The sequence below is a fragment of the Paramisgurnus dabryanus genome, chromosome 15, assembly GCF_030506205.2.
Source record: "Paramisgurnus dabryanus chromosome 15, PD_genome_1.1, whole genome shotgun sequence".
NCBI classification, from domain to species: domain Eukaryota; kingdom Metazoa; phylum Chordata; class Actinopteri; order Cypriniformes; family Cobitidae; genus Paramisgurnus; species Paramisgurnus dabryanus.
Genome location: NC_133351.1, coordinates 18,416,147 through 18,488,235, shown reverse-complemented (window position 1 = coordinate 18,488,235; position 72,089 = coordinate 18,416,147). Strand labels below are relative to the sequence as shown.

At 37.6% G+C, this 72,089-nt stretch overlaps 2 protein-coding genes and 2 long non-coding RNA genes across 5 annotated transcripts; 2 read left to right on the top strand and 2 right to left on the bottom strand.

Moving 5' to 3' along the window:
• The first annotated feature begins 26,177 nt into the window (after positions 1-26,177).
• On the top strand, positions 26,178-34,172 carry arglu1a (arginine and glutamate rich 1a). Its single transcript, XM_065292516.2, has 4 exons — positions 26,178-26,665; positions 30,382-30,607; positions 32,714-32,797; positions 33,152-34,172. The coding sequence occupies exons 1-4, from the start codon at positions 26,382-26,384 to the stop codon at positions 33,314-33,316; spliced, it is 759 nt and encodes a 252-aa protein (XP_065148588.1). The 5' UTR covers positions 26,178-26,381; the 3' UTR covers positions 33,317-34,172.
• Positions 34,173-37,716: 3,544 nt separating this feature from the next.
• efnb2a (ephrin-B2a) lies at positions 37,717-59,233 on the top strand. The gene is made up of 5 exons (XM_065251612.1): positions 37,717-38,585; positions 50,605-50,888; positions 54,984-55,076; positions 55,495-55,602; positions 56,412-59,233. Exons 1-5 carry the CDS (start codon positions 38,473-38,475, stop codon positions 56,807-56,809), a joined length of 996 nt encoding a protein of 331 aa, XP_065107684.1. The 5' UTR covers positions 37,717-38,472; the 3' UTR covers positions 56,810-59,233.
• Positions 39,300-40,030, bottom strand: LOC135733229 (uncharacterized). Its single transcript, XR_010526916.2, has 2 exons — positions 39,805-40,030; positions 39,300-39,455 (listed from the first exon to the last, which is right to left on the bottom strand). It is a non-coding gene; the product is annotated as an uncharacterized lncRNA (long non-coding RNA).
• Positions 42,176-44,211, bottom strand: LOC135733228 (uncharacterized). 2 transcript variants are annotated; one of them, XR_010526914.2, is made up of 6 exons: positions 44,155-44,211; positions 43,504-43,584; positions 43,291-43,364; positions 42,581-42,673; positions 42,349-42,412; positions 42,176-42,282 (listed from the first exon to the last, which is right to left on the bottom strand). It is a non-coding gene; the product is annotated as an uncharacterized lncRNA (long non-coding RNA). The 2 variants fall into 2 exon arrangements; XR_010526915.2 differs by having other exon boundaries at positions 42,183-42,282; positions 42,345-42,412.
• Positions 59,234-72,089: the final 12,856 nt, after the last annotated feature.

Sequence of the window (72,089 nt, the reverse complement as noted above, 5' to 3'; positions counted from 1 at the left end):
GAGTGAGATAGGAAAGAGTCAATACAGGATTTGCTGATAAACTGTAATGCTAGAAATAGTTTAGTCTCTTTTTAAACATACATGAGAATATTGACTTAAGATTGAAGAATGGTTTCAGATGTGAAGAATAACTCATTTATGCAGTTCCCAATCCAAACCATCTTTCTTATTCTTTACTGTCCTGTTTCCAAAAGAGTTAAAAGCAAGATATATCTACTAAAGCAAAATGATAAAATATTTTCTGTTTTGCTTTCAGAAAAATCTAGCAAACTTGTATAAACAAATTCTTTTCTTAAAACAACAAAAAGCTATTTCCCAATGAGGTAGGAAAAATATCTAAATCAAAAGAAAAACAGAGAATTTTTCTTACCCTCATCTTTTTTTGTTTTAGGCATAACCTGCACAAAATTCACAAAAAAAGTGTTTTTTTTTCAAGACCATAAATGTTTGGGCTTATCAAGTGAATTTATCTATAATATCTTTACAAAAAGATATTTGTGTTTGAAAGCAAGAAAAAAAAAATAAGATTTTTTCAGTACAATGAATGCATCTTCACACCTTGGCAGCTTTTCATTTGCTCATAAAAAAATCAGAAATTATTATTTTATATATTTTTATCACTATTACATATCTTTTCTTAAATTAATTTTATTTTTTCAAATTTGGAAATTCAAAACTACAGAAAAAGTTTTGATAATTAATTCTTTTTTTGGTAGGTGATTTTGATTTTCTGACCCTAGGCCTACAAAACCAAAAAAGATGTTAAGCTCCAGTTAAAGCTCGGCTCTCAATTCTGATGAGTTGAATCAATGACGAGAGCTCTCCTCTATCACTCCATCTTTCTCTCTGTGCTCCCCTCCTCCATTTCACACCTGGAAAGCCTTTCTCTCTCTATCTGGCTCACCTGCTAACAGGAGTTATTTCAGGTTCATTAATCTCTGTGACCTCCTGCAGGAGATGTTGTAAACACACAGATGTGTGTCTCACCTGGCAGCAATGCATAAGTTGACCTTTTTGCGTCCACACGAGCATTTAAGCACACACACATTGCTTTCCTTAAGAGACTCCTGGGACAAAGGGACTTCAGAGTAGGGCCCTAACCAGTCTCCAACCAGATGACTCCTAATATGGAAAGATGGGAAGTGATAACAGCACACAAGCTTTGCTCAAAAACCTAGTGTGCAGCCATTAAGGCATTATAGTAGAGCTTTCAACTCGTGATAACAAATGCACTGAACTGAACAATTGACAACTGATAATTGAAAAAAAAAAAACAAAGGGGATAAAACAGATGGAAAAGAAATACTGATTATAAATATATGCATAGTTCATTCAATACTTATGGCACATTTACACAAGAGATATACAATAAATGGTTAAGATTTTAAAAGGTTTCAAGTACAGATGACAATGTAGCCAAAATTATCCTTATTCAAATACAAAACACTTTGTTATGCTTACCAGGTCAGTAGCGGGTGATGTGCTACCCTACCTCATGGCAAGTCGTGTTATAGTCATGAAATATTTGATTAATTTATTCAGGTTATTGACATAAATGTCCTCTGTTTTTCATGACATGGAGTATGAATGTTTTTTTCGTGTGATTTTATGTGATTCATAGTTTTTTCCTATTTTTAAACTATTTTCACTTGGGGTTGGGGTTAGATTTGGGGTTTGGGTTAGGATGTAATTTTATGTAGCCTATTGGTTTCTACATGTTTTTTGTTTTTTCAAAATTTTTAACCATTGTTGCCTGGAGTTGGGGTTAGATTTGGGGTTTGGGTTAGGATGTAATTTTATGTATTGGTTTCTGCATGTTTTTTTTTTTCTCAAAATTTTTAACCATTGTCACCTGGAGTTGGGGTTAGATTTGGGGTTTGGGTTAGGATGTAATTTTATGTATTTTCTACATGTTTTCTTTTTCTTTTTTCAAAAATGTATGGACATTGAGCATGAATGTCTTTTTCGTGTGATTTTATGTAATTCATAGTTTTTTCCTATTTTTAAACTATTGTCGCTTGGAGTTGGGGTTACAGTTGGGGTTTGGGTAAGGATGTAATTTTATGTATTGGTTTCTACTTGTTTTTTTGTTTTTTGTTTTTATTTAAAATTATTGTCGCTTAGTTGGGGTTACAGTTGGGGTTTGGGTTAGGATGTAATTTTATGTATTGGTTTTTACATGTGTTTTTTTTTTTCAAAATTTTAAACTATTGTCGCTTGGAGTTAGGGTTTCGGTTAGGATGTCTGAAATTTAATAGAATGGCATTCCTAACCCCACACTGTAAAACCCTACAGTTAACTTAACTCAAACCATTTAAGTAAACCGGTTGCATTAGACCATTTAAGTTTTAAAACACATACATTTAAGTACCGTGAACTTGAGTCATGTGCAATTATGCACTTATATTTACTGCATATGACTCAATTTGTTTAAGTTCACAGTACTCAAATGTATTTGTTTTAAAGCAACCGGTTTACTTAAATGGTTTGAGTTAAGTTCACTGTTAGGTTTTACAGTGCAACCCCAAGCGACAATGGTAAAAAACACGAAAAGACAATGAGGAAACAATACATAAAATGACACGAAAAAGAAAATCGTGCTACGGACACGAAAAACTATTTATAGAAATTAATGCTGAGTGACACGAAAAAGACATTCGTGCTCCATGTCACGTGATTATAACATGACTTGCTGTGAGACTGGGTTGCGATGTCACCCCACTATATACATGTGTATGACATCACTGTTTTCATAAATGTGCGTTTACAGTATACAATAATGATATTGTTTTCAAAAATGTACACTTTGAAATTTATTTTTAAAACATTTTTAGGCCCCCAAAACTCGGTTGTCGGCCAAAACACACAAAAAGTTTTTGTTGTTGTTGTTGTTGAAAATGGATTTGTGCAAACACACCCTAACAGAAGAGATAAAATAGTTATTTGTACTTAAAATGAATTATTTTACTCAATATTCATGTGTGTTATGCATATTTACACGTAATTATGGTGCTAACAGAGCAAATGCAAACATTACATTTTGGTTTGTTGCGGATCCTGAGGATGCTTCTTTAGTGGGAAGTTGTTTATGCCATAGCCAGCAAGGCAGCATAGCGGAGTTATTGTCTTTCAGGATTCCCTATTGATTAAATCTGTGATTGTTTATATGCATTAATGTCTTAAAAGATTAGTGTTCAACAGCATGTACAACAAGGATTAATAGAAGTCAATCACCTTCACACAAAAACACTGTGCACACATCAATATGTCTATCAGTATCAATTAAACATCTAAACAGTGTTTCAACGTTTTAAAAGCTGTCAAGAGGGCCAAAGAAAACATTTACCCAACACATACCTCCTAACCTTAAACTGTGAACACCAAAACATAGGCGGTTCTCGTGTGACCTGCTTCAGTGGACGGTTCCGGTAGATTATGAAATTAGTTCACTTCTTTCCCGCTAGAACAATAGCAAGCAACGTTGTAAAGTGGACACCAGCTCAACCTCTCACCGGCAAAATGTCGACCTGGCCTGAAAAAAGCAGCAGGCTGGGAACCAGACATGCTTTCACCTTACAGCCAGGGCAAATAAACAAAGAAAAGAGCAGGAACGAGTGAATGTAGTGAACATAAAGTGTTTGTTTGTTCACCTCAAACATTGTTTGTATGTGTGATCTGGACACCATATGGCGAATTCAACAATGGGCTTCAACCCTTTGATTGATAGAGCGACAGAGCTTGTTGCATCTGGTATTGAATTTTATTTAAAAGTGATATTTTGTGTTGCTCATGGTAGTAGTAATTTCATAAAATGACAATGAAACGATGGAGAAGAGCTCTATAACCAGGCACACATCCAGGTGCGCAGCGTAGATGAGTGAACTTTTTGGCATCGTAAATAGCTGGATGACAGTGGTGAAGTGATGCTGAAAAATCCCAGTAAAGTGTGCCAGACTGCAAAAGTTTCACATCCTGTGTTCAAAACAGACCTTAAAAACAATGAGCATTTGAGGCATTTGTGCTAAAAGCTTTGCATGATTTTTTTGTGATTTGGGCACTAAAAAGCGCAGATCCTGCATTCAAGATAATTCATTCTTCCTGAATTCCCCCAATGTCTTGCATGTTTAGAGGGCAGACAGCGTGACCGGTTGTCTGCACCGTGATCTGTGTCTTTTAAACTGTTATTTCAGGTCAATGAATAAGATTAATGTCACATCAACATTACCACCACGTTGCCATTAATTCTGTAGTACTTTTGCAAATTAAGAAGCCCACTGGGGTCATTTGTGTTATTCTCACAGTCCATTAACTATGAGCTGTTATAACATATTACACATCCAATTTTTTCTGAACTGATGATTAGAGGGTAAACTAATTCCTTTCAGAGCCGTATGTCAAAAAAGGTCAGGAAGCTCAGTGTGTCTGTTTGTACTTGTTTGTGAGAGAGGAAGAGATCGGGACAGAGAAAGTGTGTGATCAGGCATGAGTGGGTATGGCAAATGTCACAATTAAAGGATCAAACTCTATTCAATCAGATAAACAAAGAGGTTAAGGGTTAAGATGGATGTTCAGTAGTGTGTGTGTGTGATGGATAGACATACATTATAGGGACAAAAATGACCACTATGTCATTCGGATACCACAATTTGTGTGAGAGTTGCTGAAAATGCTGAACACTTCCGTTGACTCTTGCAAAATATTTTGGTTGATCTGATTATGTACAGATGATAGTTGTCTTTGGTACATGTGTGTGTGAGAGAGATGAAATTGGTGATAGGACTTTTGGAACTGCTCTCCACATTAGCATGAAACTGGATTTTCTGCTGTGAATCTCATTTAAAAGGAACAACTCCAAGCCCTCATATTTCTTTAATCTAATGATTCAGTCGTAATCAAGAAGAGAAAAGGCCGCCTGTCTTTTGTTACTGGTATCCCCAAGTGCTGATTTAAATCTGTTTAACGGCGCTGTCGTGCTTTTAAAAACAGATGGTTTCGCAGTGATCAGGTTTGGTCTGTGTTGGAGATGTCCTCTAAAAGCCAGATCTTAACCTTGGATGCAACTGTTACCACTCAGCAATCAAACCCTCATCTCTTTCTGGCTTTCTTTCTTTTTCTCACTTTTTCTCCCAGGCCAATGTCTGAGCAGAATGAAACCACAGTTTTGAATTTCAGATGGCACGGGCTGTTTAGGATGCCCTCTGGCATTTGCCATGCCAATAGAGAGATCTGTTCTTCCTGTGCTGTCTGTAATCATAACCATCCATATCACTTCTAGGGTGAATGTGACTGGAGGAGAAATGAGGGAGAGGGACAGATCTACACAGATGTCAGGACGTGCATCTCAACATTTCATTTTCATGAGTTAACCTAGAAACACACATTCAAAGTTTAAAAACAAAAAACATTATAAAAAAGCTAAAGGGTAATGAAAGGTTTGGGGAAATGTGACAGGCTTCTATTTTAATGAAATCAAAAATTCAAATCAGTAACAATCAATCATTTCAAATATTCTGTTTCGATGCTATTTTTAAGATTTTGTTCGTCACACACTGATATAAATGTACAATTTATAAAAAATAAATATTTACTTAAACTACTTGTCTGGATTTATTCATCGCTTTGGCTAAAATGATTTTTGTTTGTTGAAGACGAGGGGAGATAGTGTGCGCATGGGGTTTGGCAGCCAGGCAAGAATTCAAGGATGCGTAGCTAACATTGTATACATTCATTTTGCACAGTAATGTTAGCTCAGTGTAAAAGTTGATATGCATTAGTTATGATATATGAACGAAGGTAATTTACTTGTCATTTATTTCCCTTGGTATCATAAATAAACTTCTGTAAAAGGACTCACTGTAGTGGTTGCTGGAAGTGGACACTTGACTCTTTAAAATTACAACACATCTGGACTTTTATTTCCGTGTCAGTTTCACGTATTGGTTACGCAATTGTTTTTTTCTATTTTCTTACCATTGTCGCTTGTGTTTGGAGTTAGAATGACTTTTTTATGTTGCATGAAATGACATCCAAATCCAATACTAACCCTAATGGCAGGCGACAATTGTAAAAAAAAAAAAAAAAAAGTATAAACCAATAGTTAGTGACATCCTAACCCAAACCCCAAATCAAACCTCATGGTTTAAAAATAGGAAAAACAATTGAGTAACCGATAGGTGAAACTGACACGGAAAAAAATGGTACGGAAATTGAAAAATGCGGAGATGCGTGACAATGACACGGAAAATGAACAAAATATTCTGTGACTATGGAAGTTCGTGAGATCAGGATGTTTCAAATGATGCCAAATGCAATTTCAACAAGCACATTTTATGAAAGCAACAAAAGCAAGATTTATAATTTAAAAAAGTACAGTTTTCCACTACAGTGGCCATAAAATAAAAATTTGTGTTTTTTATTCTTTGCAAGATTTTGTTACTACCACAACACTTAACTTTTTTTTCTGGGTCTCAGGAGACTGCTGGAAGTTGCGTTTAGTCCACAAAAGCCATTTGATTATGTTGTTGATTCTGAAACCGTTTGTTAAAAGTATAAGAATATTTAAAGTAAAATAGTTAAAGAAATTGTGCAAAATAAAGTATAAAATAAAACTAAAATACAAGCCTAAAAGGTTATGAAGCTAAAATGTAATGAATATGCAACATTTGTATGATTTTGATGATCAAGGCCGAAACCACAACATGTGATTAAATGCAATAAAACAAAAGTAATGTTGAAATGTAATGTAACCTTAAAATGTGCTAAATTTGTCATCTAAAAATGGTTTTACTCATAAAACATTATTTAATGTGAATGACACTGACTACATTAGATTACACCAACAAAAGTCAATTTAAATTGTCAAATAAAGTAGAAATATATGTATAAAGTAACAACTGCATGTCATCACTTTTACACTGAACCAATTAAAAGCCCTAACAGTATTAAAATAATTGGTGTGGGGTGTCTTTCTCAATGTCTATGAAAGTTATGGCCATGGTCATGAGAGGAACATTTAACTATCTTTAACAAGAATCTACAACAGCACTGTCGATGTCGTCTTCTTTCAGTACTTCCAGTGTAACGAATGCAGGCATGTGGGTTTATAGGTGGTGTGTGTACATAATATACAGGACAAAAAACTTACTTCCATTGTAACCTCCAGATGTTCCCAAAAACCACCCACAGAGAGAGAAAAGTACTGTATGGAGAGGGCAATTGAACAGTGCAGTAAAAGTGTTAACAAGTTAGCCTTTGCTTGGGTTATGAGGTGATAAACACACAAAAACACACAACTTTATGTTCCTGTTAAATCTGTTTGCAGTACTGTGTAGTAATGAAATGTTTCTTTCAATGTGCAGATAAAATGTATGTGAATATAAAGGAATAGTTCACCTCAAAATTAAAGTTCTGTTACAATTAAAAAGTTTTTATTTGTTTCAAACTTGTCTTTTTCAGTGGATACAAAAGATAATGTTTTGATCAATGGCAACACTGGTTAACAATAATAGTAGACAGAGGCATGGGGTTAGGCATATGGTCATTTTTTTGCGGGAAACGAAACTTATGCCTTTATTCACAAAAAATCTTGAATTACAGCCTTGGTCAATTCCCCTTTTGTTTAATAGAAAAGCATTATGAACAAAAAAGTCAAACGGGTTTCAGAAAACACAAGGCTACAAAATTATTACTTAATTTTATTAAGTTTTTTTCCTGGATATTTTATATAGTTCTGTTTTTTTACATATCATTATCAATTTTATAATTGTTACGAAAATTTTTACTTACTTTTAAATATGTAATAAACCCAACAAATCTTTGCTTGTGTCTTTGTCCGTATTTACATTTTACATTTCCATTTGGCAGACCCTTTAATCCAAAGCAACTTACCTTTAAAGTTAATATTTTATCATTATGTTTGTTTGCTGGGATCAAACCCATGGCATTTGTGCTGGTAATGCAATACTCTGCTGAGCTATATAGTTTGCATTTCAACTGTAATTCATGGTAAGTGCTAGTATGGTTTTTAAAAGGTTTTGTTTCTAACGATTTAGACTTAATGCAATTGTGTCATTATGTGTACAATAGCCCAATTCAGTTGGAAAGCACAACTGTATGCCTGTCTGCTCTTCTCCCGCTACTTTCTCTCTCTAATGCTGTTTATATGCATATTTCACCTCTATTGTTTAGATTCCTGAACGTAATGGTGCAGTGAGACATAATTAAGGATGTATGTATTTCTGCTTGACTGTGTCGGCTTGTCCAAAACACGTCCTTTATCATGTTAGTGAAGGCGCTCTTCCGTTGAGTAGCTGAACATTCCACTTTAATGAAATACTCTTCATCCTTTCAAAAGATATTAAAGTTTATGGTCATACCGTAATAATCCATGAGAAAGAATGTGGGTACATTTGAAGACTCTTTTGGCAACAGTGTCTATGAAGCCTGTACATATAGCGCATTATATAATGCATTAAATTGCATGATTAAAAAATGATTTTACATAATAATGCATTTATGTCTTTACAGTGTGAATAAGAATTATAAATGCGCTTAAGAACCGTAACTCTGTTTTTCTATGTGTATTATAAAGGCAACATGAATACTTTATAATGTGTCATATACAGCTATTTTCTCACTGAAATAGTGGGTCTGTTTGTCTGGTGTGTACATCTCCATTTATGCATGCACGTATTTTATAGCATAACAGGTCCAGAAACGTCGTCTAATCCATCATTACTTCCAAGTCCAAAAACAGACTGGCCTATTGGAAGGCCTCACACAACTGATTTGTAGCAGTATTATTTCAAACATAAATCACTTGTGGCAAGAGGCTAGCTGTAGACGGGCTTTATAATTTGTAACGTTCAGCATTTTTCCCGTGGTTTTTAAAAGCATTGGGCTTTCACTTGTATATCTTTGCCTGGCCAGCAATATCCCCTAAATAATTTAAAAACAACAGTGTCTAAGAGCTGCCGGGCAGACGGGATCAGCAAGTCAAACAAAGCCTTGAGCCCCCCGTTGCCCTCTCGAACCTGGTCTTATTCAAACAGCCATTAGCATTTCCGTAGTGGTAATGACTGGAGCTGAGAAAACATTACGGAAAAACTCACGCCTCACTTCCCACAAACTCATCTACAGCACACACACACACATACAACTATCTACACTGTCAGAAAAAATGTCACTAAATGGTCCCTAGCTGTCACCGGGGTGGTACCCTTTTAAAAACTTTTGCACCTCATATTACTACCTCATATGTACTTCATATTACTACCTCAGAGGTACAGGCACCAAATTTATACCTAAGTGGTACATTGATTTTCTTTCCTCTTTTATTCTTTTTTTCTTTCACACATTTTAAACTGTTTTTATTAAAATCACATTTATTTTCTTTGAATTGTTATATTCTCATGTATCTTTGTTTATATTATGATTTTATTGTGTGTCTCTTATTTTCTCTCTCTCTCTCTCTCTCTCTCTCTCTCTCTCTCTCTCTCTCTCTCTCTCTCTCTCTCATATATATTGTTTCCTCATTTCTATGTAAAGCACTTTGAATGACCTCTGTGTATGAAATGTGCTATACAAGTAAACTTGCCTTGCCTTGCCTACATACTGGGACCTTTTTACTGTCTCAGTGACAGCCAGGGAACATGTTTGTATATACATGTAATTATATACATGTTCTGTAGGCACATATTAATAAGTTCTCTACAAATATTAAGAGTAAAATATTTAATTATATAGTTTTAACAAATTATTTTATTGGATTTTTTTTCAAAATACCCTCTAAATAGGTCCCTTTAGAGAGAGTCTGCTAAATAAATGAAGGCCAATTAAAAGTTAGAAACTTAAGGGAACATATTGTTAAAAGATTGTACATCCAACTTAAAGGATAAACATTGCAGGTACATTTACATTTAAACATTTAGCAAATGTTTTTTAATCAAACTAAACTTTCGAAAGTGAGGAAAACAATGAAACAATTCATATTAGGGATGCAATAATGTGAAAAAATGCTTTACAAAGTTGCAAAACAACAAAATAAAAATTATAAACAAAGCAATTTTGGAACATTAATATCAGTAATCATATCAAAATTTGACATAACACAAATACACATTTTGTCTGCTGCTGTTCTCATGGTCACAGGCCAGAAAACAGTAAACAGTGTTCTTGGTGTTACAGTCATCAATTTCTTTAAAAGGAAGAGGATATTACAATTTGATTTTGAAACGGAGGTAGCAAATCTATTCAATAGATTTTTTCCTGAGAAACTTTCATGCTGAATGTCTAAGGCGTAACCGCCCTAATTACCCTCCTATACTTTAACAATTATATTTTACATTGAAAGATTTTAGATTTCAGATCTGTTGTGGCACAAATCCAGCATATCTTTCAAGACCAGAAGTGCTGCAGTTTACAAAACAGACAACAGGTGTCAGTAATAAGTCCCAAACCCACAACAGGGCTGTCTCTTACAGTCTCTTTACAGGTTGAATGATAAAATGTTTATGGGCCGGTCCCCACAGGTCCAGTGTGTAGGTTATATCAAGAGTGCCTATATTACCCAAAACAATGCTTACCCCAGTCCCGCTTAGGCAAAGGTATTTCTGTGTTGATTTTAATGAGCATTTATTGAAGTACATATTTCTTTCTAACCATACACAACCCACAATGAGGAATCTTTTAATGTAAAACACTTAATTCATTATTTAATTAATCCAATTTCACTTTCTTTATATCAATAATAATCCATTTATGTAGGTAAACTATTTTATTTAACTAAACTAGATCTAGACCTTAATATTTTTTATTTTTTTATTTTTAAAACCTGGAGCATTTTTTTCTCCTGAGGCTTATATCAAAGCTTCTTAAAACTATGGCTTATAGTCTTGGCTATAATAGAACATTAACTTAACAGATCCAGGAACAGACAACAATGTTGAATTGCTTGTGAAGGTCTTGACAGAAGGCCGTTACACCTCACAGCTCTAAATACACATTTTCTTAATCAACTTTACTATCAGCCATTTGTTCTTGAGCTATCTTCAGATGTCACCTTTCAATTATTACAGTGTCTGTTTTCACACGTGGACTTGCAGAGATGATTGATGTACATTAGATTGTGAGAAACTAATTAGGAAGTCACAACTATGTGTCTGGGTGTAGTGATTCTGTGAAAGAGGAGTATTTTAGTTAAGCTTTTATCTAAGTAGAGGAGTCAGGCTTTGTTCGAAACCCTTACTTTGAAGCTGCCTACAAAGCAGAGTGATTTATATGAAAAAAGAACTGAAAAAAGTAAAAAAAAAAACATATTCATTTTAAAAAGTAAAGCAAGTAAAAAAACACTGTCCAATAGCAACATCAATGGATAAAGTTTCAACTTCCACTTTTGCATAAAATTGGTGTCTATATGTTTGGAAAAAGACATCTTGAACAAGTTAAAATGCTTTTTGATATAGGAAGCTTAGTGATGGTTATGCACACAGCCATTTCACATTGACATTTTGTAAAGACTGAATGAAACATTGCATGGACATATGTTCAAAGTAATCAATTGGAACATGAGTACTCAACTAATGGGTCATATGTACATGTTTCATGAAACGTAATACTGCCCCAAGGGTTTTATGGCTTGAGTATATGAATGAAATGGAGTGTGTTAATGGTGTGAGATGCATGTATGGGTGAAGGAAAGAGAGAAAGGGAGATATGTGTTAGTGATATATACTCAAGAAGTATAACTGCATCAAGGAAAGGACCATAGAGTGGACAGATGGTGCATTCACTCACACACACACACACACACACACACACACACACACACACACACACACACACACACACACACACACACACACACACACACACACACACACACACACACACACACACACACACACACACACACACACACACACACACACACACACACACACACACACACGTACACACAAACACACACAAGCGCACGCTCCAGTGACAGACAGGTCTAGGGCTATAGATGGTGACATCACAGTAGGGGTGTGAATGACAGAAGCCTGGCAAAGAAAGAAAGAGGAAGAGGAGTGTGGTTTGAAGATCATGCTCATATTCAAATAATTTTCTTTTTACATATATTTGTATATACAAAATCAATTTTGACAGTAAAGCCATAGCCACAGTCAATGTTTTTGCCTTACAATTAAAATATCTACACAAATGAGCAAATGGCTATTTTAAAGACAGCATAAACACTCTTTCCATGCAAAACATTTCATAAAATAAGTTTGTTTGAAAAAAAAATAGGTAACTTTCACTTTGGACATTTTAAAGGTGAAGTTAATTTTGAGAAACAATCCAGCATTAGTTTAGTTGGAACCGATCTGCTGTAGTAATGCAAAAGGTTGTGGGTTTGATTTATAGGTATCAAACTTACTGATAAAATGTTTACATATATATATATATATATATAATATTATATATATGTCTTAAAGCACTGGAAGTCTCTTTGGATTTTGGATGAAGGCATCTGCCAAATGCATGCAATGATGTATAACTAGGTTGACTTGGAGATATCAAACCAGATTGGATGTCTTAATGAATCTGTGTCATGCAGATTTGCATGTTCTTCACAATATTGTGTGTTATTGAATGTGTTTTGTCTTCTGTCACTGTCAGTTCTCATGTTCCTCCTGTTGACTTCCTTTAAACCATAAAGGCTGAGTTATTTTAGTACACACTGACCTTCCTGATTCACACACACTTCTTGACCCTTCTAACACAGCCTGACGTAAGCGCTTTTGGGAATTTTCTCTATAACTGTCATAACACTTTAAAAATACAATCATGATACACACCAACCCCAAATGTTGCTCTGATTCAAATTTAATTTAATTAATCTGTATTATTATTTATGTATCTCAAAAATATGAATAATGCAGCTCATGCAAACCCTAAAATGACCCTAAAACTTGATGCAAAATATGATCATGTTGACAGTTTTTAGAGCAGACAGTGTGATAGCCATCGGGTGTGTCTTTGTGATTATGCAAACCAGTTATGGAGACTGTGTTTTTTGTGGTAGCTCATGGCTTAGGCATAAACTCTTGCTGCGGAGGATAGTGCTGGGAGATGGGTGGGGAGGATGTACACAACGTGTGTCTTTTTGTGCTGGATGGACAGTTTGTTTGAATTCTTTTTCCCACAGCTTTCTAAATCTGTGGCTATTGTTCTGCATGAGTGTGTGCATGATTGAGCTGTCGTCTCAGGTGATGTCACTTATTGGAGAGAGGTGTTGCATTCATGTACATCAGTTGTTATTTACGCTGTGCATTTTAATTAATATCCACCACGTCGCACCTCTGTCTATCTCTTCATCCGTCTTTTTTTACTTTATATTTTTGTCTTCCTGGCATGTGTCCAGTAATTAAATAGGCACATGGAACATTTGATGGTCACAGAGAATGACACAAGTCTCTCTCACTTCCTGTCATTTTCCTCTTTTCTCTTTATTGCGTCTTACGAGAGATTCCCACCATAAGACACAAAAAGAAGCTGTAAACAAAGACAAGAAAAAACAATAGATTAGGAGCATTAGTGTGCGTACGTGCGTGCGTGCGTGCGTGCGTGCGTGTGTGTGTGTGTGGCTACACGGTGACGAAAGCTTCAGTCTAGCACATACATGTAGCTTGAAGTTCTCAGGTTCTTCATTTTAACATTTAAAGTGGGGAATAAAACACTCTTGGGTAGATGCATTACTTTATGGTTTAAACTTCAAGCATAGTGTTTTTATATTTTGTAATCTAATGATTATATTAATACTCAATTGTTTAAATAGGCTCGATGTCACCTATACAACCAATAGATGTTTTAGATGTCTGGAAGTCATTTTATAGAGCATTTGCTTATCTGCTAAACATCTCTGAAACAATCTTGATGTTGCTAAAATAACATTTAGTAGATGTTTGACTGGATTTCATTAACTAGAAAAATATGTAAAAGGTGAAATTAGCACCTACAAAACTTTGTTAAATATTGTTTGACTACTGGTAACTCCTGATTTTAAATGTCATTTAAATGTCATACCTGTGCTATAACTACTTTGCATAACAGACACAATGTTTAATCATCATGTGCATATTTGTGTAGGGACTTTCCGTTTGATGTTTGAGCAGAAAGACCGGAATTGCTATTGCACTGTAAACAAATGATTAAACGGTTACAGTACACTGTACACATCATGTATTACTGTCATGTCCTGTGACTGGACATATTCCTCAGGTCAGTTAAGTTCAATACTCTCTCAAGTCTTTCAAGACTCAAACAGCACTAATATAAGCAGTGGGAGATTTAGCAAATTGGGGGCCCAAGGCGAAGGTATGTATGTAAGGTTATTCACCTTAAATCATAAAGACTAAATCATTTAGATTTACAGTACTGTGCAAAAGTCTACGCCACCATGCTTCCATTAGATTTGTTGTTTTTGCAATTGTATAGTGATCATATATAATTATTTCTCAGTGTGTCCATATTTTCTGTATTTTTTGTTTGTATCTTAAAAAAGACGGGAAAATAAATATGGATGGACATTAAAACTTTGCTAAAACAACAAATCTGGTGATGGTGGCCTAAGACTTTTGCACATGTAGGTTTGCCATTTATTATATAAATTTTCCATTTTAAATATGACATTAATGTTGGAAAACCTCTCATTGCAACAGTTTCATTGTTAGTACATTTGCTCTATATGCTCTGAAGCATAATGTTTGCTAACTGAATTGTGAATTGTGTTGTTTTACATCCATAAAAAGCCACATTTACTGTAAAGATGATGTCACATTATATATTGATTCACATGCATGCATGTACAATGTAGATAATAATATTTTGGACTAACAGCACAAAATACTTAGTATAAATGACTACTAGTTTTATTCATTCCACTGTTGCCATTTCTGTACTTTGCATATCTTAGCTACTTCGCCTGGTGGGACCAGATGGCACAGATCACCTGTGAATGTGTGTGTCTCTGTGTGTGTGAGAGAGATAGCCAGATGGGGAACGTGAACAACTGACTAAGCTACAAACAACACAGGTGCGACATCCATTAATGATAACCATAATTATCATATTTACAAACACGAAGTTTGATGAGACCCTGATCAACCCATCAAAAAAAAAAGAACCCCGATCTGTCTTGTTTTTGTCATTTCGTATCACTTACAGAGATGGTGAGAAATGTTTTAATTTAACATGATTCATCAAAGTGAGCAGGTGTGTGTGTGTGTGTGTGTGTGTGTGTGTCTTACAAACAAAGAGATAAAACTGTTATCTCCTGCTGATACGTGGGAACGCTGGGTGTGAGCATTCCACACAAATGAGCCCGATTTAAGGAGGAGAGAGTGATTCTGGGTCACATATAGGTCAACATCAAGTTACCATTACCACCCACTTACCACTGGTTTAGACGGATGTGTTTGTTAATTTATTTGTGTGTATCTGTGGTAGGGCTGGAATGCTGGGATTGTATGTATAGGTTTTGAAAGAAATAAACACACACCAACAGCAGCTGTCTCACCCCGTGCTTTGCCACCTACATACTAGAAGTCTGGAAGGTCAGAGGTCCTCGCATGAAACCATCCAAAAATATCAGCCAAGAATCCCACAGTCTCCATAAATGCCAAACTCTGAACCCCAGCTGTCTTCACCAAATGCAACAGTCACTTTCCATTTTGACCCGTTACATATTTAATTATGAAGCATTATGGGAAACCATGTGTTACAGTGTACGTATATGTGTTATTTTGTTTGCATCATAGACAAACTTGATGTACATGTGTATTCGTTTGTTCAAGATACTAAATATACACAAAATGTCAACTACTAAATCATTTTTATTTTTTCTATATTAAACAATATAGAATTTATATTATAAAAAATATTTCCATGTCAATTTATATTTTATATTTATGCATTTGGCAGATGCTTTTATCCAAAGTAATTTACAGTATTCACTATATGCATTGTTTAAAAAAACAGGATATGTGCTCTCTGGGGACACTTTAAGAGAACTGTAGCTTTTCATAGGTTGACTTCCTATAGTGTAAAGACTGTGACCATTCAAAACATATGTCACTGTTTAAGGGTCAGGTTATATGTTAGTTTGCCCAAAGGAAGACAATGACCAAGTGCAACATGTGTACTTCTATATCTTTCTAATTCTTTCTTTCTATCATTTATCACAAATAGGTAATTTGCTGTTGTATGTATATTTTTTATGTGTTACATTTCATTTAAAGTTTACATTGCTTGCAAGTTTGTTTATCAGTTTGTACGTTCCCTGGGAATCGAGTCTAAGACCTGAGCATTGTTAGCACCACAGGCTAACAGCTGAGCCACAGAAACACTGAATATGAAGTTGACGTCAGCGCTGTGGGTTAAAGGGCGTTCTTTAAAGTGACTTGTGTTTGCGAGATCAAAAGAGCAGCTGAGTGAGTCTCACTGCTAAGCAGCTCTGTGTCACGATGAGGTGACAGAAGGTGAAACTTCTCATTTCTTTCATTTAGAATGTATTTGTCACATGGACTTATGGCCTTTATAGAGCTGTCAATCACAACTGACCTCAGCACTCAATAACCAGGCCACAGCATGGACATGGTCTTTACTCAAAAACTAGTTAAGCTTGTATGCATCAAGCCATACGGACATAACATTTTAGATCTGAGAATATTTATAAGTATGAAAGATTAATTTGTGTTTTATTTAAAGCTTTTAAAGTTTGCAATAATTATATATGTCTTGTTTACTTCTGCATGGTTTTTGATGGCTGACAATTTGATTCTTGTCAAACTGACTCATAAAAGAGTCTAGTAATTACAAAAAATTCAACCCTGGTTTATTTTAATCATGGGAAATCTTGATCTAAGTTTTATACTTTTTATTTTCTAATTTAGGTTGATCACCCTTGAAACATTGCTTTACCCAGGGTTAAAAGTTGACTTAAACTGGGGTTAAAATACACTAACCCACAGTAGGATTAAATTTAAGAGGATTCATAAGCCTGATTTATAGTTCTGCATATTCATTTGACATAGCTACAGCGTATAGGCTATTCTAGACATAGCTCTGCATAGCCTGACACGTACCTCTCCAAAAATGAAACAACGCGCCAATTCTAATGCTGCGTTCCAGGCAACCTGTAACCCGTAACTCACGACTTCAAAACCACGACTCTGAACTGGGAGTACATCGATCTAGTACGAGTTCATGGGTGGGAAGTCACGGGTTTGACTGCCGTTCCAGTGCACTTTCACCGGTAGAAGGTTGTAAAAACACGAGTTACAGGCTGCCTGGAACGCATAGGGTCGTGACTCGTGGTTTTGAAGTCGCAACTCACAGCTTTAAAAACCTGCCTGGAACGCAGCATAAGAACCGGAAGCATTGTGATTAATCTGGTAGAACCCTCACTAAGTTAAAATACATGTTTTCGTAATAACAAAGTTGTGTGGTAATAACAAAGATTGACCAAGTTGAGAAGTGATATTTAACTGAAGTTGCAACAAAAGTCATTGTCTATTTACCTCCATCACTGCTGATGCTTCTTCAACAACGGCCCTGTCCCAAATTGCACACCCCGGACTTTTGGACTTTCTTAGAGTGCACACTTTGATGACATCATTTAGTGCAGACTTTAGGGACCCTTGACGCGAGTCCACGAAGGTGCACCGGAGTTGTATTTTGGGACAGACTCGAGTGATGTAAGGGACGAGTTCACACTGATGGGCAACTTTTCTTCCTATTTCCGTCAAATCTGTCCCAAAATATGACTCTGGTCAAGGGTCCCTAAGGTCTGCACTATATGTCATCAAAGTGTGGACTCTGAGGAAGTCCACAAGTCCAGAGTGTGCCATTTGGGACAGGGCCAATGTACACAACAAGCTTCTTCTTCTTCGGTTTTTGCCTCAATACGGTGTACTGTATACACCAGTTACATGCTCATCTTCACTGCCAACTAGTGATCTGCATGTGTAATTGCACATTTACACAAACAATGAAAAAAATAACAACTCATGAAGCCTTAAAAGATAAAATCAAGTATGCCTCATCTCTGTGATGTTCAAACACAATTGCTGACCATCAGTTTCTTTTTGGATCAAAATGGGACAAACCCAGTCATTGGGTCAAATTATTCCAGCCAATGTTCATATTTGACCCACCAACTCAACCCTGGGTTGAAAATAAGCCAGCCTTTTTAGAGTATAAATAATTTTTCCCTTTGAGAACATTAAGATTGAGTTAAAAACATGCAAAATCGGTTTGTATCTTGATCAGAGTTTCATCATAAATGCTAAAAGCAGTATCACCCCTGGTGAGATCATATCTATAATATGGTCTAAATTCAAAACGTAACATCGTTTGCTTTAAATCTTTTATCAAAAGCAGAATATGCTCTCATCTGAGCAAAAACTTTGCATTGCTTTATTGATTTATCAACATTTACTGCATAGTTTTTTTTTCTGTATTTCTGTTTGAACACCAAAATAAAAGCTTAGATTGATATCACATCAGGAAGACAGAGCCAGTGCAACACAAGCACATATCACACATTACAGATACACCCAGCCTTAAACTGATTTTCCATCACTATATTCATATGCTTGTTTATGCTGTGAACAGACATTCATAGAAGCAAATGCAAACCCCTGCCCACTTCAAATCCTGATTCATGGAGCGGCAGTGAGACGGACGAGGTGGGAAACAAAAAAATGTGGCTAGTGACAGTGACACACACACAGACGCATGAGAAAGAGAGCAGAGGCTGAAAGAGTAACAGCAAACTGTGAGCCGGACAGCAAGGGTGATGGATATAATCACCCTAACTGATCAATCACATCTAACCGTGCTGCAGGACATCAGTCAAACCCAAAGGCTTTTATTGTGCGTGCATGTGTGTGTTGTATGAGGAGTGTGGCGATGGCCCAAGGGAGTCTTTAGAAAATGTGTCAGTCCCACATGGTGCAGGGAGCAAGGCTAATAAGAATTTAAAAAGAGTATGATGGTATCCGTTGAACACTCCCATTTTCCTGGTGTTTACTTAAGATCTACTTTTGTAATAATAGCTATACATTGCATGACGTGCATCTTTTATCTGATATGCACACAAGTATACTGCATGTTAGACAACAGGACTAATAGCAAGAAATATTTTCTTTAAAATAGTGCATTGTGTTAGCAGTGCAAAGGTTGTGGGATCGAACCCTAAAGAACAGATGTATGTGAAGCTTGCATGCACTAAAAATTTTTGGATGAAAGCTTCTCCTGAATGAATACATGTAGCTCAGAGCTTAAAAAAATGTTTCTTCACAGTATAAATAAATTATATTAAACTATATATTAGCTTTTTCATGATCATGCGAACACTAAAATGTCTAGGCTCTTTCTAGACAACTCTACAAATGAGATATGCTTTTCATTGTGTGGGTTGTGATGAGGATGTTTGTCACAGTTCTGGTTATAAATGATGCACTTCCATCCAAACAGATACACATGCTTGTACTTGCACATATACATACGGGTGACATAAGCTTTAGGACCACTCTCTCACGCTTGCTTTCTCAGTGTTTCGTTCATGATAATTCACTTCGTCATTCCAGCTTCCAGGCTCGAGCCACAGCAGCAGGAAATGGCCATTGTTTTTAGATCAGGTAGAGAGAGAATGGCATGGAGAGAGAAAGACAGAGAGTGAGAGGAGGAGAGGAGGTCTGGAGCCATGATGGATGTGGCTCTTTTCCTGCAGGGACTTTCTCAGGCTTCTTTTTCCTGTCTTGCTAAAGTCCCACAGTCTCCAGTTTATCTCAAGAATCTCATTGGAGAAATGGTTAAAAAAGAGGAGGGAAAAGGAAAGAAAAGAATATCACATGCTTTTTATTGGTGTTGTTTTAATAAGCACTGAGTAATGTGCTTTGTTTTATGTTCTTTCCTGTTCTTCACACTGAACAGAACATAAAGACAAAGATCTCAGTTATACAACAGAAGAGGAAAAAGGGACACCACTGAACGAGACGTGTCTGCGCAGAAACTTGCACTTTTTTGTAGAGTGTTAGATAAGAAAGATGAGATTTCGTCTGTGTTACTTTTCAGGTCAATTCAATATTTCTGAAACAACCTTTCAACTCTTTTCTTGACTCGTCATGGTCTACCCTCTATACAACTGCAGACAGAGACATGACATGTCTTCTTTCTACAGTGATAGAGGCTTTGGATCTATAAATTGGATCCATGTTTAAACAGAGTATAGCTAAAGTTACATTTCTGTGCCACTTGAAGCACCAAATAGCATCTGTTTGTTTGAGTGACCCATCATGCATAATTATATTGGCTCAACTAATAGTGTGAGTTTGGGTCAGGACTACTGTGGATGATTGGAAAAAAGTTTGGGAAACACATTTTTGCAGTCCTGTTTGGTGGAGTGCAGAGAAATTACATTTTACGGCAGTTGGCTTTTGGGGCGGTTCATATTTCGCATCTTTAGCGCACACAAATACGTTATTTTTAATGTAGACGGGCAACAAGCGTACTCAATTAGAGAGCGATGTGGTTGCGACACGCATGCGGTGCGACGCGCTCTTTTTTCCAGACTTGTCAGCACCGCAATAGTTAAATATTTCAACCATAGATATGTTTAATAAGGCTAGATTTCCTGCCCGCACTGCTGGCCAATTGAGGTTGACTTCCACACCTGGCGGCCATCTTGTGTCAGGCAGCTCGCTCACTTGTAGCATTAGCCGTTTCTTAATATGCGTTCTTGTCTGTACTTGTGTTCTTGTGGACTTGTGAAACGTCATCAGTCGCGGCCCAAGTACTGTTCCAATTCAAAGTTCGCATCAAGCCCAAGTTCACATAAAATCCCCGGATGTGTTCTTGATCCGCCCATTTCATCGAGGATGCATCAGAGGAGACTTGTGTGGACTTATGACAGCGAAGTTTCCCAGAATGCATTACGCGTCAGGAGTTCTTTCTTCCGAGTCTGAACTTGCAAGTTCGAACTACAAAGGACACAAGTCTGAGTTCGGCGTACTTGGTTTTGAGAAACGGTCATTGTGTTTTAATGTACTTTTAAATAACCATAACTTGCTCAATTTTCAACTGATTTTCAAATGGTTTATGAATAATATTCATGAAACATGTTCAAGCACCCAGAACTCTATAGCAACATTAATAATGTTTGTAAGAAAGCAAATTGTTTTAAAATTGGTAGAAAATTGAGCAAGTTATGGTTATTTAAAAGTGCATGGACCATTAAAACACAATGCTACGAGCTGACTGAGACAAGATGGCCGCCAGTGATGACGTTAGAGACTCCACCGTAAGACATCTAGCCTTTATTATACATCATATCTATGATTTCAACTTTTCAGAATGCTGTGTCCGCACGGCAGGTCATGGGACAAGAACCAACCAATCAGCTTCACCCTTTACATATCAACATTGGGTCTTGTAAACATTGGATCATTCCGTATCAACTTTAAGATGGAGGAACAGCTGATCTTAACTGTAAAGGGATAGACAGAACGAATGAACTGTTAATTTTAACAACAATTTTTTGAAATGTTAATTTTAACAACTATGTTGTTAAAGCAACACCAAAGAGTTTTGGCTCTTTGCTCCCCCTACAGGTTAGAAGCGTAATTGTCCATTACCCACTGTCATAAATACTGAGGCATAGCTGGCTCTGATTGGATTGTAGGTCTGCCGTAAAGCAAGTTTTTGTAGTATTCACTCGGACTACAGGACCACTACCCGACGTTTGGAAACTTATTTAGTGCGGTTTTGGCCGATAGAGGGCTGCAAAGCGAATGTGAAAGTGCTGTTCACCCTGTTTAGAGTGGATGAATGACTGAAACTGTTTTGGAAGCGTTATTTTAAGGTAAAAAAAACTCTTTGGTGTTGCTTTAAACCAACATTGTTCAAACGGCGAATGTGCGACAAAGTTACTATGCTTTCGGGAAACAGACGCGACAAGATAGTTCGTTTCTCCAACGATGCATCGTACTATGGTCGTTCAACAACGAGTTATGTTGTTGTTTGGGAAACGCACCCCAGACAAGATACTTTGACGCAGGTATGTTGAGGGAAGTTTTAGCTAAACTCTGCAGGACACATGCCCTCCAGGACCAACTTTGGACACCCCTGCCCTATGTCAAATAAACATCAATATCTTGCTGATATTGTGTAGTCTAAATCCAACATATGTTATATGTAGTTTCTTGGGTATGCTCAGCTACTGTTAGCATGTTGCTATGCAGATGCTTACTTGGCCAAGTCAGAAGAGCATATTTCCCAGATATGGCTTTGGTCAGTATAAATGGCACCTAAGGAAGAATGGACGAAGTTAAAACACAACTGAAGCATGTCTGACTTAAAAGCTTCTTGAATTTCCATGAAGCCACACACAGAGACACGCACATACACAGTAAGGTGACTCTTTGCAGAAACAACCCCATGAGACTTTAAAAAGTCAGTGACCAGGATCAGTCCACCGACCAACAACACAAGAGCTATAGCCGATATCCAACCCTCCCCCACTCCACACACATACACTTCTTGAGTGGGTTAAAGAAACTCCTCCTGAGAGTCTTGTTCTCCCTCTCTCTCTGTCTCAGGTCTTTCTCTCCTTTCCTCCTTTCAATGGGCCTTTGTGTAGGGGCCCCTGGGATATCAACATGACAATGTGCCCCAGTGGTGGGATCCTGTGTTTGTTAAGTGCCCTCACCCTCAAGAGACAGAGGCTACAGCCAACGGAGAGGAGAGGTTAGCCGGAGAGGAGAGGCCATCTTTGATCAAATGAGTAAAAAGGGAGAAGAAAGAGCGCAGCGACTTTTCATTAACTCAAGTACCATGAAGGCCATTCATGTTGGAAGAGCGGGAAAAAAACAGCGGTATTATAATGCTCAACTAATCATTTAAAGATCAGGTTAATATGTTCGAGAATTGTAAAATGGGTCGACCGAGAGCGGGCGACATTGCCTGAGGTTGTGGTGACGTTTGTCTTTTGTTTTGCGTTACACCAATGGAAGGAAATCCAGTCACTGTCTTAGTGCATTAGCTGGGAAGTCATTTAGTCTGATGTTTATTGATCACATCAACACATATAATGCTTTTTATATTTGGGTTTCCTATAGCAAACAACAGAGATCTGAGCATGTTTGTTTATGGTCGGGAATAAAATGTGAGAACATATTCCTAAGTATGATGAGGGCTTAAAGCAAAAATGCCACAGAAAGAAAGGTAATATAATGTAAATAAGTTAAATAAATAACTAACAACCTATTCAGATTGAGAATTTCAATTAACCTCTCCAATCTCCTCAAAATATTTTGATTAAAAAATATTAACTTTTTTTCATCAGAGATCCTATGAAATTCTGCCCAAAAAGAAAGTATTATCCCATAATTCCTGTATTATTTGTCAAAGCAAGTTTGAAATATATGAGGCATCTTTGTTCAAAAAACGGTCTTTCCCATGGATTTTTACAAAAACTGTGTACATGTGCGAAGAAGTGTATGTTGAGTTCAAAAAATGTTAGCAATGTAAACAGGAATTTCCACTGATTGCCTATGGCAACAATCAGGTTGTGGGGCCAAAGGTGTGACTAAACTAGAAACTGAACTCCTTTGTGGCTATACTAGTTTAAGAGCACCTATGATCCGATTGACGATTTTACATTTTCTTTTGGTGTGTAAGCGTGTATTAGTACGTCAACAATATTCAAAAGGTACAAACCCCAAAGTAAACAATGACACAAATTATCGTTTCCAACGTAAATCTCTTTCTTGAACAACAACAAACACACAGATACACAACAGTTTACTTTCTGGGCCTGCTGATGTGGACAAGACCGACATTATCATAATTCCTCCCGCTTTTGACTTAGCCTGTAAATTAACTCCTTTTAGGATCGCATTGTGAGCGTATCTTCCAAACATGGTATGGAGCGTCACATTTCCAGCTGATGTCAGAGGTATTCAGGCAATCACAATGTGCAGATTAGCTGGCCAATCAGGGACACAGCGCTTTTCAAATCTTTGAGTTTTATGCTGCGTTCCAGGCAGGTTTTTAAACCCCTGAGTTACGACTTCAAAACCACGACTCACGACCCTATGCGTTCCAGGCAGCCTGTAAATCGTGTTTTTACAACCTTCTCCCGGTGAAAGTGCACTGGAACGGCAGTCAAACCCGTGACTTCCCACCCGTGAACTCGTACTAGATCTATGTACTCCCAGTTCAGAGTCGTGAGTCGTGGTTTTGAAGTCGTGAGTTACGGGTTACAGGTTGCCTGGAACGCAGCATTATACAAAATCTGTGCATTTCAGGAAGAAATTAAAATCTGGAGCGACAAAAGTGTATGGTATGTGGAAAGTAATGTGTTTTTTTTAACCATAAACCACACACACACACACATTGTATTATACCAAATACATAAAATAACGTTGTTTTTAAGCAATGAAATAGGTTCCCTTTAATACTCAAATAAGCATAAAATTACATAGCACACACAAATATTGTGCTAAATAGAGAATTTAAAAATAAGCCTTTTTTAATATTTTGGTATTGAATAAATTAAATTTTAACTAACATTGAAATGCATCATGCATCTTCCTATGTAAAATAAAGCTTTTTGTAAAAAAACATTCCATTATACAAACAGTAAAAATTGCAGCTTGATTAAAATAAAGGGCAGAAAACAATGTTGCAGAATGACACTAGAAATTTGTTATGTAATGGCAGTAATCGCTCAGTATATATTTTGAAACACAGTGATGATCTTCAGCCCTGCTGAAAAAAAAATGACCACCAGGTAAACCATATATAGCACCAAAAGTGGTTCTTTGCTCGTAATCATAGAAGAACCGTTTTTAGTGCCATATAGCACCGGTGAAGCACCTGTGTAGAACCATATGGGGGCCATATAGCACCACTATAGCAACAAATATGTTCTAAATGGCACTATGTGGTTCTACACAGGTGTTTCACAGGTGCTTCACCGGTGCTATATGGCACTAAAAACGGTTCTTCTATGATTACGAGCAAAGAAACACTTTTGGTGCTATAGCACCATTTTTTTAGAGTGTACCTTTGAAGTAAAAAAGTCAGCTAAAATTAGGATAAAAACAGCTGTTCTGGCTATATTGGATACAGCTACGGCTAAAACATGACTAGGCCTTAGTTTAATTAGGAAATTTAACTGGTTTTAACAAACATGCCTTATGGGTTATTGACATACCACGTCTTTTGCGCGCTCAAGTTTATTATTCCAATTTAGGCACGCGGTATGCGCTCTCATAATAGAAATGACGCGGTAGTGATGCATACATGGTGCGACACGCTCTTTTTTTCCATCAAGTTAAAAACATCTCAACTTTTCAGAATGCCGCAAGCGTACCCCTGCTAAAAACCAACATCAAACCAGCATGGGAATTATGCTGGTCTATGCTGGTTTAGCTGGTGGTCACCAGCATACCAGCACCACACAACATATGCTGGTCTTGCTGGTATGACCAGCATGGGATGCTGGTGCTAATGCTGGTTTGGTGCTGGTTTGGTGCTGGTTTAGCTGGAGCTAATGCTGGTTTAGCTGGTGTTCATTAGCAAACCAGCACCAAAACACAATGCTGGTCTTGCTGGTATGCTGTTTTTTTCAGCAGGGACCACGGGTCATGTGGCAAGAACCTTCGCGCCTAGCGTTTTCCGCGTGTTTTAGGCCGACACCCTTAGCCCACTAAAAAACATTAATTGTGTGCATACAAAACTGCCCTGCTGAGAAAGCAACATAGACCAGCATAATTCCCATGCTGGTCCATGATTTGGTGCTTTAGCTGGTGGTCACCTGCATACCAGCACCAAAACACAACAGCCAATGCTGGTCTTGCTGGTATGGGGTTTTTTTTTTCTTCAGCAGGGTGATGTTAAGATATGTCAGTGAAAGATGTTTTCAGTTTGGACAACTCTTGCATTTATTTTAGTCTATGACTAGTCTAATCCCTGTACGTTGTGTTTAGGGTTAGGTTTGGGTATGATTAAGATGAAAACAGGGCTATAGCTGTATCCCTTCTAGCCACAACCCCTACACGTGTTCCTCGTTCTACAAGGTGGCACCGTCGTCACATACCGGAAATAGCCGAAAACACCCGAGCGCGTTGCGTTATGGGAAAAGGAAGACTCGGGACGGTCGCCATATTGTTTAGTTCCGCAACCAAAAAATACGTTCTCTGATTATATGAGCTTTTATGACAGGAATAACACGACTTACGCTCAAACAAACTGCATAAACTCGTTTCCTAGAGCACTGTATCGATAAATACATCCAGTACTTTCGCTCCGTTTAAATCAGCGTGCAGAATATGGGTCGCTCCCGGAGCCGCAGCACGTCTCGGACCAAACACTCGAAACACAGCCGCAAGAGAAGCCGATCTAGATCCAAATCTAGCAAAAAAAGAAGCCGATCGAAAGAGCCGAAGAGGAGCAAACGTTCCCGGTCTAGATCTAGCAGCAGGAGGGACAGAGCCTCTTCACCACCGGACCGGACCGACATCTTCGGCCGGACATTAAGCAAGAGAAGCAACGATGAAAAACAAAAAAGAGAAGACGAGGAGAGGAAAGTAGAGATGGAAAGACAGAGGAAGATGTGAGTCTGCAAATATGTCTGTCAGAAGTTTTAAAAGCTAATGCCTTGCTCTCATTTACGTTACAGGTTGCACCTCTATAGTCCTTAATATTGATAAGAGTATAATGAGGGGGGGGGATTCTGCCCCAAACTGTCAGGTTTTGCATTACATGCATGTATTCTATAACCTTTCATCACTCCATGAAGTCTTGTAAAGTCTCATAGACAGATGTCACAGATCAGGTCGTCTCATGACTGCAGATCTGCTGGCCATGTTAACTGATATGTCTTTGTAACTGTCACAGATTGTTGTCATCTCTCTTTTGTGATTGGAGATCATTGATATAATGAAGAGGTTTGTGGGAGAGAATGAAGGGGGAACCCAGTGAAAGCACAGGAAGAGAAGTAATGCTGCCCCAGGCCTGACTGGATTGTTGTTTTCACCATAAATACATTGTGAATGCATTCAGGGTGGTTTTTAACCCAAGGGGACCCTGGACAAGACAGGCAGGATTGAGTTTCATGGCACTGAAATCAAATGAAGAGACCGTTGCCGTCCCTTGGTTTTTGTTTAGGCTCAGGGCAGTGTTATGGTCACTTGATTTGGCTTTGTGTCTGTGTTTGTGTTCCTTCCTATACACAGGTGTGTTTGCTCGCTCCGCTCTAATGGTTTAGTCATGCTTAAAGTGTAAATAAAGCTGCAACATGCTTTTGAAATTATGGTCTCCCTCAGGCTGGCACACTTTACTTTAAGTCAGGCCAGATAGATAACAGGACATTTCAGTAATCTATTTCTTAAAGGGGACTAGGGACATGTTTAAGTGCTATAATAGGGTCCCCCTAGTGCTTCTATCAATCCAACCCAGTAACTTTGTTTTGGTAAACCATTCTTTGCAAGCATGTTAAAAAAATAAGTATTTCAAATTTTTTCCCCTATATGACGTATAAAGGTGATCTTACTATAGTAATACCACCCCTTAATCTGCACTGCATCCAACCACGGCAGTGCCATTTAGTGCAGAGAAAGAGAGAAAATGATTGACAGCACAGATGAGTATCATTATCAACAAACCACCATTATGGTGATGAGTGTTTGCATTTCATCAGTTCATTTGCATTTACAGGTACACACCTAAAATGACACATTTTTGCTCACACACCATAAGCAGGGTTCCCACTAGGCATGGGCCGATTACCGGCTTCAAGGTATACCGAGGTTTTAAACAGTCAAGGTTTCAAAACCACTGAAATATTCTGTGATACCGTCTCCAAGGTATGAGCTGTGTTTATACAAAATTAATTAAATCATTAATTCATGTGATTGATTTGATGTTTACATTTAATATACATTACAAAAATATTATATATTTTTTGAAAGCATATTATAATATAAAGGCTTTATTTTTACCTGGCATTTAAAAAATAACACATTTTAGTGTTGCAATGGCAAAACCGTAACACCGTGAAACCGTGGTATTTTTGCTAAAGGTTATCATACCGCCAGAATCTTATACCGGCCCATGCCTAGTTCCCACGGGTCCTTGAAATCTTTGAAAATTGTGAATCTGTGGGGGAAGATAGAGGCCCTGAAAAGCTTTTAAAAAACATAAATAAATACAGGTAATTGAAAGGGCTGAAAGGGAAAAATCCACATTGTTCCCTGTGTAGTAGTGATGCACCGATGTATCGGCCGCCGATATTTATCGGCCGATTTTTGATGAATTTGAAACCATCGGCATATCGGCAATAGCACGAGAAAGGCCGATACCGATTGTTTATTAATTAACTGCATAAAGAAATCCATTATATGTAAAAAATAAGTTAATGTCGTTAATAAAATAAATGCTGAATAGCAAAAACCACCTTTGAAGGTTGTCACGTTGTCTTCTTATATTAGTTTTAGCTTAATTTGTGCCTCTCTTATTATAATTAGTTACATTTATATAGCGCTTTTCCAGTGCTCAAAGCGCTTTACATATGAATGGGGGAATCTCCTCAACCACCACCAATGTGCAGCATCCACCTGGATGATGCGACGGCAGCCATATTGCGCCAGAACGCCCACCACACACCAGCTTATTAGTGGAGAGGAGATAGAGTGATATAGCCAATTAGTATGAGGGATGATTAGTAGGCCAATGGGCAAGTTTGGCCAGGATGCCGGGGCACACCCCTACTCTTTTTCGAAGGACATCCTGGGATTTTTAATGACCACAGAGAGTCAGGACCTCGGTTTAACGTCTCATCCGAAGGATGTTATGTTGGTCAGTTGAATGTTAATTAGATCCAATCCGTGTTCAGGTAAAAATAATTTGATGCAGAAATAAACTAGCTAATAGACCAACTGTATAGTATTGTATACAATTGTTTAATATCGGTATCGGCCAGAAGTTGTCTGTTTAAATCGGTATCGGCCCAAAAAAATCCTATCGGTGCATCCCTAGGATAATTTCTCAACTTATTTAGCATACATGCTAAAATGTTAACTTTAAATGCTTATATCTTCTGTATGGGAATTTTGATCCATACCAAAATGCTTTTTTGCATAGCTGTGTTTGACACAAAAAAAATTAAAATATGTATCTGGTGTCCCCACATTAAGTTGTTTAATCTGAGGATATTGGACCTTGAAAGGTCTTTTAATTTGTTAAAGGGACATTCCACTTTTAAAAAAAATATAAAATAACCAAAGCGTTTTGATATTTTTCCAATTTAAAACTTGACTCTTCTGTAGTTACATCGTGTACTAAGATCGACGAAAAATTAAAAGTTAAAAGTAGGCAGATATGGCTAGGAACTATACTCTCATTCTGGCGTAATAATCAAGGACTTTGCTTATGTAACATGGCTGCAGCAGGCGTAGTGATATTACGCGCTGCCCAAAAATAGTCCCCTGCTATTGAAAGTAACCAAGGGGACTATTGGACTATTTAGGGCAGTGCGTAATATCACTACACCTGCTGCAGGCCATGTTACAGCAGCAAAGTCCTTGATTATTACGCCAAAATGAGAGTATAGTTCCTAGCCATATCTGCCTAGAAAATCGCAACTTATAATTTTCTGTCGGTCTTAGTACACGATGTAACTATAGAAGAGTCGAGTTTTAAATAGAAAAAATATAGAAACGTTTTGGTTATTTTTTAGCGCAATGCTAATGGTCTAATCAGATTCAATGGCTTGTGCTAAGCTATGCTAAAAGTGCTAGCACCAGACCTGAAGATCAGCTGAATGTATTCCAAAATTACAAATGAGCATATTTTAAAAAAAGTGGAATGTCCATTTAACCATGGTGTGGGAACCCTTTATAAGGTGGCAATTTTAACATGTTTAATAAATTATCTATGGGGTGTTCTATGCAAAAACTTTACAGAAGAGAGAGTCAGAGAGAGTCAAATTTATTTCATCCATAAAAATGGAAATTACAGTGCTTACACACACCGTCATGCTCATACCAACGAATATAAATACAAAAACAAAATAAATATAACACTAGAATACAATAAGTTTGTGTAGCATCTAAAAATAACAAAAACATTGAGCATAGTACACGGAGGGTAGCGAGGTCTGCCACAGGAGCAGCGACCGGAAGTCTGATCTATAAGCACTCTGGGAACACAGAAAACTTATTTTACATGTTAATAATAGGGAAAATGAACAAACCTGCTTTTTCCCGTGTATAAAATTAAGGAAAGACCATGTTTGATGCATATTTGTGCCATCTTCCTTGTCTTCCACAGCCGCCAGCAGGAGATTGAGGAGCGTCTGATTGAGGAGGAAACGGCGCGTCGTGTGGAGGAGCTGGTGGCGCGACGCGTAGAGGAGGAACTTGAGAAACGTCGCGATGAGATTGAGCGAGAAGTCCTCCGGCGAGTAGAGGAGGCCAAGCGCATCATGGAGGCGCAGCTTTTACAGGAGCTAGAGAGACAGAGGCATGCCGAGCTGAACGCCCAAAAAGCTAGAGAGGTAACGCTCGGTCGTTCGGAATCCAGCGGGGATCAGCCGCAAACCACACGCTGGCGGCCATGGCACAACCTGACACTGGTTACCCCTCGAGAGAGAGCTGGAGACGCAGGATAAAGTAAACTTGCTTGATTAATGGGCCCAGTAATGCAATTAGTCAACCGAGATTTTGATCTTTAATGACATGAGGTTTGAAGCTGTGCAGTTGACCTGTTATCTGTGGAATGCTGATGGGAATATCTCAGAAAGTTATGCAAGTGGGTCCTTGTTTTCTGAGGCTAGTGAAGTTTTAAAAAGCATTGCTTCAGATGATACAAGTTTCAGTAATGTGATTCATTATATTAGGGTCAATAGGACATTTCCCAGCAAATACACCTCTAATGCTCTCTTGGGTTTCAAGTGAACGTTTTGCCATGGCTGCAAGGGACCAGTATTTTGTTTCCCCATCCTCTTTCTGTCTTTGTTTTTTCACCCCTACCTTGTTTACTTCCATTCTCATGCCTTTTAATTCTTTGATCCATGTCATTTTACTTTCATCTGTGTATGAAACTGTTTATCTTAAATAAAAAAGCTTCTTTCAAAAGGTCCCTCGGTGTTCAGACTAGCCCTATTTTTGTTGAAAAGCTTTCAAGGTGAATGTCCACTGTAATTGTCTGACACGCTTTAATGGGTGAAAACACAATGCTGTATTGGATTTTACAAGTACATTACACCTTTCAGAAAGCCCTAAACTAGTTAACTTAATTTGCCAAAACCACAGTTCACCCATAGCCATCACAATTTTAAAGAAGGGTTATCATATACAAATTGTACAGATTCCATGACAAACTAATTCCTTTCCACAGGCACACACAAAATCCAGTCAGCAGTAGTAGTAGGGATGAATATGCGCCATCCATTTGTACATATAGACCTCGTCAATATAGCTCGTCCCTCTTATATGCCCCGGCTATGTACTCTGTCTGTACATTTAGTCTTCATTTGCATAATAAAACATGAAACACTTCCCCCACACCTTTTTCATCCATTTCTGTCAACTGTGTTTTCTATTTATTAATTGCTGATTTTAACACAGATAACAGCATTTTTCTTCTTTGACCCTTACGTTGTGGAGAATAAAAGTGCACTGTTTTAAATGTACATCTGTGTGCTCACAATTTGCTTTTCCTCAGGAGTGCTGCCGTACGGGTACACGCACAAACACACACACTCCTACATCCACACTTACCGGTACTGTCATTGAGCTTAGTCCTCAACACATCACTGTATTTGCATTCAAGCACAATCATCTAACGTCTGATCCCACCTTTGTGTTTTTGCAGTCTTTAACATCGTTTAACTTTAATAGCCTGACGTCCCCACATGGTAATGTTGTATCATTAACATAATTCATTTTCCTGGACTGTGCTATACTGCATGTGGTGTTGCTGTTTAAGAGCACTAGCTCATGCTAGAAGCTCAGATTTTAAAGGGGATGTGCTGCGCTGTCCAGGACGGGACACACGGGACCAGGCAGTAAATACTCACCCCTTTAATCATCAGTTGTGTAGGTACAGTACACAGTCAAAGGAGAAATGCGTAGGTATACAAGCATTGGTGAGCCACTACTATTCACTCTCTCCTTTAACGTAATCTGTTTTAATTGTCTCTCTCTCGTTTTCTTTTGAAAGTTCTTGCTTATGGATGCTTATAGATGTAAAAAAAATACTCAATTTAAGAAAAGAGAGAACGAGATGATTGATTTTCCTTATTCATCTGCAAGCGAATGAATCGTTAGTTGTCGATGTGTTGTCTTTATCTGTATGTATGTTAATGAATGCCTGGATATAACGTGGCGGGGATTATATGTGTGACTGAATACATCTGTGGGTGGGTTTTTGGTCATTGTAGCATATGTACAGGTTAGCTTCAGGCTTTGATGCTACAGACCGAATATGCGAAATTTGGAGAATTTGTGTGAGACCAAGTGACAGATTGTGTGAATGTTGCAGGCTGGTAGCATTTTGTTCAAGTGTAGACGTGTTTGAGTGTGAAACTGGATGTATGGGGGGGACTTGTTTCAGAGAATTTGTTTGCCCGTCCTAACATGTCACCGTGTCACCCCTTTAGGAGGAAGAAAAATCCAAACGAGAGGAACTGGAAAGAATTTTGGAGGAAAACAACAGAAAGATTGCTGAAGCACAAGCTAAGCTGGTATGCGTTTGATCTTACTTGTTTAATAAATAGTACAACATGTATCAAGCCAAATTAGTATTTACATGACAACAAAGTGAAATTCAGTTGTATTTCAGTTTTATCTGGCTTTTGTTTATAGTTGACAAGGCTCCCACAGTCGTTATATACAGGGAAATAGAAAATAATTAATAAAATATATATGCTTAGCTCTGCCAACTGTGTCCCCATGTGACCTTTATCTATACATGCTTGAATGAAATGCATCATTGTTATTAAAATGTGTCAGACTGTCATATGACTTAACGTAAACCCGATCATGCCTCAAGCGATGGGCAGAGTCAATTTCAGTAAATATGTTTGTGTTTGTTTCAGGCTGAGGATCAGCTACGTATAGTAGAAGAACAAAGAAAGATCCACGAGGAACGAATGAAGCTTGAGCAGGATAGGCAGAGGCAGCAGAAAGAGGAGCAGAAAATAATATTGGGGAAGGGCAAGTCCCGACCTCGCCTCTCCTTCACTCTCAAAGCTGCAGAATGATCTCTCTTCCTTTTTGTCCTGTCCTCACTTCCCTCCTCTCCTTGTTGGATGCGTGCTTCATGTTGAAGTGAATCGGTTGGAGTCTCAAAGAGAGGTCTGCTTTGTCCACACAAACTGCTCTCTCGTAAACCTGAGGAAGAGAAACTACTTAAGTCCTCACGCTTCAAAACCGGACTTGCTGGCACCAACACAGACTTTGCAGATCAGCTGCCATATTTTGCTTTTTATCAATGTGGTATATTGAGTTTTGGCGCTGGTTGCATCTTCTTTAGAAACTGCTTTATTTTTAATGACAAGCAAATAAGAATGATTAAGTGTAAATATATGAGCGTGTGTGGTTGGTCATTGTATGGCAGTGGCTTGGGAGCTGTTTAGGAGGTTTTTGTTAGCATCAAATTTTGTGCTTATACATGATTTTTTTTTCTCAATTGCATTTTAGATTACAGATTTAACAAACCTAGTCCTTGAAGAGCTCCTAAACTGCTGCTTAACTAACACATTGTTCACAATCTAACATGATATGAGCTGTGTTTTTAGCACTGTAGCCTGGATCACATTTATTGTTTTTGATACACCTCACTCAGTGCTCCTAAGAAAGTAGTATGTGTGGACAACACTTCCTTAGCATTCTCAGTATAAACATTTAGGTAAATACAGCGTGCAAGTCTTGTAATGTCTAGTGCTCTGTTGGTACCTTAAGGAAATCGGGAATCACAGGTAAGACTAGTTTAGGGTGTGTGTGCAAGTGAGCTTGTGTGGTTGTATGAGAGTATGCTAGGTCTTGTGGTTAATTACCCCTCTGCTTGTGAAGTAGGACATTGATATGTTCATCAATAAATGCCATGAATGCATGATCGCCTGAGTTCCTGTGCTCTTTTTCTGTATACTCCTAAAGCGTTTTAATTATTGAAGTGAGCACTTGCTTAATTTAACCACTTACTATTTTCCGCATACTGTATTTATAGACATTTTTGGGCAGTTTCCCGGACAGTGAAAAAGTCCAAGACTAAAATGCTTGTTTAAGCTGTGTTAACTAAAAACACAGACATATCTTAAAATATATCGGTGCCATTGTTCTGTCTCAAGATGGACACTAGTAATGTTTTTGGGTATGTTTGTAAAAACTATTTAAATGTCCTAATATAACTAAGGCCTAGTGTAGGCTTAACCTAAATCCTGTCTGGGAAACCGCCCCTTTATGTTTTAAGCCATATAGGGGTGGTATCCAGTGCTTAAGCCTAGTCCCAGACTAGTACCTATATCTTAACTAACGACAGCTTGCTCTGATGTATGTTAAAATATATCAGTGCCATAGTTTTATCTCAAGATGCACAACAGTAACGTTTTGTAAAAATGTTTTTGGTATGTTTGTAAAAAAAACAACCTTAATATCCTAATATAACCAAGTCCTAGACCTGGCTTAATTTAAATCCTGTCTTGGTCCTATATTTAAATTGTCCTACTGTAACTGCTTAATTTTTAGTTTAATTATTTATATATGTTGAAAGTTTTATTGATTATTTTTTAACACATCACCTTTGCATGGCTCGAGTGGTTATTGTCCTGTGTTTTTATTGAATTAGAAATTAGTAATAGACCTTCATAAGTATTTTAAGTGCATTTAATATTGCATCTGCTTTTTAGTAGACAGTATGTAACATACAAACTAAAGGTTAAGTGAAATTGTTTCTATAATATATATTAAATGTAATAATTTTGTGATAAACGTACTAAATATAATACGTTTTTATAGTAACACAAGTATATTAAGGGAAGTAGAAATATGTATTATATAAGTAAGCACCCTATAAACTTACACTTAAACTGGTTACAGCTTGAACCAATGGGTTTGTTGATTTATTTATTTTGTAGTTAAGGCCTGTTTAGGCATTTAGATCATGACAAAGTGATGCGTATGATACACAGTATCCATAAATGGTAGTTTTTTTTTTTTTTTTAAATATCCAATCAATCAAAAATTGTTATAGCATTGCAAAAAAATGCAGAATATAATACTAAAACTACTTTAGTGATTGATTGAATTCCTTACTGTAAACTTTCTCACCTCTGTTAAAGTCTCCATGGATTAAAGGGCCTGTCCGGACATTAACCGTGCATTTCAATGTATTTCTGATTAATTTCCCCATACTGATCATAGATTCACCCCGAGGTTACTTTTGGCAGCTGTCTCCTATTCTTGGGTAACACTAATGGAAATGTTGGCAAATTCACAGACGTGTGCTTTTTGACAGGCCCGCATGATGCAGTCTTGCGTGTATTAGTCACTGTCAGCTTTAACAATACCGAGCTGATGAACGACTGATGAAACTCTGCTCTTATGTGAGGACGAGTATGATCTCACTCGAGCGAGCCCTGCTGCAATATAAACTTTTAGTAGCATGAGTGAAAAGCGTGGAGCGCTCTGGAAAAGTTTTAACAGCACTAATGACAGCGTATCTGTTTAAAAAATATGCACAGACTGATTGTTTATATGTGTGAAGATGCCAGCAGGTGTGTTTTTCTTAACTCTGATGTGTTTGATCCCCGCAGGCTATGAACGACCTACGGACAGTGAGATTATTCGTGCGCAACTGAATAAACATCGAGCATGACCCTGTGATTTCAAGAGTTTATCTAGAAGGTGCGAAGGGTTGTTTGCTTTTAATTTAGGCCTAATTAAAATGCACTTAGGTTTGCTTGTACATTTGTTTCTTAAAAATATGTCAATTAAATGTGTCCTGTCAGTCAACTGCAGAATTTATGTAGCTATAAAATATTTTTGTGTTTAATTTTAAATGCACATACTTTTGCTTACACAGTATTATCCTATAGTATTTGTAAAAATTAAAAACAAAAATAACTTACGGAAAATTCTATACATAATATAATATATAATTAGCATGTTTTCCTAACCAAGACACCGAGATTCCTCTGCGTTGGTTATTTTAAGACAACTCAGGAACTCGTCGTTTCCGTGTTTTCCTGTAGGGAAGACGCTTTCTAGAGTTGTGTTAGTTCGTCCTATTGTTTGCTTTTGTCTTGGTAATGTGGGAGAAGAACCACACCAGCCGTGCACAACAAATAATTGATTACCTTTGCATTTGTCAACGTTTGCTGGCTTTATCGCCATCAGGACAGTCTTTTCCCAACTTATGAATACCCAATATTTATTCTTTTATATAAATCTCCTATATACAAAAATATGTCAATACGTGAAAAAATAACACTGTAATCTGAATAAGACAATTGGAATTAATTTGATGTAGCACGTTAATAAACTTTACTGAACGGAGCAGATGTGTATTCAACATTTGTAGTGTCACAGTTGTCGCTTCGATGTGGAATCTGTCCGTTTCAGAAAACAGCCGACAATAATAAATATACGCTGATTGAATTAAAGCCTTTGGAGAGTGTGGAAACTTTTTCACACTTGAGTTCTAATTTAGCTTTAGAAGTGCTGTTTCCTTAATGGTGAGCATGCGAAAATATTTCTCCTTTAATAGTTATCTTTGAATTAATTTAAATGACATTAACAATACCTAACATTTTAACAATACAGTTGAGTGTCTGTAATAAATACATTTATTCTACCTTTAAATTATTATTGTTATAAATTATTATTTACATGAATATACATGTATTTTACTTACACTTAACCCTGTTTTGCTTAATTTAAAGTTAGTTCAGTTTGGTCATTTTCTATAACACATTTAGTTATAAAGTGTTACTGTGCACTATATAACAACAATAAAAATCATATAAAATTCTGGATTACTATTAACTAAATTCATGATTTGATATTCCACTAGTTTTAGACGTAAATGATAGCCAGTGCTAAACTTTTACATGAACAACGAATGAAAGTACTTACTTTTAAAGCACAAGGTAAAGTCTGTTTGAGCGCTAGTGGGCGCTGTTGTCCGTTGAATGAATCCTCCTCTCATTTAGATGCCCGTTTCTGTCGACCTCAACCTAAATAAATGCCTTTATTTGAAGATGTTGGCCATAAAGGATTTGGAATAGACTTTTATAAATGCTATGAATCCTATATATTTAAACCTAATAAAAACATAATAAATTATAATCAACAGAACGCATGATAATATTGCCTAAACTTTACCAGTATACTAATACGTTTTACTAACAACAGTAGTTCCAATAATAATTTTTATATGCGATAGTTTCATTATTTCTTAATTTTTAAATCTGGAGCGACGGACCTGAAGTCCGAAATATTCTCTCATGGCTAGACCCATATGGCTAGACCAGTCACAGGGCGACGGTTTGATTGACAGGTTTCTCTCCATCGCCACCTATCCAATGAAACGCTAGGTGGGAGGAGTCAGAAAAAACTCGCTCTGACAAATATTCCGCGTTGTAAACGCTTACAGCTACTTGCAGTAAAGACTCGCGGAGAAAGGAGCAGTCCCACTATTGACGCGCACAGCATTTCAATCCGGACCTGTATGGTTCGCGTCGCAGCTATTCTCTGCTATAGAGCGGGTTCCACGGCGACCCATGAGAACTTTCATTTGACTTCATCTTTCCATTTTCTTTTTTTATTTTCAGTCATTTATCATCCTTATTTTTTCCTTCATCCAATAGGCTGCAATTATTTAATTATTGCCCATCTTTTCCAAACTGCCTCATTCATTTTGGCAACTCTGGCATTTTTCTCTCGTGTGCCTGAACGGAATACCTCGACACAAGCTTGGGTTTCCTGCATTTGGAATTGGTACCTGCCTGGCTTTCTATCCAAATCGAGGGGATTAACTTCCATGTCTCAACGGACATCCAGCACGACGGCGGCGACGACACTGGTCGCCTTCCTCTGAGGAATGTACGTGCTCACCACAGCCGGTTGATCGGAGAGTGCTCCACTCAGAAGTGTATTTTACCGAATGAGAAACTGTCTGCTGTCCGCGGTGCTGCTTTCTGTCATCTCGAGCAGGACTATTAGAGGAGTAGTTCTTCTCTTTGGGATGGTTCACTTTTAACCGGGTTCCTTTTATACATTATTTGCCTTTTTCTCCTGGAACGGGGATATTGATTGTCACACGCGTCACTCCAAGACGTGTTCTTTTTTTAGTTTCTTTATTTTTTCATATTAGAAATTCCCGCGAAACGGAATTTGACCGCAGCGGTCATAACGGACGATGGGCGACTCTCTGTGGAGATATTACTTTGGAGTTTTAGTCATCGCGTGCAAGGTGAACCTGTCCCGCGCGCTCGTTCTCGACTCCATATACTGGAACACGACGAATACCAAGTAAGTGCACGAGTCCGCAAAGCCCCGTCAGTCACATTTAACTGCTGTTTATTTTTCTCATTAGGGTAATATTTAATTCCTGAAAGTGGGTGATTTTTAAATGACAATGTTCAGTAAAACATTATAAACTAGCTTCATGTAGTGCCAACGCATCCATTTTATCATACTGTAAATATACCCAGTCGGCATTTCAACGTTGATTCAACGTTGAATCAACGTCAGATACCAACGTTGAATCAACGTTGGATTACCTTTCGGTTTTGCAAAAAATTTCAACGTTGAAATCACGACGTTGTTTCAACGTCACACTTTCAACATAGGTGAATTATGGTTGATATCATGACGCAATTTCAACCTTCTATTTCCTTGTTGTTTTTAACACTAAATATAGATTTTTACTTTACACTGTAATACTCACTAAATGATTTACTGTAAACGTGTCATTTTTAATGCAATTATCATATGAATGCAACTTGCTACGCATAACTTACAGTACAACCCCATTCATAAAACTAAACACTTAAGGAAGGTAAAGTTTAAATGTGGACAAATAAGATGGCAGGTGCCTACCCTTTCCAAATAAACATGAAAGAAGCTGTTAAAAATATTTTTTTATGGATAAAACACATTCTTTCAAACTGTTAGGTTTCCAGTTAATAGTGCAGAAGTGGAATTTTCTAAATATAGAATAAAATCATAAAATATGAAACAAAATCATGTTTAAAAGTCATTTTATTAATCTGAATAGAAAAACTTTATTCAAGAAAAACTGCAAATATGAATTTTGTTGTTGGTTTAGTTGACAGTCTTCTTATGGCCACCACCACCCATCTATTCTGGCTCATGCTGTACTTAATACGATGACAGCATCTAAAGAGGGGGGAAAAAACAAGATATTTAATTTTCAAAAAATGCTGCATTTTAGCCCATGTACAAAAAAATCTTGTTATTGTACATCAGGGCAAGATGCGTTTTCTTTGATAGTCTGACTTGAAACATTGCATAGCCATCGGATGAAAGAACAAAGCTTTTGTGTTTACGAAGATGACAATGAGGTTCAATTAAGATCATCTACAGTGCATTCAGAAATCATACACCTTTCACTTTCAATTTTATGTTGTTGCATGATACTGTAATTGTTTAGATATTTTTACAAAGTAAAAACAGAATTTTAGAAATTTTTGCAAATGTATGAAAAAAGAAAACACATCATATTTACATTATACATATTCAGACCCTTTGCAACAACATCTGCAATTTAGCTCAGTTGCCTCCAATTTCTCTTGAGGTTGCTGAGATGTTTCTACACCTTAAAGCGTCCTGATGAACACAAAGATTTTTTAAGGAATGTCTGCAACCAAAATGACCAGAAGCACCATTGACTTACATAGTAGGATAAAAGAATACTATGGTAGTGAATGGTGCTTCTGATCGATTTGGTTACAAATGAATCCAATACTGAATGCTTAAGTGATATTAACTTTAAATTTTCAACACGCCCAAATGAGATGCTTAACAAAGCAAACACTGACAGGTTGCTTTACGTGTGGGTCAAACAGCCTTTTGTGTAGTCCAGGGGTCGGCAACAGGCGGCCCGCGGGCCAAAAGTGGCCCGCCAGTAATATTTTCTGGCCCGTCGGATTAATTTGAAATCCGTTTTTTTTTTATCACACTTTTTTATTTTAAAATAACAGTTTACAAAAATGGTCCCGTGTATCATTCCTTCATTCGTTTTTTCAAATCAAAACCAAAAAAAGAAAGAAAGAAAAAAGACTTGTTTTTCTATTATTTATTTCCTGAACTAAAATCAAACGACTCGTTTTCTGAATGTGCGCTCAGATCAAAAATAACAAAAATGAATGAAAACGGGTTCGGACAAATTTTTATTGAACACCTTAGCAGACATATAACAATGAAATAAATTTAAACAGATCAGGTACTAACAGATTACATTTTAATAAGGGTTTTAATAAGGGTTTGAATAGAAACCTTTCCGGTAAGTCTCATTCGCTTACAGTCCGACTTTTGAACTTTTTTCATTATTATTTATTCGCGTATAACACACTGACAAATAATATGTATTACCTGATAAAAAAATATTTGCGTCGTGGACAAGTTGCCACCGGCTCGCAAGAATGTCCTGAAAAAAATGCGTATAATAGCTAGTTTAATCTTAACCGGCCGCTCTTTCTCGTTCTCTTTCTCTACCAGCGCATCCGCGATCATAACTGTCATTAGATTTTGAACATACTTCTAAAACACAATCAATCAAATAATTGCAGAGGTTTGACTTCATGAATCATTTGCAAATTTACCTCGTAAATCATGTCAATGCGTCACGCATGAAGACGTTTAACTCCGTGACATTGCAAATTACTGAAAAGTAATTGCAGGCATTTAGAAACCACTACACAAAATATGATAAAATAAACTCTTTTACGCAGTAATATTTTAACTATTACACTTTTAACGTAGATTTTAAAGGAATCTACTGTTCTGTTCTGTTACTTGAACTTGGGGCTCGAGCCCGACCTTAGGTTCGACAGCAAGTCAAGTTCGTTTACCGTTAATTATTAAGACTAAATGGGCAGGTAAATTCGTTAAAAAATGAAAGTAATCCGCCAAAATATGGTTTTACATGTCTATTAAAATAAAGCCATTATTAATTTTCCTAACGCATAGTTCTTTGATCTTTACCTCCTTTTAAAAATAAATTTGGCAAAGGAGGATTTTCAGCAATTTGTTTGAACAGCAACTCTGCAACCAATGGTTTCGGTTTGAGTGAGAGGCTTTGTCCTATTTAATTTATTATTTATATTTCATTATTTTTTCTGTGACATTTTTTCTCTGCTAACAATACAATGTTAAAATAATATTTATATTGGCACGAACACAATTTTTGTATAACATTTATAATTGTTATAGAGACATTGAATTTGAGATTCTGGGAACGAGATCTAACGTTAAGTTTTGCGGACCCGTCAGGTCGGGAAATAAAGCGGGTGAACACAGAGTGTATTTTAAGCGGTTTACTGAATAGAACCTTGTCGGAGCTGGACAAAAAGCGGAGACCTCCTTAAACCTTAGGTGTGTATGTGTGTGTCCCGGATAAATATTAATAAAAAAAGGAATACAGTTCAAAAGTCGGACTATAAGAGTCTTTCATGAGAGCATAAATGCCTGTAATGTTACCACTAATAGTACTTGATCTGTTTAAAATGATTTCATTTATATATTATGCCTATAAAGGTGTTAAATAAAAAAATTGTCTAATCCAGTAATTAATTTTTTATCTGAGCACACAATCAGAAAACCCGTGGTGGTTAATTTTTTCATTTTTGTTTTTAATTTAAAAAAACGATTGAACGAATGATACACAGACCCATAACCATGTTTTTAGCCATTTTTAATGCCGTCTTTCGTATTTTAAATAGGAAATAAAGACAATGTTTCTTGACAAAAGATCAGATAGCCTATACTAGGCTAATTCAAAATAAGACGTAAGTGTGCCAACAGCAGTTGGCCCGCCATCTACTGGCTAAAAAAAAATTTGGCCCGCGGCCAAAGTTACTTGCCGACCCCTGGTGTAGTCCCTTACCAATGAAATCGAAGATGGACTTCAGAACTTCTGGACTGTCTGTGTAAGACTTTAAACTCGCTCAGACCAGCAAGGCATCTTGTTAGCAGACATCCCGACCTGATCAAAAACTTTTGATTAGGAGATGTTATAATCCTATTTTTAATATATGTTTTACAAACTTACCACAGGTGATCTGGCAAAGCGACTTATGAAACAGCATCTTCCCAAATCTCCTCTTCAGGCTCATCTTAGCGATCATTGCATTTGATAAAGTTTGGAAAAAGAAAAACATATTTCATTAGTATAGAAATATAAATGTAATCTTGTGGTAAGAAATACAGAAAACTGTGGCCCAAGTACAACTTTTAAAGAAATTAAGAATGTTTAAATTTTTTGTCATAACACTATTCATTACCTTTTAAGGGGGAATGATTTGGGCATCTGGAAAGACACACTACTTCACCTCTCTGTATTTTATCACACGTCTTCAAATTGCATGTTGATCTGCCTAGAATTTAAAACACATAATAAAATAAAAACAAGTCATAGCCCCTTTTAAAAAGAAAACATAAATTGTGAAATACAAAACACTGCATCTTAATTATTAGGATTAGTAGAACTTGATCTGATTACAAAACAAATATTAAATGCATTGTAAGGTTTTAGGGGAGACGCTTCACAAAAAAGAAATGGTAAATTACGGATTTCTATTACAACATGGTATCTTGGTGGTGCATTACAAGGGTAGGTGGCAGCTCATTGACAATTAAAAAAATTATGATTAAACCCATAACACATAAAGATAAGAACAAATAAATGCTGTCAAATACACCACCACAAAGACCCATTTTTTTCTGTCAATATGAAGCCTCTATAAAACTTGCATCAACATCCACTCTGAAAACTGGATTAACTTTTGTCTCTGTCTACTGAAAACAAAGTGTTTGAAATATGTAGGCCTACATACTGTAGAAGGAACAGTGGCGTACAAAAGAAATTAATTGCTGTGCTGAAAAGTAACCATTGTATCCTAAATTAGTTTCTCATATTTTCCTAATGACAATGATAAACCAGTCTTGAGAAACAAGTAGCAGGTGTTTTTAAAAAGCCACTCTCAATTCTCACCTGTGAAGTTTCTTGTGTTTGTGTGTCATTCTGTTTCTGATCTGACAACCCTTGCTGTCTGTTTCTTGTTCAATCTTGACAAAATATAAAAAAGTAAAATTAGTGCAATATTGGAAGAGAATTCTATAATGACTTTATCAGAACATGAATACATACACTTGCATACTGCATTTAAGTAAATACTGTAGAATAGCAGGGTAAACACAACATTACCTGATCCAGATGTAGTGGCTGCTGATGCATGAAAATCTCAGCATTGACAAGATCATCCTCACTTTTCTAATTTGAAGGGCTCTGATAACGAAGACATTACAAAAGAGTTATAAAAATATACTAAAAACAAGAGCATATTTGTCTAGATAACCATATTTTCTATTTCCATAAAAAACTTGCTAACTATTCAACAAGTAAGAAAAATTACACCGTTACAATGTATTTCAATTCGAATAGAACATGCCAACTTACACGACATGATATTTTCGTACAAAGGAGTTAACTTAAGTGTTTCATGCCGCTTAAAATCATGGATACTGCGCGAATGACCGCAGGTGCGATCATAAGCGCAACATGTAATTGACTGATTGCCATGGAAACATGAGGGTCACGTCGACTATCTTGTCCCTTTTAATTTTATAACTGCATTTATACACATTACCCCGTCGAGAAAACCTCAGCATGATTAATATGGGATTCGACGCCCATCATCCCATGTTATCACGTCATCAATAAGTTTGGATTAATGTCATTAACACGAACTGCTATACGTATCCGTTATTGCGAATTCGTGAGCCATAAAACACCAACATCTCATCTAAGTTTTAACACTTTATCAGTAATATGAATTTGAGAAACTAAGCAGCTTACACTGACCGCACCGCACTCGAGCTGCTCCTCCTTACAAAAGGCTGATAGGTGTCTGTGGCGCCTGTAAGACCTCTCGGATACAAGTTAATTACGCTGACTGAACTACGAAATCAACACTTTTCACCGAAGTTGTCCAAAAAAGCGCTTACATTTATAACTAGTTGCTTTTCTGAAGCAAAAACAACCAAGTGGTTAAGTTGATAAAAACACACCTCATATTAATTTATTAATATTCATAATAACGAAGTCCAATTTCGGCGGGAACATCCGTGGACTAGCAAATTAACTACTATAACGAATACATTCGCAACTAACAGAAAAAAAACCCGATTTGACATCGTGCTTTTTTGTCATACCACTTTGTATATGTGAATAAAATAACGTTATGCGTTTACATTGACTTATATTTCCTTACCTCTTCTTTCTCTGAAGCATTTTCTCGTGTGATACGCAAGATCTCGAAGACAGCCGTTAAAACAGTCCAGTCTCGTGTAATCTCGCGAGATTACGTCGCTACCTGTATATTCAATTATTTGTTAAATTCTTTTATAATGTCATCAATTTTATAAAATGAGTTTTTAATTTTTTTTCTGAATGATTCACATATTATAAAACATTATTTTATTGTCTCTCTGCAACCATTTACTTCACTGTTGTTTCAACGTTGTTTCAACGTTGAATCAACGTTGAACAAACAACTGACGTTATTTCAACCAAATTTCAACGTTGATTTTTAAGCATTTTATTAACCTTTTTCAACCGTTTACCATTCACCGTTGTTTCAACGTTGTTTCAACGTTGAACAAACAACTGACCTAATTTCAACCAAATTTCAACGTTGAAGGTCGGTCATATGCCCGCTGGGTAAGAAGAGCAGGTGGTGATGTGTCGAGCTGAGGTTAGTTTTTCTATAAAAACTAATAACTTATAATTATTTGTGCTGCGTTGCAAATCTGTGGGAAACGCTTTGAAATGAATGGTTTTAAATGGCCCCAGGATCTCAGGTCATAACTCGGAGATGATTTACGCAGAGTGGTTTGAAGTGTATTTCACAGTTAAAATAATTATTTACGACATTTTGAGACGTACTCGTTTAATTGCACAAAATTGTTGATGTGCCATTTGATGTTTATGGAAGCATACATGTAAAGTTTATGTCATAAATGTAATTTAACCAATATAAAATGTTCAAATAAGGTAAGACATTGATCAATGTTTTTGACCGGTTAAGGCCCAAGTACTGTACCTCACGATTTTTATCTTATCGTTACTATCCTCTGATAGAAAATGAAACCTGAAAGGTTAGCAATTACCCCCTTTTCATTGTTCGCCTTAATAGATAGGCCGTGTTTACTTTTTAACAGGCCTCATTTGGTGCTACGTGGTGATGGAGAAATCTATTATTGAAATAGGGTGTATATTTTTCTCTCTCTATATAATGCATAATTTGAACACCGTGCATTTTTCTAAAACAAAAGATTCAAAAGTAATTGCGTTCTAGTGTGGACACACAGCTTCTAAATGACATCTAAGTAAATCTCAAAAAATGATTAAATGAGCAGAAACGCGTCGACTAGCAGCGTTGTGAAAACAAAAACATCCCCTTGAAATTCGCAGGGGTCTCGTGCCCAGCGCGGGAGCCTCTCGCGGTTCATAAGGATTCCTTAGGTGAAACTCTAGCGTGTTTAATAATTGAAGTTTAGTTGTCTACACAACGCCGATGCCCTCTTTTAAGCCTTTCCCTGTACGGGACAGGGTGCAGGATGGGTAAAGCGCAGAACAGGTGTCCCTTGTTGATAATAATTCTTTATTACTCAGGTAATATAGCGCATGTCTTTAGTCCTCTGGATGTGTACGTTAAATAATAAGTGTGTAATTCACAAAAGCGTTTGTCTCTCCACGCGACGCGTTGGGATTATATCATTGTTCAAAAGATGCTCGGCCTACATTTTTGCAGCTTCACGCTTTGGAAATCCGTGTATATACGGTTTATTCCTTCATTTGTTTAGTTTCTCAGCTGTGAAAATGCGAGTAACTTTTTTGAAAAGAAAGAAAATTGCCCATGCTCATAACTGGGAGGTCTAAATGAATTAGAGGTAGATGATGGATGAATAGAAAACTCTGTATTCGTAGGAAATTTATCGCAGAAAGAAAGAGACGTGTTAAAGTATTTCAGTTTTGCCAAAAGTGCCTATGACCACTGGCCTACTCTACTTAAGCTACTTTTACATTGTTCCCATTTTAAGTGTTTTATATTTTAATACAGTAGAGAAATATCACAATTGCAATTCATTTAACTTTATTGAAATATGCGCGTTTAATGGATATGGATAATCGGCCTTTTATAAACAATGTTAAAATTACTTTAAAATGCCAAATTTCTTTGTTTCTTCCAAAACATATTCTAGATAAATCATATAACAGATGGTTTCTATAGAAACAGGTAAGCCTTGTGGATAACACTTTACTTTAGAGTTTATTATTAAGTACACAGACAATATTAATACATGTACTTAATATGTAATTATTTGAACTTACAAGCTGTTGTTTTATTGCAATTAATTATATTTAGTATGTGAAAACGAGACCCATGGCAACTATAAAGTGACCTCTAACAGCATGTCACTGTAAATATGTGGCTCATATCTGCTGCAGGCATTATTTTCGTTCGGTGAGCTGGTTTTCCATGGAATAACCCACAGTGGACATTCCCAGAATTCTGTTGAGGTGGCAGCTTCACATATATGAATCTGTCTTTTGTAGGACCACAGGGTGATGTCGCTGATAACATTGTTGTGGCTGACAGCTGTATTTTAACATCATTAAAAGCTGTTTTACCGCCTTTATCTTAACCAGATTTACAAAACATTGAGATAAGATGTTGGTTGAATCAAGCTATTTATATATACTGTAAACGTTGGCAGGCGTTCTTTCTTTCTTTCTCATATGTTTTACTTTAGAAACATAATATCCAATAAACTCTGAGCGCATTGTCTGAAGACGATGGATAAATAAATCCCATAGGTACAGTATTTGTGAGTATGGAGCGCAATGGGATATGCCTTCATCTAATGTATCAGAGCAGTATAATAGTAGGAGTGCGCTTAAAATTGGTACTGTACTCCCTTCGGCCTTCTGCCGAGAGACAGGCATCCCATAATACTGAATCACTGAGCGAGTGTCTGTACGTGTGACGTTAAAAGAAAAACACACGGTTGTTTTACTTTCCTCCCTTTGCAAAAATGTGACAATTTAGAGCGCCGTGCCTCTATACAGTAATACCTCTCAGCTGCTTTACCTGACACGTAAAGATTTCTTTCCTCTCTCTTCTTCGCCTTCTCTTTCTTGTTCCTTGTGGTAATCCATTTTGTCAGAGGTGAAGAAAACAAAAGCAGTCTGCTTTACACATTTTTAGTCAAAAGAGGTTCCCACTCTCTTCATTAAGAGATTACATGTCTTAGCAGGGATCTGATGGGGACACATCCATGGCTTTATACACATGCAGATACAGCATGAATGAATGAGAGGCGAGTGGGACGTGAATAATAACTTCCCCCTCCTCTTTGCGTTTAGAGGCACAAGGACTTCTGATAGACTGCTAATGAAAAGCTGTTATGATTAAGATGCTAAGTAAATCATTTTAGAAATTTGGCATGTCTTTTTTGTCAACATATTAGCAGATGGGTGGGATTGTGACACCGCTGTGGGAAGGAAAAGAGACTGAAGGGAAAATAAGATGTCTAGCTGTACAGATGAAGTTTGCTGTGGTAGAAGGGGGGGGTAATGAAAAGAATAAAATTGGACTAATAACATGGCACTTGTGCATCAGGATTATGGAATGAATAAGGAAAAGAGAAAAGAAAGAAACCGGTTGACAGACATGCATATACAGGGATGGGGCGCCTGTCTGGTTGCTTTGCCCTGTCAGCTGACACTGTGTCAAAGCATTTGTTGCAAAGCATGTTAGGGCTGTTGAGATGTCTGTCCTTTTCTATTGTTTCCTGCTTTGTATCCATGGATTTCCATTTCCAACAGACCTCTGTATTGGTCAGATGATTGAAAGTCAAACATTTAGTTGCCTTCGCTCCAATGCTTCCATCGCTAGTGTCGTTAGAGCACATGTGGTCCTATTGGGACAGGATTAGGCTACTGCTGTCACCATGTCACGACTCGGCCCACACAACTAGAGGCTGAGATTATCAGGGGGATAAAGAAAGGGGAAAGGGAGCAGCTAGAGGGGAAAGCAAATAATGAAGATTTATATATGAAGGCAGCATTTCCAGAAATAAAGAGGGGATGGATGAAGATAAGGAAGCATTTTCAGGACGAGGGAGCAAGATATATGAATACAAGAAGATTCATCTCCTAAATGCTGTGACAGAGAAAGTAAAGGTTTTTTATTATTAGTTTGTATTAAGAACATGTGTTCAATTTATCCTTAGTAATTGAGCCTGGCTTTGACCCCCAATAAGTCCCTAAAAAAAAAACATCAAAGAATAAGAAATATGGAGAGGCAATAGGAATTAAAACAAAACAGATGTCTTTTCCTTTGGTATTTAACACCTTTCAGTTGTCCCAGCAGACCTGCTTTTCAGCTTTAGTTTCATAATCACATGCAAGTGGACAAAGACAGTCCTGAAAGTCTTACGCTCATTAGCCAATGTAGTGATTTTTTGGTTCTTTCATGTCTGTGGCCAACAACTTTAGTGAAATGGCTTCATTTTGAAGTGCCTCAAGTTTTCAGTACCGCTGCCAAAACCGAATATTTTAATCTGAAAGAGTCGGTGAGAAATAGACAGTGACAAAAGACGAAACAGCTGCACCGGGCGGGAGAAACGGAGATAAAAAAGGAAAAATCACGGGCCGCAAATAAAATTATGAAGAAATGTCCACGAGTGGTCGTTTCTTCGTAGATGCGCTGCACATGTCCTGACTGCTCTTTCTCTTTCGCAAACACATGCACACACTTTCTGGCTTAATGGCTTCTCTGTGTGCAGCTGCAGTCTTGTTAACAGAATGAGCGGTCTGTGTTAAACGTGTGCAAACCCTTCGTCTGTCATCCTTTTCTTTTCCACATTCACATGTCCTGCAGTATTTATGACCGCTGGGAGAATCACCAAGGCTAAAGTTGGGATGTTAAAGTGTGTCTTTTAGACGAGGATTAAAGCCATTTGCAAACATGAGTTTGACCTCTGGCTTTATTTGTACAACTACCCCCTGCAATTTACCCCAACACCCCCTCTCAAGACTTTAACTACCAAAGACTGTTTTAACAATGGCTCATGTAAAATACAAACACATGAAACATCCCTTTAATAGCAGAATGTGTGAGTGTATGGGTTTTGGGGTGACCTTGTATAGCCTGTGGTTTAGGATAATGACTAGCTATGGGAATGTGGGTGAGCTAAAATGTTGTGCGTCGTAACAAGGAGGATGCATTTGCCCTCGGTCTCTCTGTTTCTTTGCTCTGTGTCCGACCAATCATGTGTGAATAAAAAAAAACTAATAGGAATGTCTGAAATAGAGATGCAAATCAATATAGCCTATTTTTTGGCAGTATGCTATGCTTTCTGGTAAGCAAGAGATTTTGTTTATATGCAAATGCAAATTTACACAAAATAAGTCTTACAGTGTTCAGTTTACGGATTTGTAGACGTGTATAAACTTTAAGGTGTGATCATGTTTTACTCAGGGAATACATGAGTCGCACCCTTTTCTTTTGAATGATCCCTAGGCAAATCTTACAACACACAAACACTATTTCGGCTTTTCAAATAAGCTAGTGCAGAGATAAAACATCATGAACGAGATAGCAATCCAGTGTTCAGTGTTTTGATGCCGAAAACGGCTCAAGAGGATTTGTGTAGTTAGATCTGTGGTACAGATAGTCCTGACAGCTACCCGCTGCACATCAGACAGACACACACACACACACACACACACCAGAGCAGTTTTCCCAGCTTCTCCTGTTTTAGTCCCTCGGGGCAGTTGACTGTGAGCGTCGCCTGATGCCGTACACAGAAACGCACTGCGTGTGTATGCGCGCAGCGACGCTATTCATGACATCATTTTGTTTTCACAGCCCTGATGTTTGAGGCCTTGGCATCAAAGACACTAACATTTGCCTTTATTATTAAATCCGAATAAAGTGTCAACACTTTTGTCTCATTCTCGCTCTGTTACTCATTATAAACTTGAAAACGATCTGAATTGTCGTTTTTGTTGAAAGCTTGCAGTTTAAGAGCACGTCACTTACTTTCTCACATTTTCAGTAGCCAGTGTAACTTTTTCAGAATCTGCTTTATGCTTTATAATCACTGCTAAATAATTTATTACATTCTTTTAATTATTTATTAGACCATCCAGCGTATTTCTCAACCTCAGAGTCTTGCGAGTGTAATTTATTATGTGTCGTGTCTCACTTTCTCTCTCTGTTTCTCTCTCTCGTAGGTTCGTGCCAGGACAGGGCCTGGTGCTGTACCCACAGATCGGGGATAAGATGGACATAGTTTGCCCACGCGTGGAGGGCGGCTCAATGGAAGGAGTGGAGTATTATAAACTCTATATGGTTCCTCGGGAACAGCTGGAGTCCTGTACGGTCACAAAGGCGGATACGCCTTTACTCAACTGCGTCAAACCGGACCAGGACGTCAAATTCACTCTTAAATTCCAAGAGTTCAGCCCAAACCTCTGGGGCTTGGAGTTCTTCAGGGGAAAAGACTACTACATTATCTGTAAGTATGACAGTGGATATCCGTACACGCCTGTTTGAGACCATTAGATCACTTTTCCGAATGGTTCTGGCCAATTATGTTTGCCTTGCGGTCAAATTTATGTGGTTTTTTTTAGCACTAGGGTGAATGTTGACATTACGGTGCGCTTGCTGCGTAAAATACATTAGTGATGTTTTAGCATGTCACTGTGTCCGTGTGTTTAGCTAATGACACGTTTTTATCACGGCTGCTTGTGTTTGTTTATGTCGACTGAAATGATTGGTGATTTTCAGATTAACAAAAAGGTTTTTTGTAAAATTTCACCATTAACTATGAAAGCATACACACAAACACACACATCTACAAACTTTCTTTATCTAAAGACATATAGGTTCAAAGCAAGCTATAGAAACACATTGGGTTAAGTTTGAGATAAGCAAAGGGAGTACCTGACACATATAAACCGAGACTTGTGTGCTTTGATAAACAGCATCAAGCTCATTTGCCTTTAGTAAGTTCAGGGCTGTTTCCTCTCCGTCTCTCTCTCTCTCTCTCTCTCTCTCTCTCTCTCTCTCTCTCTCTCTCTCTCTCTCTCTCTCTCTCTCTCTTTCTCTCTCACTCACTCTGCCTAGCTCGCTCGTAGAAAGTTTACCTCCAGCATATAGAGAAAATCCAATTTTGCTGTTCTGGGAAATTCGCTCCTCCTTTATTTTGCTCTCTCTCGGTTTCTCTTAAGCTACTCTAATTTGTGAAGGAAAAGTGAAAGGGAAAAAGAAGGAAAGAGAAATGAGTTCATTTTGCGGCATTGTAGATGTTAATTGCCCTGTTGTCCTGCTCGAATCATGTGTGTATGTATACGTGGAGAGATTTGTGTGTGTTAGCGCAGAGCCGTATGACTGCTGTGGTTTATTCGATAAGTCATTAATTAAAAAGTTTAATCCTAACAGCTTGTTTTAATCACTCTGTCTTTATCAAATGGATCTGCTCAGAAACCAATCAGATGATTTCGGTCCCTCACAAACGTGTTCAGCAAGCCAAATGTCTGTGTTTGTGTACGTGTGTTTTCAGCTTAGACGTTAAAATTGCTCTCTATTGTTCATCTGCAGCCGGATGCTGATGACTCTAAAATGATTGTGTGTGTTTGTGTTTGAAGATGAGCTTGATGTGATCTTGTCTGACAGACTGCCCTGCGTCCGGTAGCCAGTAGAGAGAAACATGATCTAAATATGGTGCGAGAGAGAGAGAGAGAGAGAGAGAGAGAGAGAGAGAGAGAGAGAGAGAGAGAGCAGAAATGCCTCATTAAAAAGAAAAAACACACGATACAATGAGAAGATATTAAACCCCATCTATGTAAATTATACAGGTACACTCAGATATTTTGCCCCTGGAGAAATGAACAGTAGTTTAAATTTGTTTAAAGTGATATATCATATCATTGGCCTAGATAAAGCAGTTGTATTTTACATTAAGGGTTCTCCCCTCGCAGTGACCTCCATATTAAAATCACACAATCAGCTTTGTATTACATTTTGAGTTGTTTGTCTAAACAGCATGCATTTATATTGATATATGTCACTATAAAATTTTATCAGCCAGAAATACATTAACAGAAACACTACAAGCTAAGTGCAAAAAGAGAGACAAAGTCGTGTTTTTAAAAGCTGAATGAGAATTTAATCTGAAGCTTTAATTAGTGTTGCATCAGTATCACTTACTGTATTACTGTGTGTGCGTTTGACTTTTCTTGTAGTCAGTATGATTCAGTATGATGTTTGTGTGTGTGCTATTTGCAGAAAAATCATGTACTTAACTTACAGGCCCATAAACGGAGAGTGACAGATGCTAAGGCCCCTATCTTTTATTTTCGATTTTCCCTGCTTTTTTATTCTCATACACTTAACCTTTTTTATTGTCTATTTCTGTCCTGGCAATATTGTTAACGTTAACAGTTGAGCTAGTGATTTGTTGACTGTGACTCAGAAAGAAAGAGAAGACACATGCAGACGGAGAGAAAAAGAGGGAGACGGTGGTTGTGTGGCTTTGGTCAAAGGCACTAAGGGCTTTTCGAGGTTCTCTGCCATATCTTATTAGAGAAGATGTGTAATGTTTTGTGTGTGTGTTGTGGTGTGTCAGCTCCTGTTATTGGCTTGAGCGCTGTTCGCAGCTTTGTGACCCTGATGGCATGTCGATCTAGGCAGAACAGCAGCTCATCATAATTCAGATGCAGATTTACATTCAGATAGCCATTTTGGCTTGGTTTGCAATAGCAAAGTATTAGTAGCATTGTAGAAGTAATATATATTTGTATATATGCACACATAAAAAATAGGGATTTTTATATACGTCATATATTGTCTGAAATTGTCTAAACTAAGTAGTTTGGTGAATAGTACTTAGTTTTCAGAAATATAATTATAAATGGTGTCAATTTCTTGTCCCACTGGTTGCCATTTTGTCGTGCAGGACTTAAGATACTCTACGGCCAGGTTTGATCTTGCTAGGGTTTCACTTATCATGTATCAGTACTTAGTTGCGGCTATGGCTGTAACACACACAGGCCTTAAACCTAACCCTAACTGTATTTCTTTTTAGTAATTATAATAATATTTTTTCCAAATGAGTATATCAAGTTTGATCAGACAGCAAGTGAAATAGGATTACTCAGGGAAACCAAAACTAAAGAACACGTGTGCCACGTGTCTGTAAATAAATTGTCGACCTGGAATGGGAGATCATAAAATCATGTGATTTTTGTCTAGTGATCTGCTGTTTTTATGTATGTGTGTGTGTGTATAGAAACAAACACACTGAAAGGAATCCAAGCATTTAAGGAGCTTTAGATGTAATAAGCTTGACCATACTAAAAGGGAGAAATCGCCCCAAAATTATGCTGCAGACTCAAAGACTTGAATACGCACCAGGATGACAGAAGGAGTAGCCGAAAGATTTGTCTCATGGTGACGCCATACAGAAATTCACTCTCACCCCTTCTGCTTTATTAAAGTGGCAGCATTGGGAAAAAGTGATGATGGGACAGGCGTCTCATAGACTACAACACCCTCTCTCTCTGTGTCTCTCTCGCTGTGAATGCAGGCCACATTGTTCTGGACGCTGACCAGACGTTAAGCCCTTGGCAGCTCATTACCTCTGCGTTACTGACCCAATAGACCACAAGCCTGCCGGGCGTGGGCACACACACACACACGGCATAGCTGCATTGTTTGATTAAAAGGCCACATGAGACACGTGGGACCAGTGGCTAGAATACTGTTGATAGTGTTAGGGATTTGTTTAGAGACACAAATAATAACGTCAAAAATATCCCAGTTCGGTTTGTGATGAGTGTATTTGGTTTGAGGTTCATGAAAGCCTATCAGGGGGCCCTTTGAGTATTTTAGCTGACAATTGCTTTAATTTTAATTCTAGTCCGTTGCTTTATTGTCACTGAAAATAAAACGTTTGTCATTTTATATTAAAAAATATGAATATTAATTGACTTTTTAAGACCAGTCTAACATCAATTTTTCATAATTTACTTTTTGTTACACCCTTGTTTTTTTACAAACATCTGGTGTGGTAAAGCATTACACACTTTCAAAGACATCAGATTCATTAATAGCTCTCTCTCTCTCTCTCTCTCTCTCTCTCTCTCTCTCTCTCTCTCTCTCTCTCTCTCTCTCTCTCTCTCTGTGCCTTATTTGCTAAATTATTAACACCCGCTCTTGCTGCTGCAGGCTTTTGCCTCCCCGGCAAACAAAATCATCTTTTTATTATTCCTTTAATCCTTCCTGTATCTCAATGAAATTTTAAAAGCATCATTCTGCGGGGGTCCTGACATCAATCCAAACACGATTTCGGGTGATAAAAGCTGGCTTGCAGGAGTTTAGTTTAGGAACTGCTAAAAGTTTAGTTACATGATTTATGAACGTGCTGCGCATAGATGACTATTTTATAAAGATGAATGAATATTCGCCGGTTATGTTAATTATGCATGTAATGACATCATGTAAATTGGTACAAGCTTTTTACAATCTTAATTATGGATTTGCATATCTAATAGCATTTTTGCATATTTAGGACATGTTGCTAAAGTTTTCTTTCCTTTTTGCCTCCCAGCTACGTCTAATGGGACGATGGACGGGCTGGATAATCAGGAAGGAGGGGTGTGTAAAACCAAGTGGATGAAAATCGTCATGAAGGTTGGACAAAGTGAGTAATCTTTACAGCTGCGGTGTAGATGTGGGTGTGTAATAACTGTTTTACTGTGGACATGCATGTGGGTGTTGAACAATATAGCGGTTTAAAAATCCGAACCCATTGCAGGCCGTGCACCGTAATTAATGACAATCACTTCACCAGCGACTTACCATAGCCACACCCACCAACAAGAGCGGCTGAATTTCTCGCTCTCTCACGAACGCAAAGACACATACTGAAGGTCACTGGATTAATCATAGCTGCCCGTGTTTTAATTAAGAGCACGCACACACGCTCATGATTTGTATAAGTCACAAATGCATGCATGCAGACTTTGATTTCCTCGAGCAGCGAGAAAGTAATAGGTCTCCATGGAAATGCCCATGTACGTATCAGAGTGATGAATGTGTTTCTTATCTATGTTTTGCAGACCCCTCAGATCCCATTTTCCCCAAAGACTACCCCACCAGATACCCCCCCAAATACCACGACCCAGGGATCAAGGACACCAAAACGAATGAAGTACTTGACAAGCCTGGTAAGTCACGCACGCTTTATCACCGTACACTCCTGCGCTTTTAATTTGCAAGGGATGTTTGCTGATTCATCATTTCTCTCTTTCTCGCTATGCGTTTTCATTTTGTCTTCTTGCTTAGCAAGTGACAGTCATCATCCGTCAATGACCTGCACAGAGACAAACATGAATTGACAAGCAGCTATAAATGTGACAGAGCAGGATAGGCGTGGTGAAACTCAGTCATTGCAAAATTCGACATCCCTCTCTTTCTTTCCCTCGCATTCTTCGCTCTAAATAGAAGCATATGGCCGTCAAAGTCATTTGAAAGGAGTGTCTCAGGTAGACTAATCCGCATGTCTTGTTGTGAATATGAGCAGCTCATCTGTTCTGCCAGCCCCTGAGAAACATTGTGGCACTCACGTCCATGGCTTTTTATGACCTCTTTGTGCATAGTTTCTCAGATGATATCTATTATAAGCCAAATTTGGCTGTGGCTTTTTATCAAATCATTTCATTTTTATAGTTAGGAATGTATTTTAGGAAATGGCTGAAGATATACTACTTCCTTGAGCACTAATTCATAGCTATTAAGATTAAGACACTTTCTAATTTTAAAAAGTATCCTTTCTGTACTGTCTGGTTTTAGGTTTGAAATCCAGTATTAGTATTGTACTTATCAGATAAAGTTGCTTGGGATAAATGTCTGCTAAATAAATGTTTCACCACACACAAAGAAACTTATGAAGCATTGAGGAATTTCTTTTCAGTATGCTAATTTCCTGTACTACTGGATTTGTGGGTATGCTCACCTTTGTTCTTTTTCCTCTTAGATGCATCTCAACATGGAGAAGAAAAAGGAGAAGGAAATAAATCCTCCGTCATCGGTTCGGAGGTCGCCTTGTTTGCCGGCATCGCCTCAGCCAGCGTCATTGTCATCATCATTATCATCATGCTGGTGTTCCTCCTACTGAAGTATCGACGACGTCACCGCAAACACTCGCCTCAACATGCCACCACGCTGTCACTCAGCACGTTAGCCACACCCAAAAGAGGAGGCGGCAGCAACAACAACGGCTCTGAGCCGAGTGACATCATCATCCCATTGCGGACTGCTGACAGCGTCTTCTGCCCACATTACGAGAAAGTGAGCGGTGATTACGGACACCCCGTTTACATCGTACAGGAAATGCCGCCGCAGAGCCCGGCGAATATCTATTATAAAGTGTGACTTAAACTTTTTGACTTTAACTTCAACCCCCACACGCCCCTCGATGAACCCCCGTACGGCGGGATTGAAGCCTGAGCGCACCCTCGTCCCGCTCTCTCGTGGCTGTCTTTTTCGTTTTTGTAAGAATATTCCTGATTATTACTCTCGAGTTTAGATGCTGATGGTGGAGTGAAGCTCCTGATTCGCTGCTCTTGCACCTGCAAAACAAAACAGAAAATTTTAAAGAAAACAGGAATCCCTCTGGGGGATTGACGTGCACTATAAGGGACGTTTAGGATACTATAGTGTGTTTATGAGGGAGTATGTGTGAATCACACGAGCAGGGGGGTTGAGGGGTTGGGCATGAAAGAGAGGTGAAGAAAATGATTCTTCCTCTTTTATTTCACTGCATTCTCCTGTAAAGACACGAGAGACGGAGAAGAGACGTGACTGGACGTAAGAAGTGAATAAGCGTGGCTGACCTGTCACAAAAACAGGAAGTGAATGCAGCGCATTGGTCACAGCCACAGGAAGTAGAATTATTGAGGAAGCAGGAAGCTCCCGTCCACCTGCTCATCGGACGTATGGAGCGTACTGTTGGACATTTCAAAGGACATCACCCGTTTTTCTGCATTCACTTGTACTGTTTTCATTTACGTTAACTCGCCTCATTTGTCCACCTCTGTCTCTTCTACAAAACGACTTTTACAAGGTGTACTTGAAGTCTTTTTGTACGGTCATGCATCTTGCATTTCTTTCTGTCATTCCCAGTTGCAGATTTGTTTTGTTGAAGAACTAATGTGTATCATACTAGAGATCCTTTCGTGCTGGTATTATGTGCAGTTTCTGAGTACTGTGGGAGACACGTAGACACATTTCATTTAGTACACGTTAGCTGGCTGGTGGAGCGAAGGAGAAAGGTTAGTTGAAATGAATAGATTTGGTACAGTTGTCGCTGTCTTGTTGCCTGCTGGGAAGGTGGAGGACCCACATGGACACTTTAGCAGCACTTTGAAAGCCTCATCATCTTTGTGGAGCATAAGCAAGACCATTCATAGCAAATAGAGACAAAAGGGAGCGATTCTACACAAAGCTCACTGAGCTGTGGCATGAGCTGCCATTTTGAAACAAAATAGCCACCTTCCCCTGGCACATTTGCTGGAAGAGATTTGCATGTCATGTCAAGTTTCCTGTTTTACTAGTATTTCTGCCATTACATTTACCAGTGCAGGCTGTGCAATCCTTATAGCTCAAAAGCACAGGGATGTCACAACACGCATCATAACCATTAATTTTTTTTTTTAAATTGACCACAAAAGAGTTAGTAGGAGCATCTCTTTAGGATTTTTTAAAAATGTAGATCAAAATGGATGGAAAGAGTGTGAGTGGAGTTTATTTATGATGCAGGCAGACGGGCGCAAAACAGCAAACATATGAATAATTTATGAAAGATCTGCACATTATGCAAGCTTAGAGATTTCCGTTAACGTACCGATTTCTCCATTTGCTATTTGCTTTTTCCATCAATCCCTACACAAATAGCCGCCTTTCCACACTACACACACACACACATGCTCTCACAGCCAGGGAAGGGGTGGCTTTGGACGGAGCCCTCGGGGAAAACAGCATGTTGGGTTTTAAAATAGCTGAAAGGAATGAGAGGGAAGGGCCAGAAACGGACCAAAGGAAGGGCAAGTCTAACGGAGACCTGACTAAACCAACTTCTCCGGCCTGCTTGTCTCTCTCGATGAAGCTCAGATGTGCTCTGAGTTGAAATTAGGCCTCTTAATCTGGAAAGAAAGCAGTAGACGTGGGTTAGCAAGCATGCCTAACCCACGAGTCAAGGCTAAATGTAGTAAATTGCATGAAATGGAATCTGTCAGGCTCAAATTGTGAGAGGTTTCTGAAGGAACGAAAACACAAGTATGATTTATGACTGATACGGAGGTCACAAGTAGACCCAGCATTCATTTTAGAGAGGAAGCCACTAAGCAAAGGTCAGTGAATCCCACAGTCCGCAGCTCCCAAAGGACTCTGTAATTCCCATTTTCCCTGACAGAAAGGTCTTGTCCCTGTGATCGTGTGTTGTCATTTGTGCAAACCCCTTCCTTAGCAATGCCAGCCTGCATTTACCATACATTAACTTCAGTTGTAATTTGTTTACCAAAAGTGGACTTTTAATGTCCACAAACTGTATGAGGGCCACATTAACTGTTCATCCATTTCTTTATCACCTGTTCATGGAGGTTCTTGAATCTCGCTGAGAAGCCAAGCCTTGTGTGATCGGAGCTTTGTGCCTCTGTAAGAGGCCACAAAATCTGCAAATATGCAATTTTTATTTATTTTTATAACAATTGAGAAAAAGATGATATACGTTCACCTATGGAAAAGTGTTCTTAACCACTGAAATTAAATGAAACAATACAGCATAAGAAAATGTTACAACCCCGGTGTGTTATTATTATTAATTTTTCTTTTTACTTAGTGCTGTAGGTTCGAGTTAAACTGTGAAAACATACACACAGACACACTAAGACTGAGCAGTTGTTTTTAAACTAGACACACATACTGCAAAACACTACAAACATGTTGCTGTTTGGTTGCTATCCCATATGGGCTAAATATGACAATCTCCTTAGTTTCTTTGAATCTGAAGACACTTTCCCAAACGTCGCAAATGTTCCAGTAACATTGTAGGAGTGATAGGACTCGAGTAGTAGCGTAAGATGTTGCACCGATGTTGACAGAACGTTTGCGAAAAGCTGGGAGAAGTGTCTTCAGTCCACTGTAAAATGCCTTGCTTGTATGGTCACCCTGAGTTCACGAGACTCTAAATTTTTGCACCGTACATCTGTAGGTATAAGAGGCTGTAAATACGTTATTGTTTGTATTGTACATGGCTCCCCGGTTGTTACGATAGCCTTATTCTCACATTTCTAGCAAATAAAAAAAAGTTACGAAAAAATACTCAAATCACTTCAGTTGAAAAGAGAGCGTACTAATTTTTTGGTAAATAACTTGTAAATATTGACAACGAACCCAATAAATCTTTTTTTATAAACTCTTAAAGTAAGATGTTTTGTATAGAATTGGAATTTTTTGCTATGTATTTTAGCTAGCACTCGTCAGTACTCCCCAACTCAACCCTTTTGCACTGTTCCCATGTTGATCTGGTTTAAAGATAAAAATGAGATAGAGAATTGCCAAACTGACTGCTTGCTGCATATTTGTGCCATACGTGTGTACCATAGATATTTATTTAATTAGTTCTTTGATTTGTTTTTTGTTTTGTTTTGTTTTTTACCCAGTTTGTACACAACTTCAGTATTATCATTTGAGTTTTTCTGAACTTCTCCGTTTCCTGTTATCTTTTTGTTGCTATCGTTTCCCGGTGGCTGATTCGCCCACCTCTCCCTCGCAGTGAGATCTGGTCAGGACGTGCAACATTATAAAGGCGTAGAAATGACACACATTCCACCAGTCTGTTACAAACTGAAAATGTTTTTCAATAAAATGTTTTTCCTATGGAACTTTCAGTTCTCGTTTATGTTTATTTGATGACTTTTGACACATTGTGTCAGGGACTTTTTCACATCTCAGGAATTTATTTCTCATTGTTTCTGAGTTAATAAACACATTTTTACTGACATTCTGCACAAACAGACACATCATGGGTTGGCTATTATCAGAAAACAAACTGTAAACAAGTTTGTGTAGCACAAACATATTAATAAAAAAAAAAATTCACAGAAGTTCATAAATTATTATTATTATTATTATTGTAACAATTTACATTAAGTTGTATCAGTAAACATTTGTAAATGCATTTAATAACATGAACTAACAATAAACAATGTAGTTTTTAGAATGTATTAATCTTTGTTAACCTTAGTTGATGTCAATACAGCTGTTCATGTTAGTTCATGGTGCATTAACTAATGTTAACAGTTTCGATGTTCGATTTTAAAAATATATTAGTAAATGCTGAAAATAACATGAATCAAGATTAAAGGGATAATTCGGCCAAAAATGATATTAAACCCATGATTTACTCACCCCAAGCTGTCCGAGATGCATATGTCCATCATTTTTCAGACGAACACATTTTCAGTTATTTTAGAAAATGTTTCAGATCTTTCATTTAATCAAATGTTAAGTTACGGGGTCCACGTCTTTCAAGTCCAAAAAATGTGTATCCACCCTGCACAAAATAAATCCAAACGGCTCCAGGATGATAAACAAAGGCATTCTGAGGATAATTTGTGCAGTGTTGTTGTAGAAATATCCATATTTAAAACTTTGTAAAGGAAAATAACTAGTTTGTAGTAGCCCCGCCATCTTAGACTCCTCTGTATTCAGGAGAGAGTATCAGCGTTGTGGACGCACTTTTCTTAGTGACGTATGACAAAATCGGAGGGCGGGGGCACAGCGCAGTAGCGCAGAAACCTCCATAAACTGCGTACGCTCTCATCTTGAATGTGGACGCGACTAAGATGGCGGCGTTTTTTGGACTTGAAGGACGTGGACCCCGTAACTTAACATTTGATTAACTGAAAGATCTAAAACATTTTCTAAAATAACTGTAAATGTGTTCGTCTGAAAAATTATGGACATATGCATCTCGGACGGCTTAGGGGTTAGTAAATCATGGGTTTAATATCATTTTTGGCCGAACTATCCCTTTAATTAATGATGTAGAAGTATTTTGTCATTGACTGTTCATGTTAGATAATGCATTAACTAATTGTTAACAAATACAACCTATTGTAAAGTGTTACCATTATTGTTAATAATAAATAATTTAAGAAATGTAATCATTTTCAAAATAAATAATAAGTTGCAGTTTCGAGTGCCAGCTGTAACAGATGCAGCAGTGTCAACACCTAAAGATGCAGTAGTGTGTTAGGCACATCTTTTTTTTGTCATTTAGGCAAACTTTACTTAATGTGTGTGCCATCTGCAGTCATGAAAACTGAGAGGAAACTAAATAGGAAGCGATTGATTCTACTGAAGACTGTTTCTTTTCTTTCTTCAAGTTTATCTGAAGATCATTGCTCAGGCTGTACAAACATTCAGTTCTTCGACTGCATGCTGTGTTTTGTCGTTATGCACTCTTTCTTGTTATTCATTGTTGTGAAGGAGCATAATATCTTGGTGGTCTCTCCAGAGCGCTTCCTTTCAACACTCAAGAGACGCTCTTCTTCTCTTCACATAGATTCATCCATATCTTCTTCCTTATGAAGTAAAAAACAAAATAGAAAAGGAATCAAAGAGTTCTTTATAAAACTTCCAATGGTTTTTTGTCACCTGTGAAGACGAAGGAAATATTTTTCAGGGGTTGATATGAGTTATGACTAGTTGAAACTTATGGAAATCAAATGCTGTGATGATGTGTCACACAAACAAGACAAAACATGATTTTACCTGTCCGTAATCTAGGGTGAAACCCGATTTCCAATTATTTGTTTCAGATGTTTCTGTTAAACCACTAGGCAGGCGGTTTATACGTTAAGAATATCTGAGAATATTATACATTTTGTGAATAAAAATCTCTTGGCCGAGAGACAGCTCAGAGTCTCTGGAGTTCTTGAAAATTAATGGATTACTGAAGCTGTCCAGCTTTTAGAGGAGCCACATGTCGCAGTTGAACTTTTAGTTCAGGAAAACTCTCCAGTGGGGGAAAATAAATAAAGCATACATGAAACAAAACGAAATATAATAATGTTATTGTGATTTTTTTGCCGTAGGATTAACATTAAGAGATCTGCCCTCTGGGATTTGGTGTTTGGGGAGTGACTAGTTCTTTTATCATTCTGGGTTGATAGTTCAGGGCTTAACTGTAAGCCCAGTATGGATGTGGGTTAGGAAACAAAAGCCATATTGTCTAAGAGAAGAGCCAAGGTACTGCACGGCCACAGCATTACAGCTGCACATGCAATATTTGTAATTTAATAAGTTTACTTTGTGTGATTCTAAAGGGCAAAACCTGTTCATGCACATTCGGTTGACGGCACAAAAACAATTCGCTTGTGTTTACCCTAAACAATACGTGCAGTGCCAAAAATGTAAAAACTTCCTAATGCCATTCGACAACTGTGTAAAGCAATCATGGCCGCATCGATAATCCGTTGTTTTTGACAATGACGATGGAGCGGTTTGGGATGAACTGAGTTTCAGGTCCACTCTACGTCACCACTTGGGTGCACATTTCCACACCTCGCCTTTACAAAGAGCGCTGTCTTTATCTATAGCCACTGGTTGCGTTTCACCTCAATCTCATCCACACCCTCCTCTGGAAAAGACAAACGCTGAGTGTGTTTAAGCGCACGGCCGGTGTGAAAGGTGCGCTGGGTGTGTTTGGGTGTGTGTGGATCAGTATTTGCTGTGAGCAAGTACAGTTTCAGGTTGGCCAATGTGTAAATGATTATCTGTCACTGAAATATGCTGACACCTGATTGTTTGTAAATATGACTAAGTTAATACAAAACTAAAATCAATCCTACAGGACCTGAGGGAGGACCACTCAGAATTTGTGCTATATGACATTAAAAGATTGGCATTGCTATTTTCACAGTGGCTTCTCCTCCAGCATCATTGAAAAACAGCCAAACGTCTAGAGAGCTGCAGCTTACTGAAGGCCACAAATCAATGTGATTGACAGCTCTCAGGAGGCGTGTCACCATAGATACCCCACCCTCTATCACTTCCACCTGTCACTGAAGAAGCTTTGAGCTGTCCGTCAGCGTTGTCATAGCAATCACACCGTCTCGGCTCGGTGTGCATCACACACAATAATAATCATCAAACTTAATTTTAAAATCTCAGCTTGCTGCCTGAATAGGATCTGCTCTATTCGGCCGCCCCCCTGCGAACGCATATTCATATTGAGTCATGCATTTATTAACGTCATTTTTATTTCTGGAATTCCCTCATGTGTGACTAAAGCTGAGGTCGGGATTCATGGCCACACGGGGGTTTGAGTGTAAAAGATCTAAATTAACACACTGATTCGCCTTTCATTTTCATCGCTGGAATAACTACAGTGGCTCTTTGCATACATAAATATAAAGTAGCTCCTTGCCTCTGTGATTAGACAGAATTAATAAAGACTTTGATCATGTGTGTGTGTCACAAAAGGTCTGTGATAAAACCTATACCTGCTGAATTGTTAAACTGGTTATACTATGCCATTTTAACTTAATGTTTTTTCCTGTACTTCATCATGTCTTAAATAGCACTTAATTTATTAGCCAGTATCTATCTTTTACAGGATGAAACAGGAAAGTGAATTGTGGGAAGAGTGATCGATCTAATGTGGACAAGACATGATGACATGAATTCACTTTTCGTGATTGGCCCTTAAGCTCTATAGAGAGCCGTCATTCAGAAAGTTATCATAGCTTATCATGGGGTTCATTGTGTTTGTTACTCATGTGTTGAGTTATAAACTTTATATTAGATATTAAACTAAAGTATCAAAGAAGATGCATTCAAATTTCGGAACAGAACATCCATTCAAATCAATCCCTTTTCAAATTCCAATGCAACATTCCATTGGGCGTGGTCAATTCAAAACTCATGAAGGAAGCCAATTCTTTAGGTCTGAATTTTGCCCAGCCCAGTTTATGTCACATCAACAGGTTTAAATATCAGTTTGACACATGTGACTGTAATGGTGATAATGCAAAGAAAAACAAATAAACTTCTGTGGAAGAAGGAAAGTGGATTCCTCGAAACTCATCAGTATGTAAAAGGTGAGGGTTCGGAGAACGGCAGTAAAAATGTCAACATTTTTATCACAAAGTTAAATCAGTGAATGAAAATATGAACATATAATGAACATTTTAGCTGTCACTGTTGACATTAATGTGTCATAATTTTTCTCATAGAGTGGCTTCTGAACAACTTCAGCCTACTGGATAAAGGTGCTCTCCACATATTGGCCTGAATGTGAATTGTGCCCTAAATTACATACACTGTTAAAAATATGCAGCATTAAGTTAAAACAACTTGGTTTTGCAAGTCAATTTAACCTACTATTTTAAAAGGGACTTTTTACAAGCCTTATTTTATTTTTGGTGTCTCCAGAGTACATATGTGAAGATTTAGCTCAAATAATTTATTATAGCTTTTTAAAATTGCCACTTTGTTGGTGTGAGCAAAAAATACCGTTTTGGGGTGTGTCTTTTTAAAATGCAAATAAGCTGATGAAATGCAAACACTGATTGTTGAAATTGAAACTTAACTGTGTTTTAAATTATTTTCTCTTTCTCTCTGCACTAATGGCAGTGCCATCGTTGGATAGTGCAGATTAAGTGGTGGTATTAATTTAATAAGATCCCCTTTGGACATCACAAGGGGAGACACATTTCAATGACTTCTTTTTTCACATGCTTGCAGAGAATGGTTTACCAAAACTGGTTTACTAGGTTGTTTCTATTCACATTTTTCACATTTTCTAGGTTGATAGAAGCGCTGGGGACCCAATTATAGCACTTAAACATGGAAAAAGTCAGATTTCCATGATATGTTGCCTTTAAAGTTTGGGCTTGTGATAAATTGACACAACTTATAAAAACAAGTTGAAATTGTTTAACTTAATTTGTTAAGTTAAAGTAACATAACATATATGTTGATTTGACAAATTTTTTTTATCTTTCATCATTGTTATGCTATTTTCTAACCTTGGTATCTTATATTGACTAAAAAAGGCCATGTCAAAGATTTAAATGAAAGTGAAACCAATAAGTAAAATCAAACTTTGATGCTCCTAATCTTAAATTGAATTAGTAGACTTTAAACTGGATTTCACAGACGGTGTCTCATATACAGTACTACACTCTCAGAAAAAGGTACAAAAGCTGTCACTGTGGCGGTACCCTTTCAAAATTATGCTTATTAGTACCTTAAAGGTACATATTGGTACTTAGGACACATATTAGGGCCTTTTAAAAAGGAACTGTCCCAGTGACAGCATTATACTTTGTAGTGTGTATGCACTATGTACTTTAACATGTAGTGTATGAATAGTCATATTAAATAGACACTAACACTTTTTAATCAAACGGTAAAATATCTTTAGCATATTTAAAAAGACATGATTGTAAGTCAGTTTTGTTTATGGGTGAACTACTTTTTTCAGAGTTGAGTCATGTTGAACCTCCTACAGTGTTAGCATAATGTGGAATTGACCATAATGCTTTATACCATGGTGCTGTCGAGTGCTTTATTCCGATTGGTTGATAAATGTTCCATAGGTATGCACTATTTTTTGATAAACGTACACCTAACCTGTCAAATGTCTTAAAAATAACCAGCGGAGCAATGTCTGTAACTGTGGTATATGCATACCTGCTTCGCGTCGTGCCGCTTTACCACCTTGGGTGTGCATTATTTTATAATAATTCACCGGCCCGTCATCAATTATTCCTAACATAATCTAGCATAGTATTACAAAGAGACAGTTAGTCATTAAAAAACAACCAGGAGGAATCACAATCACATAAATTAATTACGCCAAACATTTATTACGCCATTCAGTGTTTCCTCATTTAAATATACAGAAGCTGGACGAGCATAACCCAAACATGACCAGAACTACAACTAAGCCTTGCTTAATAAAATAGACAGGGTAACATTATCAGGGGACTGTGGTTGAGCTAATCCAGGGTTTACTAGAAAGACTATCAAGACACTTTGGCTCCATTCATTCTATTTTTCCCTTGTTCACTTCAGATTCAGTACTTACCAGCCAGTTATCTTATGACTGAAGCTAATAATTTAGACATTAACTTATGTCCATTTTTCTGACATTCTTGTAATGACGGACATCAGTCTCATACCCATACTGGCCCTGCCACACTTCTGTCAGTCTGTCATCTCATGGCAGGTCATCTGAAGACCGTCAGGGACAGATAAAGGAATAGAGCGAGGGAATGCAGTGAAAGACGAGTGTGAGAGGAGGAGAGGAGAACAATGCGAGGGCTGTGCTGGCTAGAGAATCCCAGTACTGAACATCAGCCGGTAAGAGACAGACAGATGCAAAGAGAGAGAGAGAGAGAGAGAGAGAGAGAGAGAGAGAGAGAGAGAGAGAGAGAGAGAGAGAGAGAGAGAGAGAGAGAGAGAGAATACTGAACTAGATTACACACAAATGTAATGAAAGGACACCTGTGGAAGAAATTCTGAATGTGGGAAAATATGGCAGTATAACCTGCTGTTGTTATTAAGTTTACATACTGTTAGGTAATACTAATGTGTATATATATATATATATATATATATATATATATATATACTGTATATTATATTTTTATATTTGTGTATAGCTGAAATAATATTAAGATGATTCATGTAGTAGTGTAGTATTCTTTCAATATATTTTATATTTATATAACAAAAAATAACATTTGTGATAACGCTTATATTTTCCAATACTCGAGTCGTGACTTAAATTTTTACAATGACTTAGGTTTAAATTTACATTTATGCATAATATTTACATTTATCCAAATAGACCTACAGTGTATTCAATGCATTTAATGCATTTTCCAGCCTAAACTCACGAGAATTCGTACATATTTACAAGTTGGCTAATTTGTATAAATTCATATAGTATAATCGTGCAAAAACGTATGATTATCATAAAAAAACAATAATGAAGCCCCACCCCTAACACTATATCGTACATACATGTAGGAATATGGTCGTACAAATAATATGAATTATCTACCTCATAAAATTTGAACAAATTGCGACAAGATAGCGTTGTTTTCTCAGTATGTGTGTTCTCTGGGATCAAACCCTGTATCTTAACATAGCAAATTTTTTTTTATGTTGTTAAAGTTTATTATTGGCTTTATTTAAAAACCTTCTCTTTCATTGTTTTATTGTTTATAATGTATTTGTTTATGTTTGTATTTTATAGTTAACTCTCTTGTTACATACTGTAGAGATGTTCATTCATTAATGTGTTCGAGGTGAGATGAGCTAGTAAATTAACAATGGGCAGTGTTGTTAAGTTGCACCAACATTGGCATACATTGTGTATAATGGCAGGAAGAAAAGAAGGAAGTAAAAAATGATAAATATCTTTACAGTAAAGAGTTGCTTTAATGCCTTCCAGCTTTAGCTTACATTTCCCTGCCTAGATAGCATCTTAAATGCTCTCCGTTTAATCTATAGGGTCATATACGCTTTCCTTTTGTTTCCATCTCACTGCCGTTGTAAATTCAGTCGGAAAATGGCACTTAATAGCTAAAACGGGTGTTAGCTACATAAAGAGACAGATTTCAGCAGTAAAACTAAAGCAGCTGCTTTTAGATCGCCCTTAATGTGACGCTGTTAGTGATGCATGGAGCCCTGACACGCAACCATACACACACACACACAGAGAGAGAGAAAAAGAGAGAGAGAGACCTTAAAAGCTAAGTTAAAGAGGAACGTAATGTTTTCATACTAAGATTATAATATTTGCTACACCAAACGCTTATGGAAAGCAGTTTCCTTTCAATACGGTTCACTTTACATTGTGTCAGTAGCTGACTCTATGGGGGAAACTCCTGTTTACTCAATGCTCATTCCCGTTATCATTTACTAGCTGAACTGAATTTTCACTGTTAGATTTAAAGTAAAACATTATTTGGCCAATTTGAACAAAGATCAAATATTAGTGACTACCGGTACATTAAAAGTGCTTTCCTTACATGTTTTAACATGTTTTACTGGAACTGTGTGGGCATATGGGGGTCTAATAGTATTTCATGCATTCTGACTTATAGAGGGAATGCATTGATGTCACTTTTCCACGTGACCACACCGGAGCTCGCCCTGTCGAATGGCAAAACGTTCAACAAAATGGCTGGTTTTCATAACGGCTGCTGCAAAAATGCCAGTTAAACTGATTATTATTAGCTTAAATTGAATTTAGTTGGCCTTAACAGTGACCCTAACAACTTGCCAAACAACCAGTAGTCTGTGGACGTTGGCATATGGCCAGACATTGCTTTTCCTGATATATTTGTCTTGCCTAACACTATTAAACCATCCCAAATTTGTAGATCACAATGCTCATCATAATGGATGTTTTTTAATAAAGGCTCACTGACAAAACTTTGCAATTATACAGAATATGCGTTTTTCACGCTATATTAATGCTGTCGCTCAACCAAAATGGGTGGCTGTTCTCGCGACGGGCGTGAAAATGTCAGTAAAACTGACAATTATCAGCAAAAATTAAATTTAGTTGGAGTTGATTGTGACACTAGGAACTTGTCAACCCACCTGTGGTCAGTGGATGTTGGCATGGACGATCCATTTACTTCTCATTTCTGTGTTTTTTGGCAGTCTGTTAAACGATAGCTCCGAATTTTTTTTAAATCTGTCGCACAACAGCTGTTTCCCATTTAGACACATTTCCCCATGTTTTCGCTGATTTCACACTGTACACAAATTCTGCCGCGCTCTCTTTTGCCACTCAGTGGGCGTAACCGCAGTCACTTTCACTGAAGGTGACGTCACGTGCATACCCTCTACTGACAAAGTTAAAAAATAGATATGATGTTTTATTAAGAAGGTTTGGGAGGAGCACAATTCAGCACAGGTGCAACTCATTTAGCTAATCAGCCTAAACACTACTTATACATGCATCCTACCTTACTCAATCCTGAGATCGTTTTCTGACATCCCGACTCTAATCTGTTTTATTCCACTTTATGGATGGGGGAGTTCTCCAGGTTCGGGCTTCACTCCAGATCCGGGTCCCTCCCCCAATACAGCACACCAAAATATGCTTACTTTTGCAATCAGATTAGATGTAGCCTAAGGGCAACTTGTGAAACTTCTTTCTAAACATGGGCAAAGTTTTGAAGAGCCCTTTGGACATATAACGGAGTATTTCTTTGATGAATGCACTTCCTCTGGGTTTGTACAAGTTTTGAAACATTTATTCGACCAGTGAATCTGTAAGCAGTGTGGGAAGTATAGTGGAAGTCCTTATATGGGCACCCGGAATAGCACAAGTACAAACGTAACCAAGAAAGTTTGTTGTTGTTTGTGAGGACAGTTCAGCTTCCCAAAGAAACCCACATTATGGACACAATGAATGTGGTTTGTTTATCAAGGTTATAGCAGCGGGGTTGTGTAAGTGTGTTTGGATTTCGTTGAAATGGGGCGGTCGCAGTGATAATAATATTCGTCATGAGTCGCAAGCAGTAAATAAAACAACATCAAATGTCTGTTTTGTTGGCAATCGGGACGTATGTGCTTGTAATGTAAACAACACAAACATGTAGTGAATCATACGTTATCCAGAGATAACTGGATAATGTTTTGTGTGTGTTGCCTGCTCGTGACTTGCTCTGCCCGCGTTACATCTCCAGGAGCTTGCCTTTTATCGGAAAGAAGTGGTTCAGCTGATCTGTCTTTTATAAATCTAATTAAACTAAAGACTCTTCAGAGATATGAAGGATGCTATACTACTCTATAGGTACTCAAGATAACCATGAGATTAGCAGAAGTGGTGTGTTTTTTAAAAAAGTGCATAAGTACTCTATAGGCAAGTCCATACACAAACATTTAATCACATGAGTATAAAATGTAAAGTTTCCTAAGGATTGTCGGTGGATTTCCCCAAAACTCACAATTTCAAAATGTACAACACTCACATCATACCATTCTAACAGTGCTCACCTTTTGTCTATGATCGTTTGTCACTACATCATAGTAATGCTGTTTCATGTTTAAAGTCACAACACACACACACACAATGAGATCCTCAGCTATGTTACAGTTGTGGGTCATACACCTCACTTGTTGCCATGGGTACACTCTAGACTGTGCAATTCATCTCGGCAGTGTGTGTGTGTGTGTGTGTGTGTGTGTGTGTGTGTGTGTGTGTGTCTGTGTGTGTCTATGTGTGTGTCTGTGTGTGTATAAGCTCCACACACCCAGCAGAGATCAGAAGAGTGTAACTCAAGTTAAGATCAATATCTTACCCCCCTCCACCCGTCTGAAGTTCTACGCCTCATCACACACACATACACATATAGAAGGGCATTGCGTATGCTGCTCATGAGTGCCGTGTAGCCGGATTAGAACTGAAAAACAAGGAAAAAATTGTTGTCATAAAAATGAAATAATAAGGACAGAGAGAAACGACTGTATGGGAGTAATTGCAATTTATTTCCACTTCAGAGCCTAGGGAGGAGAGAGGAAGGACTGGCAGAGAGAGAGAGAGAGAGAGAGAGAGAGAGAGAGAGAGAGAGAGATAAAGAGGGAAATCCTTGAACATAACAAGCTTTTCATTTGGTTGTGTGTGCTTGTATGAATATTGTGGACAAGAATTAAGATCATCCATGTCTGAATACTCCATAGAAGCAGTTCATGTGTTTGTACAATCATCTCTTATTAAAGAGACAGTTCACCCAAAAATGAAAATAATGTCATTAATGAATCACCCTCATGTTGTTCCAAACTTGTAAGACCTCCGTTCATCTTCGAAACACAGTTTAAGATGTTTTAGATTTAGTCCGAGAGCTTGTTGTATCCCTTCATTGAATATTTATGTACGGTATACTGTCCATGTCCAGAAAAGTAATTAAAAAAACATAATCAAAGTAGTCCATGTCACATCAGTGGGTCAGTTAGAATATGTTAAAGTTTCGAAAATAAATTTTGGTCCAAAATAAAAAAAATTACGACTTTATTCAGCATTGTCTTCTCTTCCGCTTTTGTTGTGAAGTGCATGCGCGAGACTAAAGTCACGTGACTGCAGTGACGCGGATGACGTGTTATCCTCAGACATGTTTGCTAAGTTTTTTTTTTCAAACTTACAGCGCGCGTCTCCTTCAGACTGTAAACGAAGCCCAGGCACAAAAAAAAACAGCTGGGGCGCACCAGATAACACGTCAGCCGCGTTGTATGTTATCTGTTTCACAGTAATCCGGTGACTTTAGTCTTGCGCATGCTCTTCACAGCAGAACCGGAAGAGAAGACAATGCTGAATAAAGTCATCTTTTTTGTTAGTTTTGAACCAAAATGTATTTTCGATGCTTCACCACATTCTAACTGACCCACTGATGTGACATGGACTACTTTGATGATGATTTTATTAACTTTCTGAACATGGACAGTATACCGTATGTAGATTTTCAATGAAGGGTCAACAAGCTCTCGGACTAAATCTAAAACATCTTAAACTGTTTTTCCAAACATGAACGGAGGTCTTACGAGTTTGGAACGACATTAGGGTGAGTCATTAATGACATTAATGATTATTTTCATTTTTGGGTGAACTATCCCTTTA

Bases quoted from the DNA above. Each gene is read 5' to 3' on its own strand.
- efnb2a (XM_065251612.1), top strand. From the start codon at position 38,473: ATGGGCGACTCTCTGTGGAGATATTACTTTGGAGTTTTAGTCATCGCG. The intron at 55,077-55,494 runs GTGAGTAATCTT...TATGTTTTGCAG, and splicing joins CGTCATGAAGGTTGGACAAA to ACCCCTCAGATCCCATTTTC. The intron at 55,603-56,411 runs GTAAGTCACGCA...TTTTCCTCTTAG, and splicing joins TGAAGTACTTGACAAGCCTG to ATGCATCTCAACATGGAGAA.
- arglu1a (XM_065292516.2), top strand. From the start codon at position 26,382: ATGGGTCGCTCCCGGAGCCGCAGCACGTCTCGGACCAAACACTCGAAA. The intron at 26,666-30,381 runs GTGAGTCTGCAA...TGTCTTCCACAG, and splicing joins ATGGAAAGACAGAGGAAGAT to CCGCCAGCAGGAGATTGAGG. The intron at 32,798-33,151 runs GTATGCGTTTGA...TGTTTGTTTCAG, and splicing joins CTGAAGCACAAGCTAAGCTG to GCTGAGGATCAGCTACGTAT.